The sequence below is a fragment of the Ochotona curzoniae genome, unplaced genomic scaffold, assembly GCF_017591425.1.
Source record: "Ochotona curzoniae isolate NIBS_2020 unplaced genomic scaffold, NIBS_Ocur_1.0 scaffold_2683, whole genome shotgun sequence".
NCBI classification, from domain to species: Eukaryota; Metazoa; Chordata; class Mammalia; order Lagomorpha; family Ochotonidae; genus Ochotona; species Ochotona curzoniae.
This window is the reverse complement of record NW_024467100.1, coordinates 6,742,676-6,812,284: the sequence shown is the minus strand read 5'-3', so window position 1 is coordinate 6,812,284 and position 69,609 is coordinate 6,742,676. Positions and strand designations below refer to the sequence as shown.

The 69,609-nt window shown below is 51.2% G+C and overlaps 2 protein-coding genes across 5 annotated transcripts; both read left to right on the top strand.

The window, feature by feature from the left end:
* The first annotated feature begins 3,123 nt into the window (after positions 1-3,123).
* On the top strand, positions 3,124-3,525 carry NHLH1 (nescient helix-loop-helix 1). The gene has a single exon (XM_041003431.1). The coding sequence runs from the start codon at positions 3,124-3,126 to the stop codon at positions 3,523-3,525; it is 402 nt and encodes a 133-aa protein (XP_040859365.1).
* Positions 3,526-30,653: 27,128 nt separating this feature from the next.
* Positions 30,654-54,499, top strand: VANGL2 (VANGL planar cell polarity protein 2). 4 transcript variants are annotated; one of them, XM_041003378.1, is made up of 8 exons: positions 30,654-30,742; positions 44,300-44,560; positions 44,661-44,781; positions 46,551-47,158; positions 47,975-48,111; positions 48,602-48,737; positions 52,921-53,152; positions 53,890-54,499. In XM_041003378.1, the coding sequence occupies exons 2-8, from the start codon at positions 44,490-44,492 to the stop codon at positions 54,148-54,150; spliced, it is 1,566 nt and encodes a 521-aa protein (XP_040859312.1). In that variant the 5' UTR covers positions 30,654-30,742; positions 44,300-44,489; the 3' UTR covers positions 54,151-54,499. The 4 variants fall into 4 exon arrangements, with proteins under 4 accessions (XP_040859312.1, XP_040859309.1, XP_040859310.1 ...); XM_041003375.1 differs by lacking the exon at positions 30,654-30,742 and having other exon boundaries at positions 43,870-44,560; XM_041003376.1 differs by lacking the exon at positions 30,654-30,742 and having other exon boundaries at positions 43,870-44,560; positions 47,975-48,115; positions 48,609-48,737; positions 53,890-54,191.
* Positions 54,500-69,609: the final 15,110 nt, after the last annotated feature.

The window sequence follows — 69,609 nt, the reverse complement described above, 5'->3', positions numbered from 1 at the left end:
TACCCCTTGCACCCACCCCGGATCCTGTACAGCCATTCAACGCTGCTCCCGAGGGCTCTAGAAAGCTGGTCACTAACTTTGCAGACGGATGAGCCTGAGAAGCCAGAGGAGACTGGGGCCACCAACGTCACCCCCTGTCCTGCCGGCTGGGATCCCCTGCCAGGGTCTTCCTAGGTAAAGAGGGTCCAGGGGGTCGGGTCGGGGTGGGCGTGACCATCCCCTTCTCCAGCTCAAGCTACCTCTCACACATCTCCTTCTGGGATTCCTCTCTTCTTTGCTGTGCCTCTCCAGCTCTGCTTCTCTTCTCACTCCGTGTCTCTCCTTTGACTCCATGCCTCTCTAACCTCAGCCCGGCTGAAGCTGACAGAAGTAGGGCTGGGAAGTGCTAGCCTGGAACGTTGATATCAGAAGTGGGTTTGGGCATTGGGACTTGATAGGGAACTAGAGACTGTGCTGCTGGGAAGTCTGTGGAGCAGGTGGAGATGGTCTGGGCCAGGTGGAGGGAGCAGCGAGAGAGGAAGGCATGGCATAATGACCAGGGATGGAGGAATGAGGGACCAGGCAAAGGGAGAATCACACTGAGAAATTCCACAGCTGAACTCTTGCTCCCAATCCAAGCCTGGGGACTGGGTGTTGGGAACAAGAGACATACTGGGAGATGTCAATTTTGGGGCCTCCCATCCAATTGCCATCCCCTCTTGCTCCCCTGGACCCCGGCATATGAGGTGTGTTCTGTATTTTAGCGCTGACCACCTTCTCCTTTGTGTTATGGTGTGGACATACTTGTGTGCCCTGCCATCTCCACGGAGCTTTTTAAGTGTGGACTTGGCTGGAACTTGTCTTCTCCGTGGTAGGATGGGGAAAGGCCCTGGGGGCAGAGCTGGGGGGTCTTGCAGGCAGCAGCGCCAGGGCCAGGGAGGAAGGGGAGATGTGATTGGGGGGCAGCCTCAGCGCCTGCTTCTGACCACTAAGGAAAAGTGAGGGCAACTGAGAGTCCTCCTGTCCCCCTTGATGCATCCTCCCTTTCCCCAGCTTTTCCCAGGTCAAGCTCTTGCCTTATTCCCCGGGAGCAAGTACCAGATTTTCTTTCTTGTCTCAGGGTGAATGCCACAAGGGTGAATCCAAGAAGCTGTCTGTGTCCTCCTTGTCTGCCTGCTGACAGATGTGTTTTGGGCTGTGGATGTGTCAGGATGTGTTTTGGGCTGTGGGAGAGTGTTGGGGCAGGAAATGGATCACTTTTCCCTTCCCAGCCCTCCTTGTAAAGTCTCCAAAAGGGCCAGGGAATGTCATGGGCTGCTGGTGATGAGGACAGAGCTGGAGGAAGGGCTGGTCCTGGGCTGGGAATTGTGGCCAGAGGAGATGCTGTTCTGGTAGGATCTGATGTAGGCAGCGGCTGTGTTGCGGAGGTCCAGGGGGCTGGGAGGGACCGGGCTGGGCCAGCTGTGCTGAGCTCCATATGTCCCAGTCCACTGTACAATGGGCAATCTGCATGTCTGCCCACCCTCCACCCTCTAGGAGCAGGGCTGCAGAGGGGCCCTGCAAGGGAGGGGAAAGGGTTGGCAGAGCAAAGCCTGCAGCTTTGCTCAAGGTAGGAAAGGTCTAGAGTCATAGGCAACCTTTCTCAGCACTGCGGCTCTGATCCTGCTCAGCTTTTCCCTCTCATTTGTTTACCTGGTACCATTAAAAAAAAAAAAAAGACATGCACAATCCCAGGGTCACCGTTTTGGCCCCTTTTAAGAGTACTGCTCAACACTGTGAAGAATATTCCCACTGGTGTGTAGCAGAGCTGCAGGCTCATCCATGTCGCCTATGTGTAACTGTGTCATTTTAGCAACTTCCCTTGTCCTGCCTCCAGCTTGTGGCCACCTACATTCTATTTTCTACTTCCATGAATCAGAGGCCTCATGCAGAAGCAATTGTACAGTATTTGTTACTTCAGCCTTGTCTCCTCTGGCTTCATTTTTAAGACTTCTCCCTTTTTAAGACTGGATAATATTCCCTCGTGTGTTTCTGTCACATCGGGTTCATCTGTTTGTTCACTTACGGCCACTTGAGCTGCTTCTGTCTCTTGGCTGTCATGGGCAGTGCTCCTGTGAACCTGGGTGTCTTTATCTGGCTATGTACCCAGAAATGGGATTTCTGGATCGTGTAGGAGTTCTGATTTTTAGTTCCAAGGAACATTCATACTGTTTGCCACAGAGGCTGCGTCGTGTATCACCTCCCCAACAAGGTCCGAGGAGTCCCATTTCTCTACAGCCTTGCCAACATTAACTTTGTTTTATTTTAGGAGTCGGTCTGATGGGTGTGAAGGGATAACTCATTGGGTTTTGATGTGCTCCCCTCATGATTCGTGATGTTAAGCATCTTTCTCATATACTTGTTGCCTGTTTGTGTGTCATCTTTGGAGAAATATCCGTTCAAACCCTTTGCCCATGTTTTAGTCAGGCTACATGACTTTTTATTACTGGGTTTTAAGATCTTCACATGTCCTGTATATTAACTCCTTGCCAGGTATTTTCTTGCATTCTGTAAGTTGTTGACTGTGCCTTTTATGTTCTGAAGTTAAGTTTGAGGCTGTCCCACTTTGCTATGTGCGCTTTTGTTGCCTGCGTTTTGGATGTCATATCCAACAGATCACTGCAGGTCCAACATCTCAACACGTTGCGCTATGTTTTAGAGTTCTATCCTCCCATCCTGCTGGGTGTGTCCTCATCAACCCCCCTCCCCCCTTGTGACTTTCCGGGTTGTCTTCCCTTCTGGGTTGCGTTCTTTCCGCTGCTCTCCAACTGCTCCAGCTTCCAGCCCAGACTCCAAAGCCCCACCTTTGTGCCCGTTCTTCCTCGCGTTCATAGCTTCATCCCCGTCTCATCCCCTCTCAAGCCGCCCTCCTCTGCACCACCGCGGGAGCTGTCCACTTCTTCCTCCCTCCTTCTGATCCCGTTGGTTTTCTTTTTTCTTTTCCAGGCTCCGGGCTGGGACGGCGACCATGGAACCCTGAAGTGGCTCGGCTTGCCAGAGCTCAGTGTCCGGTGCCCTTCCTGCCCCTCCCGCAATCCGCATTCAAGCTCCCGGAGGGAGGGGTGGGGAGGGGATCCCAATCGCCCAGGCTCGGGGTCTTCCATCATGATGCTCAACTCAGATACCATGGAGCTGGACCTGCCTCCCACTCATTCGGAGACCGAGTCGGGTTTCAGCGACTGTGGGGGCGGGGCGGGTCCTGAGAGTGCTGGGCCGGGGGGTCCTGGAGGGGGCCAGGCCCGGAGCTTAGAGCCGGGAGAGCCAGGTCGCAAAGACCTGCAGCACCTGAGCCGGGAGGAGCGCCGGCGCCGACGCCGTGCCACTGCCAAGTACCGCACGGCGCACGCCACGCGGGAGCGCATCCGTGTGGAAGCCTTCAACTTGGCCTTCGCCGAGCTGCGCAAACTGCTGCCGACGCTGCCGCCTGACAAGAAGCTCTCCAAGATCGAGATCCTGCGCCTTGCCATCTGCTACATCTCCTACCTGAACCATGTGCTGGACGTCTGAACTCGCCCCGGAGTCGCGCTTGCTCTGGGCTTCTGCGTCTCTTCTCACTGCTCCCTCCCGGTTCGGAGCGGCGCCTCCTCCTCCCCAGAACCCGCACCGAGGTGCCCAGGCGCAAAGGCCGCCCGCTCAGGCAGGGCTCACCACCTCCACTTGAATGCGACTTTGTTTCCCCGGGGTTGGGCATCCTCGGGGCCGTTTTCCTGTGGGGGTTGTTACAGCCCAGTGGGTCACAATGTTGGCTACAACCTACAGTATGGAGCCCTTGCTGGGCTAAGGCACACTCAGGATCTCCCTGTGGCTGGTCAAATGGGTTGCTGCCTCTTCTTACCCCTAGGTCCAGACTTTGCCTGGCCCCAGACCCGTCCTTGGTCCCCCATGGTGGGTATAGGGCTTCTGTACTGGTGACCGCGGGCAGGGGTCTTCCTGCTCCCACTTCAGTCTAGCCAGCTTGGGGATGGGGTGGGGGGGGGTAGGGAGTAGGAAGACCTCTGCCAGGGGGGACTCTGAGCAGCTGGAACAACTCTACTTCACTTTTGTCCATCTTATTCTTGAAGTTTAAAAGGTTCAGACCTCAGACCCTACTTGGTAGTGAGTGCCTTGTCCCAGCAATTCAGCATCCCTGCCTCTCCCGCTCCTCCCATCCCAGCTTCCCTCCTCCCTGTGTGTCACTAGAGAAAGGATAAATCCAGATCCTGGATGAGGGCCGACATCCCAGCGAAGGCCCAGACCACTTGCAAGCGGCCAGGCCGTGAGTGGGCAGCATCTTGGCCTACCCTGAAAAGGTGCAAAACCCGTTTGGGTTCCATCTCCCTCCGCTGCAGGAGGTGAGGCCCTATCACCGTCCTCTGGGAATGTTCACTTCTCCTGGCCCTCCAGCCTGGTGTGTGTGTGTGTGTGTGTGTGTGTGTGTGGTGGGAAGCTCCCGTAATCAACCTTTGGCAGGGGAAAAGACCACCTTCCCGGCCTGGTGGCCCTCTGCGCCCCTCTCTCCAAGTCCCCGAGCCTCGCCTGCTCACTGCCGCCCAGGGTCAGCCTACCACGAAGGCAGCCCCTTTGGACCTGCGCAGGAGACGTACTCACTCATGTCCGTATTCTCTCTTCCCTCACACCAAACTGCTCGCTGCAAGGATATTTATTTATGTATGTATTTATTTATTCATCTATGTATTTATTTATTTATTTATAAATGTCACTATTTATTGCCGAGTTGTGCACTTTGGGGTAGAGTGAGGCGCTCCCAGCAGCGGCCTCTCTTCTTACCTCCCTTGTTCCTCACCTCCTGCTCTGCCCCCAGGTATGCCTGCATCCCCTGCGCCCCCCATGCCCAGCCCCGTCCTCCATGCCACTGCCTATCCGGACGCACTAGTCGTCTTCCAAGCTAGTGCCCCTCCGGGCATCCTTGCTCAAGGACCCTCCACCCCCAGACAGTCCCACTCACCCTGCCCCGGAACCCTTGCTTCTTCCCTATCTCCTGAAAGCAGACCCCGAGTCCTGTGTGTGATTCCCTCCTGTGGCATTTTCAAGTTCAGACAGACATTAAAGTGACCTCGTTCTAGCACCAGGGATGGCTGTGGATCACTTGATTGGGTGGGGAGGCTGGCTTTTGTTTGTGGGAAGATGGGACCAAGTCTCCTAGGCCTTGATGGTTCTTCTGAAGAGGCCTGGCAGCTCAGAACGGCGGAGGAATGAAGACAGGGAGAAGGGCCACAGGGTACGGGCCAGGGGCAGGTGTAACCCACAGGCCCCATGTGTGCCCCGCCTGACACCGAGTGACACTCACCGACTTCTCTGATGTTGTGCTCGGCTCCTGTGTCCCATGGGCTTGAGCAAGAGCCAGGTGTCCCAGGGGGACTCCAGGAAACAGGTGTCTGTGGGTTCACACTGTCAGGAAGGGCCGTGACATGAACTTGTAACATTGGCTTCGCCTCTGTGCACCTACACTGGGTCAGAACTCCTTTCAATGTCACTTCCTGGCCGTGTTGTGGTCCCTAGCTCAAGGGGACTGTGGAGCACACGCTGGGGGACCTGGACTGAGAGTGGGGATGGGGCTTGGAAACAAGAGCCCTGAAAGGACATCCAAGGAATCCAAATTATGTGAGAAACTGAAGCCCAGAGGGGGGACGAGCCAGGCCCCGACCCCACAGCTAGTGGGGAGGCATAGCTGAGGCTGGGACCCGGGCTCCTTACTTAGGCCCTTCCTGCCACCCGCCCTCGACCTCGCTGAAATGAGCTGTCGGCAGGTGGCGCTCTTTCAGATCCTCCGTCGAAGGAATCGGTGAAAGCAGAGGCTCCGTCTGGGTAAGAGCATCCTTGGAGGCGGACTGATGTCTTCAGACACCAAAGGGGAGAGACAGAAACAGACCTTTCCAGGGCCGAGGAGCAGAAGCTATGATTCACAACAGCTGGCACTGCCTGGCAACAGAGGCTCCCACCTGTGGGGATACTGGGGACTGGGGGCACTCCAACTTCAGCGAGACCACTGTCAAGGTCACTAGAGAAGGCTGGGAGGGAGGAGCGGGACGGAGGTGATGTCTACCAATCCCTGAAGGATCTTCATCTTTGATGAGCGAAGAGAAACATCCAGCAGCAAGGAGGATTTGAGTTAGACCTAGGGAGTTCCCCCATGGAGGAACCATGCAAAGTGCCCTGCCCAGAGCCCGGCAAGAAAGAGGACCAAATTGAGGTCGAGGGGGGGGCATCTGTTGGAGGGGGACGCAGAAATCAACTGCCCCCAAAGGCAGGTGAACCCTTGTCCAGAGAGGTGCTGTGCTGCCCCAGGATGCTGGGCTGGGAACCCATGGTTTCCTCTCGTGGCCATCCTGTGTGCTCTGTGCCTCTCCTCAGTCGAAAGCAGGAGGACTGGTGCGGGGCGGGGGTCTCCCCACGAGGATCTCCTAGTGCCTGGGGGAGGGACGAAGGGAGGCAGCCACAGCTGTTCTACAGCTAGCCACAAATTTCTTCAGATAATCGATTGGCTTCGGCTGCCGAAGGAGGTGGAGAATGGGAGGGGGAGAGAGTTGCGGAACCCCAGTGGGAGAGAGACCAGTCTGGGTGGGTGGAAGTCTTTGGACAGAGTGAGGGCTGCGGGACCGTTAGGGAGTGGGGAGGAAAGGGGTTTTTGTGAGAGGACAGTTGGGTGGGAGTCGGGGCACTGGCCAGGGGAGCCAGGAGAGCCAGTTTGGAGTTCCAGGTAAGAGGACTCTTCCGTCTCAGCCCTGCCTTCCTCCGGAGTATCCCATGGCCCCTTCGGCCAATCCCTGCCCACCCCCATCGTGTGGGCCCCAGGCCTCCGTCCTGTCCCTCGGTGTGGTTCCCTCTAGCCTCTCGGCAGTGGCAGAGCAGAAAGCCAGCCTCCAGGCTTGGAAGTCAGGAGGCTCCCAGCCACGCCCCTCACCCGCCTGCACACAGCCACGCTCACACGCACGGGACACCGCAGGCTGCCAGGCATATGGCCCCTTTGTGCCTGCACAATGGAGGCCTGGTCCGTGCCCCTTTCTGGGTGTGGGCACTATGTGTATGGGGGGCAGGGCGTTCTTTCCTCTCCCACACTTCCGTTTGTCTGCAGCCCCTCAGGCCTGACTTCTTCATCTCTCTTCTTCCTCTCCCTGGAAGGATCCTTATGCCACTCCCATGCTGTATTTCTTACTTCATTAAATAATATTTATTTTTATTTAAAAGGCAGATTTTTTTCTTTCTGTTCTTTTTTTTTTTTTTTTTTTGCAGAGGACAGAAAGGAAGAGATAAAGCTTTCATCTGCTGGTTCACTCCCCAAATGGCCACAATGGCCAGAGCTGAGCTGATCTGAAGCCAGGAACCAGGAGCTTTTTCCTGGTCTCCCACATAGATGTAGGATCCCAAGGGCTTAGGCTATCTTCTGCTGCTTTCCCTCGCCATAAGCATGGAGCTGGATCAGAAGTGGAGCAGCCGGGACTTGAACCGATGTCTATATGGGATGCCAGTACCACAGGCTAAAAATTAGCCCGATATGCCACACGCTGGCCCCTTTCTACTTCTTTCTTGGTTTCAGTCCCAGTGCCGTGCAAGGACAGAAGGAGAAGGCACCCACCCAGGTTGCATGAGAGAGAGAGGAGAGAGGGAGAGAGAGGGGGCAGAGGAGGTGGCTGTGGCAGCAGCAATGTGCTAGGAGGAGAGAATGAGAAGCCATGCCTCTTGCAGCGCCAACAGCCTGTGAGGGTGCTGGTTCGAGTCCCGACCCCACGTGCTCCAGCGAGTAACTAACACACTCTCCCTGAGTGTAACCTTTCGCATCTATAAAATCAGGTCGATGGCAAAATCCTCCAGGGTGTCCTGAGGGTTAAATGAAATCCTTGTGAGGGTGCTTGGCTCCCTAAGTACTTGCCAAATGAGACCTAGGGGCAGTAAATACAGGTCAGCCTGTACTGGTACACTCTCGGGGTGCTAGGTCAGGGGAGGGGCTGGACTTACAGCACCCCTCCCACCAGACCAACTGGGCACCCACGAGCTTGCAGGCTTCCCTGGAGAGATGGCTCCGGAATCAAGACTCTAGTGGGGTTTCCTGATGTATCGCTCAGAAGTCCAAGTGGACACACAGGAGTGCTGAGCAGGGCGCAATATCTGAGCTAACCTCCCTGGAACATGCAAGTAGGCAAGTTATGAAATCAACTGCAGCTGAGGAGACGCAGGGAATGGGAGAAGCAGAAGGAAAGAGGGGTGCGTGTTTGAGGAGTGGCCTGGGGACTCTTGCATTGAATAAGCAGCTAGAAGCTAGATCTAATTATTGCTTGTTGAACACTGCCCCCTGCTGGCCACTAGCAAAGATGTTTTTGACATTCCTTCTCTTGCTAGGTAAGCTGCAGGGAAACTGGAAAAGAAAACTCCGGTTAGGGACAAAGCTGGAGGCAAATGTGATGGGACCAGCAATTCAAAGTTCTGTGCTTGTGAGGGAAGGTGGTGGAAGGAAGATGAGAGAGGGTTGGTGTCTAACGAGGGATGAACAGAGGCTAGAAATCTGCATATTTCATGTATAGGTGTTAGTGGTTTATGATATTCAGATCTGCTTTTTCCTGTCTGTGCCTCTCTCATTTGTTGCATATCTGTTTATGCCCACTCTGCATCTGGGGAGTCTTAGTGGCTTCTGAGCTTTTGTACATGCGTGCTTCTTTGGGAGTGTTTTCTTTATGTGGGCCTCCAAGTGGTGTGCACTCCGTTATCTAGGCAACTGTGGGGTGTGACGCAAGGACTGAAAGCCAGAAGCCCTTCTGCTCCCTCCAGCCCAGGGCCACGGGGTTACTGTAGGTGGTGGTATTTACCGACTGCAGACATTCCAAGCTCAGAGCCTTGTTTGCTCTAACTCTGGGCCTCCCAAGCAGGGTCTCCAGCGGGATTCCCACTGAACAGGAGGAGTGAGGAAGGCCCTGTTATCAGAGCCTCTAGGCCAGACACCTCCTTTTTATCCATCCTGGAGTTCAACTCCAGCTTTCTCCTCTTTCAGTCTTCTCCCAGCCTCCTTCATGGATGGATGCTATTTATTCAGTGCTGTGTATGGCCACTGAATAGCCAGTGTGTACTGGACGCACTCTGCTGGGTTCTGACATACACGCTGTGGCTCTCCCCACTGTCTACTGAGAAGGGGACATGTAGAGACAGGCAAGTAAGCATAGCACTTTCCTGACAGTAACAAGTAGTACGTGCAAGGAACAGAAGCAGTTGCAAGAAAGGGTGTGATGGGGCTGGCACTGTGACACAGCAGGTAGAGCCCTGGTAGTGCTGGTGTCCCATACAGTTGCTAGTTTGAGTCTCGGCTGCTCCACTTCTGAACCGGCTTCTTACGAATGCACCTGGGAAAGCAACAGAAGATAGCCCAAAGTCTCGAGCCTGTGCACTCATGTGCCAGATCTGGAGGAGGCTCTTGGTTCTTATTGTGGCCATTTGAGGACTGAGCTGCTTTAGAAAGGAAACAAATCTCTCTTTCTGTCTCTCCCTCTCTCTCTGTCTCTCAAAATATAGAAAATAATCTTTCCAAAGAAAAGAAACAGAATGAACTCTGACCTGGTGCTGGCGAGGGAGGAAGCTGCCGTTTGAAGGGTGACAGGTGCACACAGTGAATTCTGTGGCTTGCTGTCAAGGCTGCGCTCGCTCCCTCCTTCAGCTCTTTTGGTGGCCAGAGGCGCTGCTTCCCGGCTGTGGGTGTGGACCTTGCCGGGAACTGCCTCTGGGGGAAGAAGCCAGGGAGAGCCAGGAAAAGCCGTCCATGTCCAGGGAGGTCATGATGAAGGCTAGTGGTTAAGATGCCCACACTCTAGGGCTGATGTCACGACTCAACAGGCTAATCCTTCCCTTGCATGTGCCGGAATCTCATATGGGCACTGGTTTGTCCTAATTGCTCTACTTCTCATCTAGCTCGCTGTTTGTAGCCTGGAAAAATAGAAGAGGGTGGCCCAAGTCCTTGGGACCCTGCACCTATGTGGGAGGCCTGGAAGAAGGTACTGGCTTTGGATCAGCTCAACTCTGATCATTGCGGCCATTTGAGGAGTGAACCAGCAGATGGAAGATTTTTGTCTTTCTTCTCTGTAAATCTCCATTTTCAATAAAAATAAGTAATTTTTTTTTTAAAAAGATGCCCACCTCTGAGTTGAATGTTTGGGTCTGATTCTCTGCTCTGCTCCTGGTTGCTGCACACTGTGGGAGGCGGCAGGGTTGGTTCCAGTGTCAGGGTTCCTGCCATCCATGTAGGAGACCTGAATGGAGCTTGGGCTGTGTGTCTTGAAAAAAAAGTCTGGACCCCAAACAGGCGTGGTGAGCAAGAATGCACAGTGAACGCTTGGTGTTCTGAGGACTTCGAATGCCGGGGACATGAAGGCTGGGAGAGAATGAGGTGGAGGGGTAGAGCAGGTCCCTGCCAGCAGAGGCCCTGGGTGCATGGTGGCAGAAACCGTGGGTGCATGGTGGCAGAAGCCCTGAGTGTGTGATGGCAGAAACCCTGTGTGTGTGATGGCAGAGGCCCCGGGTGTATGATGGCAGAGACCCTGGGTGAGTGGTGGCAGTGGCCCTGGGTGCATGGTGGGCAGTTACCACTTTGCAACAGGTGTGGGGAAGCCAGTGAGTATTTATTCTCCAGTAGAGGCGCTAGATGCCATCACAAGTTAACTGCAATGTCACACCAAGGACAATTATTTCATTTTCTCTGAGACCTTTTATCTACTGTTTTTTGAAAGGCAGAATGAAGGAAAGATGGAGAAAAGGAGAAGACAGATATGTGCTCATTTACTTCCTAAATGGCCTCAAGTGACCTGGCTGGACCAGGGTAAAACCAGGAGCTAGGGACTTCTCCCAGGTTTGTCACATGGGTGGCAGGGATCTAAGTACTTGGACCATCTTTCACTGTTTCCCCAGGCCATTATCAGGGAACTGGATCAGAAGTGGACCAACTGGGACTCAAACTGGTGTCTATATGGGATAGTAGAGCTACAGCCTGTGGATGAACCTGCTGAGCTTCCAAAGATTTTTTTCTTAGTATTCTAAATCCTTAGTTGCCATTTTATGAATGCTCCTAGCACTTCTGCACTTTAAAAAGAGATTTATTTATTTTTATTGAAAAGGCAAATCTACCTAGAGAAGGAGAGACAGAGAAAGATTTTCCATCTGCTGATCACTCCCCAAGTGGCTGCTGGTTGGAGCTTAGCCGATCCAAAGTCAGAAGCCAGGAGCCTCTTCTGGGTCTTCCATGTGGGAGAAGGGTCCTAAGGCTTTGGGCCGTCCTCGACTGCTTTCCCAGGCCACAAGCAGGGAGTTGGATGGGAAGCGGGGCTGCCGGGATTAGAACCAGTGGCTATATGGGATCCCAGTGCATGCAAGATGAGAACTTTAGTCACTAGTCTACTGCCCTGGGCCCATCCCTCTTTTTCTTTAACTCTGCTTTTCAAACAAATAAATAGTTTAAAGTATTTATTTTAATTCTATTTTAATATTGTTTGCTTAGTTGCTAGGTATGCAAGTCCCTGTGGGCTTCCAATTAGGGTGCTGAGGGTCAAGATTTGGAGGAAGGCGGTGGGACAAATGTTTCACTTTCTTTCTGTGTGTGTGTTTGCAGAGGGGGAAGGGAAAGGGACCACTCCTTTCTCTCAAACTGCATCTGCACCCAGGGATGGGGGATAGTCATTTGACGACTATCCTGGGGTGGGGGAAGAGAGCTCCAAGGGTGTTACTTGACTGTTTTTGTTTGTTTTAACATTTACTCGTTTTTATTGGAAAGTCAGTTATACAGGGAGGAAGAGAGACAAAGTTCTTCTGTCCACTGATTCACTCCCCAAGCAGCTGCAACTGCCAGAGCTGAGCCAATCTGAAGCCAGGAGCCAGGAGCTTGTTCCGGGTCTCCCACACTGTCCCAAGGCTTAGGGCTGTCTTTGACTGCTTTCCCAGGTCACAAGCAGAGAGCTGGATGGGAAGCAGGGCTGCTAGGATTAGAACCGGCGCCCATATGGGATCCCAATGTGTGCAAGGCAAGGACTTTAGCCACTAGGCTATCACACCTGGCCAGAGTGATTTTGACAGTCCTGAGATATTCTTGGCTTCATTGCACCAGGATTTAGAAAATCTTTCCAAGATCTATTTGCTGACCAAATCCACCTTAATGCAGCTACCCAGGAACATGCTGGAAAGCTTGGCCAGGAAAATCGTCCAACCTGTTCTGCTTTCTATGCTTTGACAAGGCACTTGATGTTCCCTGCTGGCCTATATGAGCTGGCTGTCATGTCTCCTGTGTGCATCTTTTCATGCTGTCCACTTCATAGACATCAGCAGCTGAGACAGCCCAGTTCAGATACAGGCACTTCAAGATCAAACCACATACCTGTTTTTCCCTGTGTCCAGAGTTTGAGTCCTGCTGTCTGTTGGGGAGTCCCTCAAGAAACCTTACCTGGGGTGATCTTGGACTTGACTCTGACGTGTGCCAGCCAATGCAGGGTCAGTTTTGATCTGTCACCTGTACCAGCCAACACACACACTGGTGGATGTGGCCGCCTGGTCAGTTCTGCCTCTTGCCCTATCTCTTACCTGAACCTATGGATGCTAGGGCTTAATGCAGCCTGCCACAGGCTTGCTTCTCATGCCCAACCCCAGATATTATGCTGACCAGGGGTTACTGCAGTCCAGCCTGACACAACTCGCAGCAAGTCCTACTGCTCACCAGCAGGTGCTGCAGGCTAACTTTGCTGGCCTGTACGTAGTCTCAGCTCTCATGTTCACTAGCGGAAGTAGAGGCCTAGCAGGGGAGTCCTTGAAGTCTCCCCCACCAGGTCCACTCCCAGCCTTGGGTTTTGCAGGTGCTGTGGTCCAGTCTGGCTTGGCCCACCCATATCTTGGCATTCTTGGCGGGTGTTACAGCCAGGTCTGCCCCTAGCCCTGGCCCTCATGTGAACTGGCAGGCGTTGTGACCCAACCTGGCCCACCCTACACCCCATCCTGGTTCTCTTACTTATGCCAGCATGTTACGTGGATTGGCTCAGGGACTGTGGTGCCCCAGCCACAGTTCTTGTACTCACCAGCAGGAGCTGTGGTCTAGCAGGAGGAATTCCTCAAGTTCTTATAGCAGGCTTGCTCCCAGCTTTGGACATCTTGTGTGCTGGTGGATACTATGGCCTAGCCCAACCAAACACCTCCCATTCTGGCTCTCATCAGTGGTGCTATAGCCTAGCGCAGTCTGGTCAGCCCGCAGACCCAGCGCACATGTGAATCTATGGCAGGAGGAAGAAAAAGAACCCCTAATAAAATAAATCTTAAAAAATACATCCTAAGTATCTTTAAAAATCTTTTGTTATTATTATTATTATTATCATTTTCAGATACAGTTCTATAGGCCCTGGGATTTCCCTTATCTCCTCCCCAACTAACCACCCCCACCGAGTTCCCCTATATCATTACTAAAGTATGGTTCTTCATACACAGTCACATGTCCATCATTGCGGGCATGGACAATGGCAGAGTACAGCATCCTATTGTCAAGATATAGTAAACAGTTTCATTGGCAGTCCATCTTTGTCTGGAAGTAGAGATGCACACTGCATTGTATCATCACATCTGGATATGATAGTCTCCATTTCACAATTACTGTACATCACCTTAAATGAAAAGCCACAATACAAAATCAACAACAGAAAGAAAACTAGAAATTCACAACACCATGAAGTTAAATAACTTGCTACTGGATGTGGTAGTCTCCATTACACAGTTACTATACATCCCTTTAAATGAAAAGCCACAAAACAAAATCAACAACATGAAGAAAAAAGAAATTAGCAACCCCGTGAAGTTAAAGAACATGCTACTGAATGACTAATGCGTCACTGAAGAAATGAAAATCAAGAACCTTCTTGAAGAAAATGATGCTACCATATGATCTGTGAGTCAGTGAAGAATTTAATCAGAAGAAAGTGTTTTGAAGAGGTGAAACTAACAACAACAAAAAAATCGAAATCCATGAGATATGATTTCTGCTGATTTTTGTTCATCCAAAGTATCTTTATATATATGTATCTGTATATGTAGACCAGCTTCACTTGCTAAGCTTATATACAGAACATACATATTAAAATTCATGCATTAAACTGAGTTGGCCTTCCATGATGCTTTAGTAAGCAGCTGAGTCAGAAGCTGAGCAGTCAAGACTTGAGCCAGCACTCTGCTATGGGACACGACACTCCGAAAAAGCAGCTTCGCCATGCTGCACAACACGTCTATTCCGTGTGTGTCTCTGAAGCTAACTCCCACTCCTTTCTAGCACGGGTACATCTGGGATCAATACGTTATATTATATCTATATGTATGGTACTTCACAGCAATGTTGCATACATCTTTTCTTCTTAATTTTAAAAAAGATTTGCTTATCTTTATTTGAAAAATAGACTTAAAGAGAAAAGGAGAAACAGAGAAAGAGAGCAAGAGTGAGAGTGAGTGAGAGAAAGATTTTCCTTCGGTTGGTTCACTCCCCAAATGGCCACAATAACTAGGGCTGAGCTGATCCAAAGCCAGAAGCTTCTTCTGGGTCTCCTACATGAGTGAAGGACACCAAGGCTTTGTGCCATCCCCTGCCACCTTCCCAGGCCATATACAGGGAGCTGGATCAGAAGTGGGACAGCCAGGACTCAAACCGGTGCCCATATGTCTGAGCTACAGGTGGAGGATTAGCGTGCAAAGCCACTGTGCTGGTGTCTGGTTCCATTTCTGGTTCCAGTTTCTTGCTAATGTGAAGGCAGCAGAGGATGACTCAGAAATTTGGGAAATGTGGATTGATTCAGGCTTCTGGCTTGGGTCTGACCCAATCCCAGCTGTTGGCATTTAGGGACTCGACCAGCAGATGCAATCTCTCTGTCTCTGCCTCTCTTTCTCAAACAAATAGGGCATGTAAGTTCTATTCTGTTGTTTATCTATATATATGAGAGACAATTTAGTCACAGTACATGGTGACCTAGTTCATTCTCTGTAATTACATATACTGTGTGCATTTTCCACAGGTATTTATCATGAAAGATTCCCCTACCCCTTTGCTGCAATGAATATCCTTCAATATGTCATTTTATCTATTTTTTCAGGGTTATTTTTGTGGCTTAGTCTTAAGAATGGCACTGATTCAAAGATTGTGCACATATTCAGTATCACCAGACACTTCTAAATTGTCCTACAAACTGTGCCAATTTTATATGGCTGGCAGCAACTCATGATGATCTCCATTTCCCAACACCTCACTGGTGCTTTATATTATCCAACTTTAGCACTTTTTTTGGTTTGGTAAAGTGATGTAGAATTGATAGAGAGAGATGTTTCATTCCCTGGCTCACTCCCCAAATGGTTACAATGGCTAGAGGTAAACCGATCCCAAGCTAGGAGCTTCTTCTGGATTTCCTATGTAAGTGCAGGGGCCTACGGCCTTGGCCCATCCTCTGCTACTTTGCCAGGCCATTAGCAGGAAGCTGGATCAGAAATAGAACAGCTGGGACTTGAACTGGTGTCTATATGGGATGCCGGGGCTATAGGCAGAAAATCTCCCTGCTGTGTCGCTGTGCCATGCTATCCACTCCCTTCCCCAATTCTTCTGTTTTAAAGGTTTATTTATTTGAGAGAGAGAGAGAGAGAGAGAGAGAGAGAGAGAGAGAGAGAATGAGAGAGAGAGAGAATGAGAGAGAGAGAGATCCTATCTGGATGCTGCTTCATTTCCTAAAGGCCAGAACTTCCAAGCCAATCCAAGCCAGGAGCTGTGGACACAATCCAGATCTCCCACAAGGCTGCAAGGAACTCAGTAACTGAGCCAGCAAGTGCTGCATCGCAGGCTCTGCACGGGCTGGAGCCTGAGCCATGAATCAAGGTCAGCCTGGTGTCTTGACTGTGACATGGAGATCCATCCTCCATTGCTTTCCCAGGCCATTGACAGGAAGCTGGATGAGAATGGAGTAGCTGGGATTAGAACTGGTGCCCAAAGGGGATGTTGTCATTGTTGGCTTTATTCGTTATGCTGCAATTCCAGACCCTCATTGCCCTTTCACCTTTTTTAGTAATTTGATTGACCATATGTATATGTGTCTGTTGATTTGTTTCCTAATTTGTTACAATGATTTATTTTTCTTTCTTTGTACTTCTACTGCACTTAAAAAAAAAAAGATTTAGTTATCTCTATTGGAAAGGCAGATTTACAGAGAGAAGGAGAGACAGAGAAAAAGATCCTCCAACCACTGAGTCATACCCCAAGTGACTGCAACATCTGGAGCTAAGCCAGTCTGAGGCCAGGAACCAGGAGCTTCTTCCGAGTCTCCCATGCGGGTTCAAGTGAAGTACTTGGACCACTGCACCCACATTTAGAGGCTCAGATGAAGCTCCTGACTTTTGTTGTGGTCATCTAAGGAGTGAACCGGTGGATGGAAGACCTATCCGTCCTCCCTCTCTTTCTCTCTCTCCCCGCATCTCTATAACTCTGACTTTAGAGTAAAATAAATCTTTAAAAGGGGGCAATACAGCAAAGGCACCCTAGTCTTCTCAGTAAAGAACAGCTGGATCTCCATGTGCAAAACAGAACAAACGAAAAAGAGTGTCAAGATGCATGCTTTGCATTAGACACAAAAAGTAGCTCAAAATCATACAGCTGAATGTAGGGCATGGCACAGTAGCCTCGCGGCTAAAGTCCTCCCTTTGAATGTGCCGGGATCCTAAATGCCTGCTGGTTCTAATCCCGACTGCTCCACTTCCCACCCAGCTCCCTGCTTGTGGCCTGGGAAAGCAGTTGAGGACAGCCCAAAGCCTTGGGACCCTGTGACCATGTGGGAGACCCGGAGGAAGTACCTGATTTCTGGTTTTGGATCTGCTCATCTAGGGCCATTGCAACCACAGTGAACTGACAGATGGAAGGCCTTTCTGTTTTTTTCTTCTCTCTGTAAGTCTGCCTTTCCAGTAAAAATAAATAAACCTTTTAAAAAATATTTCTTTTTACTTTTATTGGAAAGGGAGATTTATAGAGAGGAGAGGCAGGAGAAAGACCTTGTATTCGCTGGTTCATTCCACAAGTGACTGTGATGGCTGGAGCTGAGCTGAGCTGAAGCCAGGAGCCCGGAACTTCTTCTGTGTCTCCCACATGGGTGCAGGGTCCCAAGGCATCGGGCTGTCCTTTCCCAGGCCACAAACAGGGAGCTGGAAGGGAAGTGGGGCAGCTGGGACACAAACTGGCACCCACATGGGATCCCAACACGCGTTCAAGGAGAGGACTTTAGCCACTAAGCTATCACGCAGGACCCAAAAGAAATAAGTCTTAAAAATTTATTTTTTTTCTTTATTAAATTATTTTATTGATATGTAAGGCAGAACTATAGAGAAAGAGGGAGAGTTAGAGATATCTTCCTTCTGTTTTTTCCCTCTCCAATTGACCACAATGGTTAAAGCAGGACCAGGTTGAAGCTTCTTTCCAGTTCTCCCCTATTGGTACAGGGAATCAAGCACTTGGAATATCATCTGTATTACCACATGCACTAGAAGGGAGCTGGATCAGAAATAAAGCAGCTGGGCCTGGCACAATAACCTAGTAGGTAAAGTCCGTGCTTTGCACATGTTGGGATTACGTATTGGTACTGGTTCTTTTTATTTTATTTTATTTTTTAAAATACTCTTAGTCTATTAGGGTACAAAGGGTCACAGGCTACAGGGTGAAAGTGGGTAATATTATTTGTTTCCACACTAATATAATCATTTTGCCCTGTATCTGGGGTTAGGGGAGTAACAAAGGGAAAAGCCACACCCAGCCTCCCACCCATCGCCGATCCCCAACTTGAGGCGCTCTTCCAGCCCTGTCTTCCTTGTGAACCAACGGGTGTTGTAGTCCAGCTCGATTCGACCCACTTCATACTCGGTCTTCATGCAAACCAGTTGGAGCTGCAGCCTAGTTGGGGTGACTCCCCAAACCCCTATCAGTTCTGCCCCCTATCCTGGTTCCCATGCTTGCCAGTATGTACCGCAGGCTTGACCAGTCTGTCCCACATCCCATTTAGCATTCGCACACATCAATGGACATTGAAGCCTGGTTTAACCCAACCAACCGATTATCCAGCCCATACACCCACTGGCAGGTGACTTTCTGTCTAGCCACCCCTGCTCCTAGCCTGGGTTTCCTGCTGTCCAGTGAGGGTGGTAACCCTGAGGGAGGTGCCCACTATTTCCCTACTAGGCCACACCCACTCCCAGAGTATGCAGTCTCCAGGTTTTGGCATTTGACTTGACAGAATTAGCTCCCAGTGCCAGCCTCTGCCAGCTAATGCTGTGGCTAAACCCAAACACCCCTCAACCCATTCTAATTTTAACTCGCACCAGTCAGAACAGTCAGCTTACCGTGAGGCCCACAGGTGCTATAGCCCTGCCTAGTCTGAACTGCCCCCATCTGTATTCACGCTTTCCAATGGAAGTAGATATCCAGCAGGGGAGCCCACATTCCCCTGTCGGCTTTGCCTCCTCCCCGATTGTCACATGTGCTGTTTGGGTGCTGCAACCACATCTGGTACGGCTCATCTCACCTTGGCATTACTTGTTGTGTACTGGTATGTGTTGCAACCGAACCTGGCTCGACCCACACTCTGTTCTGGTGCTCGGATTCACCAGAAGGTAATGTGAACAGATTCAGGCTGGTCTGCCCCCATTAAAAATTTATTTTAAAAAGAAATGAAACATCTGGGACTTGAACCAGCAGACCTGTATGGGCCGTCGTCATTGTGATTGTTGCTTAAGCAGCTACGCCACAAAGCTGGTCCCAACAACTCAATTTCTCTAACTGCCGTGGGATGATCCAGGTGATATGGTTCTTCCTGATTGAGTTTGGCAGTATGTTGCTTTCCAGGGATTGGTGCATTCATCTAAATCGACAAATGGATTGGACTGAAGCTGTTCATAATCTGTTATCCTTTATTCTGGCTGAGGGATCCATAGATGTCACTTCTCCCGTTTCTGACATTAGTCATTTCCCTCCTTTACTCCTAATCATTTAGGCCACATCTACATATTTCCTCCAAGAACTCGCTCTTTGGTTTATTGATTTTTCTCCATTGCTTTTCTGTTGTTTCATTGACTTTTGTTCTGATTTCTATTATTTCCTTTCTTGTGCTTACTTCAATTTCCCTCCAGGTATTGCATTAGCTACATTTTATAAATTTTGTTGTGTTTTAATTTTCATTCAGTTCAACATATTTTCTACATTCCAATTTTGCTTTATTCCTTTCCATAGGCATTATTTAAAATTGTGTTGCTTCCAAATATTTGGGATTTTCCGGTTATCTATTATTGCTGTATAGTTCGGTACCATTATGGTTTGAGAATATATTTAAAATAATCTTATTTCTTTTACATTTCTTAAGACTTATTCCATGGTTCAAGATTTGCCATATCCTCCCATTGTAACTGAAAAAAAAAATGTACATTCTGTTTCTGCATGGGATGTTCTATGGTCCATTAAATCAAGTCAGTTGCTAGTGTTGGTCAAGTCTTTAAATATTTACTGGTTTTTCTGCATATGGGTTCTATCAATTATTAAGATGTGTTATAATTTATTATTATAATTTTGGGTTTGTCAGTTTATTTTCGGAGTTCTAGTGATGGTGCTGTATGCCCCTTGAATCTCTGTTATTAGGAAACTGAATGTTTGTAACTGTGTCTTAATTTACCCCTTCGTCATTATGAAATGATGCTCTTTGTCCTTGCTCATGTTCTTTAAACTGAAATCTATTTTTTTTAATATTGATTTTTATTTTTCTTGGAAAGGCGGATGTACAGAGAGGAGAGACAGAGAGGAAGATCTTCCCTCTGATGATTCACTCCCCAGGCGGCAGTAATGGCTGGAGCTGAGCCAATCCGAAGCCAGGAGTCTCTTCTGGGTCTCCCACACAGGTGCAGGGTCCCAAGGCTTTGGTCTATCCTCGACTGCTTTCCCAGGCCACAGGCAGGGAGCTGGATGGGAAGCGGGTCTGCTGGGATTAGAACCGGCGAGGACCTTAACCACTGGGCCATCACGCCGGGCCCCTGAAATCTATTTTACTTATTTATTCTGAAGATTTGTTATTCTCTTTTTTTTACTTGAAAGGTGGATTACAGAGGGAGAGAAGGACAGAGAGAGAGAGAGAAAGACAGAGAGAGAGACAGAGAGAGAGATTGGCAGAGAGAAAGAGAAATCTTTCTTCCATTCACTGGTTTACTCCCCATCTGGATGCAATGGCCAGAGCTGGGATAGTCTGAAGCCAGGAGCCAGCACTTCCTCTGGGTTTCCAACGTGAGTGTAGGAGTCCAAAGACTTGGGCCAGCCTCTGTTGTTTTCTCAGGCCAACAGCAGGGAGGTGAATTCTGGAAGTGGAGCAGCTGGGACATAAACTGGTACCCATGTGGGATGCCAGTGCTGCCGAGAGAGGATTGGCTTGCTATGTCACCATGTTGGTCCCTGAAATCTACTTTATTGTGTCAGTTTAACCATTCCAACTTTATTTTGAATAATATTAGTTTGGTATATTTTCCCCATCTACTTATCTTTAACTTATTTTTCTTCCAACTTGAAAAGGTTTCATTAAGGTAGTATGTAGTTTGAAAATACTTATATAATCTAATCTGACAATCTCTGCTTCTTAACTGGAGGATTTCGATTTACATGTAATACGATTATTAACATACTTGGATTTACATTTTTCCATCTCATTCTTTGTTGTTTATTTGGGCTATTTTCCTTTGCTCTTAACCCCTTTTATTTGAGAAGATAAATAACTAAAATTCCAAATAGAAAATGTGGTAAGAGGAGTTCTGAGAGAGCATTAGTGTTTTGGAGAAGAGGGAGATGACATCAAACTGGTGGGGTCAGTAATGGCTTAATAAAGCGAACATAATTTGGATTGGACTTTGAAATATTTTGGAGTCCCTTGACGGTGCAAGGAAGATGCTCCACACAGAAGGAATGGGAGAGCAAAGGCTTGGAGACAGCAAGGGAAGTGCTGGCTCAGGGAGCACTAGACTGTCCGGCTGATCTGGGGGAAAGTGGTGGGAGATGCAGAGGTACTTATTTCCAACTTCCTGTGGGGAGCCCCATCTTTATGGCTTACAGACACACCTGAGACATCTGTCAAACCCAACACACTATCTACCCTTCAAACTTTGCTCTCTCAGTAGCCTCTAATTTGGGGTGTGCTATCATTCACCATCTCTCTTACCCTCCCTGCCAGAGGCTCCTGAGTCATCCCGTCCTCTTAAATGCCCCCTTGGTCCTGAGCCCTCTCCACCTCACCTGCAGATCAGCGCTCAACTGATTTCTTTTCTGTCTCCATGTATCCCCGTGGTCTTAGCGCCATGCTGTGCTCTCTCTCTCATTCTCATTTTCCTTAACGACTCTCTATTTAAATATTCTTTTTTAAACCATGCCTCACATAGACATTGGCTCCTTGTGTTCTTTGAGATTGTGTATGAAGTTGTGTGTGCTTATGCGTATAACTATATACACACACAGTCTCCAAACAGTTAATAAAATATGTATTATGAAAAAGCTATGCATAGATTTAAATATTTTGTACCAAATAAACTTACAACAATAAATTATAACAATTGCATGTAATAAAAATGCACATATTGTAATTCATATTCATAGGAAATTTATTTATTTATTTATTGGAAAGTCAGATATACAGAGAGGACGATCTTCCGTCCGATGATTCACTCCCCAAGTGAGCGCAACGGCCGATGCTATGCCGATCTGAAGCCAGGATCCAGGAACTTCTTCCAGGTCTTGCACACGGGTGCAGGGTCTCAAAGCTTTGGGCCATCCTCCACTGCTTTCCCAGGCCACAAGCAGGGAGGTGGATGGGAAGTGGAGCTGCTAGGATTAGAACCAGCACCCATATGGGATCCTGGCGTGTTCAAGGTGAGGACTCCAGCTGCTAGGCCACGCCGCCCGGCCCAGGAAATTTATTTTTTTAAAGATTTATTTATTTTTATTGGAGAGGCAGATTAGATTTACAGAGAGAAGGAAAGACAGAAAGATATTCCATCTGCTGGTTCACTCTCCAAATGGCCACAACAGCCGGAGCTGAGTAGATCTGAAGCCAGGAGCCAGGGACTTCTTCCGGGTCTCCCAGATGGATGCAGGGTTGCAAAGCTTTGAGATGTCCTCTACTGCTTTCCCAGGCCACAAGCAGGAAGCTGGAAGGGAAATGGTGCAGCTAGGACATGAACTGGTACTTGTAAATTCTAGTGCTTACAAGATAAGGATTTAGCCATTGAGCCATCATGCTGGGCCCATGAAATTTAAGATTTATTTTTATTTATTTCAAAGGCAGAGGTGAGAGAGAAATCTTTCATCTCCTGGTTCACTTCCCAAGTGGCTGCAATGCCCAGAGCTGGGCCAATCGAAAGCCAGGAGCCAGGAGCCAGAAGCTTCCTCTGGGTCTCCCACATGGCAGAAGCTCAAGCACTTGACTCATGCTTTACAAGTGTGTTTACAGGGAGCTGGACCCAGATGTGGCGCAGTCAGGCCTTGAATAGGCACCTATATGAGATGCCAGCTTAACTTGCCATGATGCAGCACAGGCCCCCTTTCCATAAAGTTTTTGGTACCTTTGTCTATATTCTTCTGGGAGGAGTTTGCGGCTTTCATTGAAATCTCAAAGAGAGTGACAGTCCACAGAAGACTAAGAGCTGTGTATTTTAAAATAAACAATGCTCAGTGGAGGCGGTGCAATTGGCAGACTACTGAACTACTGATGAGCCCCACATTCCGGTTCTAGAGCTGCTATGAATTAGTAGAGTCCTGCTTTGCACCTGTTCCCTCGTCTGTAAAAACAGAGAAAGACACTTCCCAACCTCAAAATGCTACTATCTTACGATGTATAACCAAATGTCTTTCACATCAGATGTTGCACAGTTCATCTGCTCCTAGTCGCCTGTCTTCTGTTTCATTAGGCACATATTTGTTGTTGTGTGCCCTTCCAAGCTAATTTCTGTGGAAAGATAAACAAGGGGTTGTTCTGCCTCTTGAGAAGCTCGCTGACCAGCTGGGCAGAAACACATGTAAATGAGAAATGACCACGCAGTGTGATCAATGCTGTGGCAGGGGAGCACAAAGGCTCACTGGTGAAGGAGCATCTGGTTTGGCTTGGGAAAGTTGGGGCTGAGACCCAACTGAAGCCTTGAAGGGCGATCAGAACTCTGCAGGCAGAGAACGAGGGTGCTGGCATTTCTGGCAAAGGAAATACTTTGTGAAGGCAGGAATAATAGAGCCCCAAGTTGACAGAATGAGCAGATGGGTAGAATTCCAACGTATCTGTGTTGGATGTTGGTACTTGGAGTAACAGGAAATACGGTTAGAGGGGGAATCTGAGTCAGGTACTGGCAGGTCCTTAAGTACAGCACCAAGACGTGTTAACTTCAATCCGTAGCCAGTGGCCAGCGTTTAGAAAGTGTCAGGCAAGGAAAGGAAGGGCTGATTTCTCCGTCAGAAGAATCACACTGTCGACAGAAAGGGAATGAGACAAGTTTGGAAGTGATAAACCTTTGAAGGTGGAGGGAATGTAATGTGTTCCTCTAAAACCTATTACATTCAAGGTATGCAAGGAATATCCAAACTAAAATGTCTGGTAGGAGATTAGAAATAGAAACTTGATACTTGGGAGAAGAGCCCTGGATTAAGAGCGTTCAGAAGCAGGCATGGTCTGAAGCCACAGGTTGAATGACATTGTTTGAAGAGAATGTGGAGTGAAGACTTGAGGGGCTGAGAGTTGAATTCTAGGAAACATAAATACTCGAAGGCGGGAGGCGTGAAGAGATGGAGAGGATGGCTGGCTCTCCAGGAATTCAGGAGTGAAGGGAGAAATGGTAGTGATGAATTTACTCTGTTAAGAAGGTTAGACGAGAAGGAAGAAAGAATGGAAGCAGGAGCAGGTTGCAGAGTGAAGGGATGTGTCTAACCTTATCTCTGACAGGTGCAGATGAGTGGAGGCTGAAGCCAGGTCCAAGAGACACCGGGGATAATGGATGGCAGGGGAAAGGCTGCACACTTGGCAGCACGGATGCCAACGGAAGGAGGTGGGAACATTCTTCCAGAAAGGAGGAAGGGAATCAGAAGGAGTTTAATTCAGTGGTTCTCAGCTGAAAATTTCTTAGATAACTTTAGACAAATACCAGCAGTTGGGCTGTAGCTAAGAGGCATCTGATTTTATTAGTCTGGGATGTTCCTGAGCCTTGGTGTGTTTTCAAAGCTTCCCAGGTGATTAAAATCTGCAGTCAAGGTTGAGAACCACTGGTTTAATTGTAGGTAACTTTTTAGATTGGTGATAATAGGATTTATTTAAGGAAATGCACACTTAATAAAGGTTCGTAGAATTGGGAGTGGTACAAGTTTGGGACAATTGAAGGGAGGAGAAACAGAAGGCATAGAAGGAAAGGGAACTAACACTAACAGTGACTTTTGCAGAAGTGATATAAATGAATGAAGTTCAGTCCCTTTCAGAGATCAGGCCCTTACGTGACAAAGGGGCACCTCACAAATAGCCGAGATCAGTTAAAGCTTCCTCTGCTTCCCCAACTTTATTCACTACAAGTGAGAAATTTTATTTTATTTTATTTTTTTAAAGATTTATTTTTATTATTTTTTATTGGAAAGGCGGATATACAGAGAGGAGAGACAGAGAGGAAGATCTTCCGTCCGATGATTCACTCCCCAAGTGAGCGCAACGGCCGATGCTATGCCAATCCGAAGCCAGGAGCCTCTTCTGGGTCTCCCACACGGGTGCAGGGTCCCAAGCCTTTGGGCCGTCCTCTGCTGCTTTCCCGGGCCACAGGCAGGGAGCTGGATGGGAAGTGGGACTGCCGGGATTAGAACCGGCGCCCATATGGGATCCTGGGCGTGCAAGGCGAGGACCTTAACCACTGCGCCACTGCGCCACTGCGCCGAGCCCAAGTGAAAAATTTTAAAACCTGGTTATTTCACAGTATAGACTGAATCTGGAAGTACTTTTTGCTTTTATTTATTTATTCAAAAGGCAGAGTTATAGAGAGATCTTTCATCTGCTGATTCACTTCCCAATTGGCCTGTATGGCCAAGGTGGGTCAGATTGAAACCAGAGCCCAGGAACTTCTTCCAGGTCTCATACATAAGTGGCAGGGGTCACCATAACACTGGTCCCTGGAAATACTATTTCACAAAACATTTATTGATTTATTTTTACTTTTATAATTTAAACATTTATTTATGTAAAAGGCAGAGCCTGAGAAGGAGAAAGTGAGTGAGTAAGAGGGCCTTTCAATCTGCTGATATATTCCTAGAAAAAATTTTTTTGATTTATTTCTTGGGCCCGGTGCAGTGGCCTAGTGGCTAAAGTCCTCGCCTTGAACGCGCCGGGATCCTATATGGGCGCTGGTTCTAATCCTGGCAGCTCTACTTCCCATCAAGCCCCTGCTTGTGGCCTGGGAAAGCAGTCGAGGATGGCTCAGAGCTTTGGGTTCCTGCATGGGAGACTTGGAGGAAATTCCTGGCTCCTGGCTTTGGATCAGGACAACACCGGTCATTGCGGTTACTTGGGGAGTGAATCATCAGACAGAAGATGTTCCTCTCTGTCTCTCCTCCTGTCTGTATATCTGACTTTCCAATAAAAATAAAAGTAAATCTTTTAAAAAAAAGAGAGATTTATTTGTCTTTATTGGAGAGGCAGATTTTCTGTCTGCTGGTTCACTCCCTAGGTGGCTGCAATGGCCTGAGCTGAGCTGATCTGAAGCCAGGAGCCAGGAGTTTCTTCTGGGTCTCCCATGGGGGTGCAGAGTCCCAATTCTTTGGGCTATCTTCTACTACTTTCTCAGGCCACAAGCAGAGAGCTGGATGGGAAGTGAAACAGTTGGAACATGAACTGGCACCCATATGGGAACCTGGTGCATGCAAGGTGAGGATTTAGCCACTGAGCCATTGTGCTGGGCCCTTCAAATGGCTTTAAGAGCCAGGTCTGAGCCAGGATCGCAGACCTGCATCTGGGTCTACCACATGGGTAGCAGGAAAGCAGCTGAGACATCATCTGTTGCTTTGCAAGCTTTATTTGTAGGAAGCTGCGTGAGAGGTAGAATAGTCAGGACTTAGAGTAGCATTCCAACATGAAATCCTGGTATCGCTAGAAGTGAATTAATCCATGGTACTATAATGTTGGCGTTTTACTTGAGAGAGAAAGATTGAGATACAGAAAGAGCTCTTCAGCTCTTTCATCTGCTGGTTCACTACTCAAATGTCCGCAACAGTCTGGGCTAAGCCAGGATGCAGCCAGGAGTCCTACGTCTAATCAGGGTCTCCCCTGGTGTCAGGGGTCCGTGGGTCTGCACTGTCACCTACTGCCTTGCTTGGATTACAGGCACGTGGGCTTCCAAAGCAATGCAGCATATAGGGCCGTCTCTGCAAACATTGGGAGTAGCCTCTCTGGGAAGGTGGATGTTGGAGAAACTGCTCTAATTACTCTGAAGATCAAACTCTCCCTGGATCATCAGCAGGGCTGGAAGGAAAGAGTGCGTGGCTGTGGCCTGGCACCTGTGTGAAGTACTGTGGCCGCCCACGCCCGGAGGGTGGCTGAGTTGGCTGAGCTGCCGAACCACTCCTGCCGAAACACTGGTGGCCATCCTGCTAGGGGTGGGAACTTGCTTGGTTTTAAAGTTTTATGTATGTATATTTAAAAGGTGAGGGGAGAGATAGAGAAAGAGACATGCCTACTGGCCAGTTCATTCGCCAAATGCCCTCGACAACCAGGGCTGGGCCAAGCTGAAGCCAGGGACCTGGACCTCAATATGGTTCTCTCTCATGGATGGCAGGCACCCTAGTACTTGAACTGTCACCTGCTGCCCCCCAGGGTGTGCCCTAAGAGGAAGCTTGATCGGAAGCAGAAGAGCTGGGATAGGAACCAGGCACTCCAAGACAATGGCATCTTAACTGCGGCACCACAACACCTGCCCCTAGGCTGGATGCTTCTGTCTGAGCAGAGGTGCTGGGGATTCTCCTTTGTGGTGAGGGTCTGGGCCAGCTCTCCAGGGACAGGTGTGTGTGCAGCAAAGTGGGTGCTTCTCTGTAGCATGGAAACTTGCCTCGCAAAGGGACACTGCTAGCCTTTGACTCTAACCCTTTCAAATGATTCATTCATTTATTTCAAAGTCATAGTTACAGAGGGAGAGATGAAGAGAGGAAAAGAGGGAAAGGGGGAAAGGGGGACAGAGAGAAGGAGGGAGAGAGAGATACAGAGAGAGAGGGGGCGCTTCTGTCTGCAGGTTTACACTCCAAATGAACACAATGGCCAGGGCCAGGCAAGCCAGATCCAGGAATCTTCAACTTCATCAGTGGGGACCAGGGATTCATCTATTTAGGCCATCTTCCACTGCTTTTCCCCAGGCCTATCAGCAAGGAGCTGGATCGGAAGGTGGGACTCCATCCTGTTCTCATGTGGGATGCTGGTGTCACAGTCGGCAGCTTAACCTACTGCACCACAATGCGGACCTGGCTTTGAGCTCTTCGCATCTTTGCTTCTGAGGCTCTTGAGGGCCCACCCCCATCTGTTCACTCCATTGTTGCTTCCTGGATATAAGCTGGGAAGGTCTGAGAGAGCTTTAACAGAGGGCATTGGCTTTTGGCTAAGAGCCTCCTCCTAGGGCGATTCTTGAAAAAAAGTAGGAGTCCCAAAAATGCACGAGCAAGGAGAAACTTGTTAGCGTATTGACTGGGGCACGCCGAGCATGTGGAGGGTCTTCCTTCTGCCATCTCGTTAGTTTTTTTTCTTTTTTTAAATATTTATTTTATTTTTTTGCAAAGTCAGATATACAGAGAGGAGGAGAGACAGAAAGGAACATCTTCTGTCCAATAATTCACTCCCCAGGTGGCCGCAACGGCCGGAACTGTGCCGATCCAAAGCCAGGAGCCTGGAGCCTCCTCTGGGTCTCCCACGCAGGTACAGAGTCCCAAGGCCTTGGGCTGTCCTCGCCTGCTTTCCCCAGGCCACAAGCAGGGGCTTGATGGGAAGTGGGGCTGCTGGGACTAGAACCGGTGCCCATATGGGATCCTGGTGCATTTAAGGTGAGAACTTCAGCCACTAGGCTACCATGCAGGGCCCTCATTACCTTTTTTTTTTTTTTTTTTAATAAACAGAAATTGAGGTTTGAAGAGATTAAGAAACTATGTCCTCAAGGCCAGGAGCTGTGCATTCACCCAATCTGTTCACTCTAATGTGCTTTACTTCCTGGCATCACTCTGTTGCTGGAGCTTACCCCCTTGGAAAAACCTTGGTGGAATGTCACCACAGTGCCACCTTCCACCTAAGGACTAGGATCTTGGACCCCAGGGCACATAAACCTTCTCCTGGGGTCTGTTTCCTCACTCTGAATTAAAGGTGTGTGAAAGCCATGTGGGTTTCCCTCCCAAAGTGAGGATGAAGGGATGCAGGAGCATGGCTGGATGGGACACACCACACCAATCAGATTCAGTGTGGGACTTTTCCTCTGTGACCCCATGTTTCCAACACAAGTAGTCTCTGGGAGCCCCCAGTCTCACGGGCTGAAACGAGGGGCAGATTCCGCATGGGACTCCACAGCCTCTTCACTTGACACGTTTCAGGCTTCAGGTGGAGCCCGTTGACAGGATTACCTCACTCCAGAAACCCTTCCCCAGCTCTTGGAGCCCTTCTGGGGTCTAGAAGACAGCCTGGCAGTGCGTGAACATAATTCATACCAAATCTGCCAGAGTCAGACGGCGCGCCGGAGGAAGCCCGACACTGGCAAATTACACATCTGCTACCCAAACACCTCCCTTCCTATCCCGTTCTCTACCTCCCATCTTTCTCCAGCTCTCCTGGCACTTGTCTTTCATACCTCTGGCTGTAGCCAGGACCACCTGTGCAGTCCAGTGCCCCGCCCACGGCAGGCACAAGGTGAATGAGGGCCTGGATGCATGCAGGGACTTGGGTACCTGAAATGATGACTCTGCATCTTTGGTGCAGTGTGTGTGCTGAGTCATTCACTGACCCACTGTATGGGAAGAGGGGACGAGGAGAGGCAAGGGTTTGGGCGAAGAAGACAACCTATGTATTTTTAGTGGTTCTCCATCTTTGAAGCATCACCATGTGGACCCGGGGGGTCTCTGTCTTCGTCCCCTGTCAGGTTAGCTTGGACAGAGAAAAGTGATGAGGTTAGGTGCGAGCGAAAAGCATCCATCAGGAAAGAACAGAACAAGACAGGAATACAACCTGGATGGAGTCTCCTTCTCTGGGGTTTCTTAATCACAGGGCTGGGAGGGCAGGTATGGGAACTGGAGGCTGCGGTCCTGCTGGGGGGGGGGGGGAGTGTGTGATACTGTGCCGGCTAAGTGGCAGGTAGCACAGCAACAATATTAATGCAACATAATAATACTCCTGCTTTCCTTCACTTGAACCCACAGCCCAGATCTTGGTGGGGACTGTCACTCCTGGTGGGTTCAAATCTGTTGCCTCACCTCACGAACCCTTAACTGGGTTCTTGGCCTGCTCCGTGGTGGAGGTGCCCTGTTTTGTAATATCCTACAAGACCTTCAACTCTAAAGTACCTGAAACTCTTCCCACAGAGACTCCAGCTGCTAGGGGTGAGGGACCCGAATGCCCCGTGCATTTTTCACCCCGCAGGACTCCAGGGAAGCCCCCTCCTCTCCAAGGTCCCCCGCACCTCCTGGTTTCCATCTCCCTAGTCGCCCCCGGGCAGGGTTCCCTTTGTAATTAATCCCAACACTCAAACCAGAGGGGAGGAAAGAAGTGCTAATGAGGGAGCATCCCAGACTGGCACGGCGGTCGCTGCTCGCAGCTAGCACATCGAGTAATTAAATTTTTTTTTTGGGGGGGGGGGAATGATGCACGGTGGTGATCCTGTAGGGGAAATCACCATAAGAACGGAAGAGGGGAGTGTCTTCACTAATTAAAAAGAGGGACGAATCTTCCTTCCTGCAGCCTTAGGGAGTAAAAAAAAAAAAAATCAATCTTCGCACGTCTCAGATTCCGCTGGATTTCGTGCCGCCCGGTCTGTGGCCCCAAAGGAGAAAACTCAGCCAGCCCTGGGGGGTCGGGGGGCTCGGCGTTTGCCGCAGGGAGGTCGAGGAGGACGGCTCCAGGGGTGGCAGCGGGCTGGGGCCAAGCATCGAAGCTTCGTCCCGCTCACCGTTCCGGGCTAGGGTCTGGGCCCCGCCGCCCGTTCCCAGGACCCGCGAGGGGAGCCGTGAGGGCCGCGGGGCCGTGGACGCCGAGGGCCGGGGGAGCGGCGACTCCGGGAAGAGCGCGGCCGCAGACAATGGACGCGGCGGCGGGAGGGGCGGGCGCTGCGGGAACAGCCGGGAGGCGGCACCCGGGAGCGCGCGCGCCCCCGCCCCCTGCACCCCCACTCCGTCCCCTCCCCCTCCGCCGCCGGTTCCCGATCTGATTCCCGATCCCTGATTCCTGGATTCCCGGGTCCCGCCATGGGAGCCTGAGCGCCCCCCCCTCCCGCCCCTCACATCCCGCCGGCCTCCCCCTCAGCCCCCACAGCGGGGCCTTGAGGGGACGGACGCAGCGGTGTGGGACGGAGCAGGGGGTGCCCAGACTCGGGAGCCCCCCTCGACACCCGCCCATCGCCCGCGCAGCCCGTCCGGGAGCGCGGAGTTCGGAGCGACCCGGGGCGCCGCGGATACAAAGGCGCCGGGCCGAGCGGGGCGCCCGCCGAGCCCACCGGCGGTTCGCAGCGGCGGGTGAGTGCCGGGCCGCGGGGGCGCGGGCAAAGTTTGAAAAAAAAAAAAAAGAAAAGAAAAGAAAGAAAAAAAAAAGAAAGAAAGAAAAAAAGAAGGTGGTGGGGGGATAATCGTACAAGAGGCTAAGGGGTGCCCGGCCCTAGAGCGAGCGGGTGGCTTCTGGGGGAAGGGGGGCTCGGGGTAACCCCCTTCCGGTCCGCTCTCCGCGGAGTACCCCACCCCCCAACTTTGGGGAGGGGGCGGAGCCCTGGCCTGGCGAGCCGGGGACTTTCCTGGGCCCGGGGCCCGGGCGGGGGCCTTGATGATCCCCAGGGAGCCGGCTGAAGCCGAGGCTGGGCGCGTGTGCTGGAGGTGGGGGGTGGGTGCGGGAGAGGCGGTGCAGGGTTGGAGTGTGGAGGTTCTGGAAGCCGAGGGTGCCCAGGGGGGTGCATCCACACCTCGGGCGTGTGGGAAGGGACGCGGGCAGGTATTGCATTCAGGGTGTGGGGTGGAGGCCGGGGAGCCGGAGGAGGAGACCCCGGGCAGTGGCTGTGGGGGCCCAGGGTACAGACGCCAGCATCCTTCTCAGCTCTCACATTTACCCATCGTGGAGACTGTGGCCTCAGCGCTAGTGAGTTTTGAAGGATCGGTGGAGACGGCGTGCGTGATTCTTTTATGATATTCTTTTAAAAATTATATTATTATTTTTGTGCGTTTGCCTGCCTTGAGGTGCTGCTTGTTCCCCCCCCCCACCCCCCAGGTGGGCCCCGGGGTTATCGATGTGGAGGTGTTTTTCTGTACTGGAGTGTATGTGCACCCAGGGAGTGGCTGACCATGCATGCATCTGCTGTGTGTTTGGGTCTGCGCTTATGTGTGTGCTCAGGGAAAGGGGGTGTGTGTCTACATGTGTGGCCTGGGAGAGGGCTTTATGGGAAAGAGGAGTCTCCCTGCTGAGGGAGGGGGATGTGAGAGCGGAGGGGTTATGCAGATGATGTGTGTGCACCTGTGTACCAGGGGTGGGTGTACTGGGGATGAATCTGTGTTCTCTAGCATAACCTGTGTTGATAGGCAAGAAATAGTGGACGTGCCTGGCTTAGCTGAGTGTGAGTGGGTGTTTCTGAACTACCTCTTGTCACTGCGGGCACATTTTTTTCCCAACTGTGTGCAAAGGGAAGGATCTTTGGATGATCCTGCCCGTCTTCCAGAGAAGAACCTTAAATCTCTGAGACTTACGGGTAGACGAGTCTGGACTGTCCAATGAGAGACCTGCCTCAGGAAAAGAGGTTTTCTGGAAGAGGTGTATATGGTGGGGAAAGGAGGAGAGGGGTTGCATTCCTAGAGAAATGCGAAGGGCTCTGGGAGAGGAAGAGAAGAAAAGTTCCTCTCCCACATTGTAGATTGGGTCCCGCTGGTCAGAGAGGTGGATTCTTGGCCTCCCAGCCACGTTTCATCGCTCCCCTCTTCCCCGCCCCGCAGGCCACAGTTCTCTTGGGAGGATCTTGTAGGTTGCAGTATCCGTGCCCTTGTGTCTCTCCTGCCACTTGGAATCCTGATGTTCCCAAGGAACCTTGGGATTTAGGTGTGAGATGCAGGCCGGAGGAAGGGGCATGCCTGGAGGCCAGTGCCTGTAAGGAACAGCTGGGGCTCCTGGACCTCAGGATTGAGGATGATGTGGAGGGGATCTTTGCAGAGTCTGCAAGTGTGCCTGTGTCTGCCCTCTTCCCTGGTGAGAAGCATGGTTGGGATGGAATTGGGGGTCGGGACCTGGACTGAGTCTGTAAGAGGGACATGTCTGTGGGTTGGGAAGGGATGGGTACCCTGTGACAGCCCATCAACCATCCTGATGGTGTGCTGGGAATTCAGCCGCTCTCCAGCAGGTAGATGGCTCTGTCTCCAGAGAAACGGCAGCGACCAGTGTTCCTTCGCTGTCTTTTTCTCTCTTGGGATTAAGGGAAGGGACTGGCCATCTCCTAATATAAGACACAAGGCTTACTCCCCCATCACAGGTCCTGAACCATTTTCCTCCTGCCGTTGGAAGTGAGGACCCGATACCCAGGGTTCAGAGCTGTGGCTGGCATTGCAGGTACTCACTAGAGCCTTTGGGCACCGCAATGGAATGGAAATGGAATGTTGGAATCTAATGGGCATGTGCCATTGGAATGTTCCATCTTTCCGCCAGCCGCAGGTCTCTCCACCAAGGTCCGGATTGGGGTAGAAAATGTTGGGAGTCATGATGGGGCAGAGTAGGAAAAAACTAGACTTTTTGTCCCTGTTTTCTTGATGCATAGCTCCCCTAAACCCAACACCTGTTTGATGGTTAGCATTCCTGAGGCTAGCAGGGCGTTTAAGATGGTATGTCCCAGTCTTCTAAGGTACCTTATTTTCTCTGTCTACACTCATCATATGCATGCTACATTTTGCTAGTGGGGGCTCTCTTCCAGGGAGGATGGTTTGTGGTCAGACAATAGGAAGTGCCATTTCTATAAGTACTTCCAGACTGGGAACCAGTGGCCACAGCCACATTGGCCCCTCCTTTCCATTGTCTTGCTCCTGCCTGCTGTTTCCTTCCATTCTTCCAGGGTCAGGTTCTCTAGTGTGTCAGCCTCTGCTCCTTCTAATTCTTCCAGGTCTTCCAAGGGCCCCCGTTTGAGTCTAGAGCAGGACAGACTGCTGCCCTATTTATCTGGTTCCAGCAGGAGGGAACTTGGCTAGTCTAGGCTTTGGGGGAAGAGGACAGAGGAATGGGACTCCCTGCCCCCCTTCCTGAACTTCAGGAACTCCAGCCTTCTCCTTTGCTTGTTCTTCTCTTGACAGTGTCCCACACTGTGAGGCCAAAGGGAGGAGTCAGACGGACTTGGTTGGGATTAGTTCTTAGTAGTGGTGTAACCCTGGGCAAATTAGTAAACCCCATTCCCCAGCCTTCGGGCTGTGAGAGGCATCACCCGGGAAGGCTACGCTGCGCTGTTCCACAGGGGTTGTTCCCACTGGCCTCCTGCCTGTAATTTGCTCTGAAATTCTGCCTCTTCCACTTCCTAATTCTGTGACCTCAGACAAAACAGGTAACTTTTGAAGCCTGCCCTGTAAAATGGCGTTAATGATAGGCCCTGCCTCTTTGCTGTATGAGGATTAAATGGAATAATCCTGGGAGTGTGTTGTACATGGCACATAGGAAACCCTCAGCAAGTGGGGGCTGCTGTAAGGGATGGAAGTGTGAGTGGGGGGCAGGAGAGCCAGGCTTGGCTTCTGGGCTTTTCCTGGCAGACCACATTAGGTGTTGGCTGCCGCCTGCCAGGTTCTGTGCTAAGCACCAGGGTCAAGGGACAGCCAGGACAGGCTTTCAGGGGGGAGACTGCATAAACATGTGGCTTTACCATGTTTCACCTGCGGAGTGCTGTGTGCAGGTATATTTAGAGTGTAGAGGAAGAGGGCTTGGACCTGGAATGGTTATAGAAGGTTCCTGCAGGAAATGTCACCTTGGCTGGATTTTTAAAAAAATATATTAAGATGAAATTCACTTAATGTAGAATTAACCATCTTATTGTGAACCATGGCAACCACCCGATCTCTGTCGTTTCAGATCCTTTCACTGTCCCAAAAAGACACCTGTGCCCTTTAGGTCACCGATGCTGAATCGGCCTCTGTCAGCATCAGTCCTTATTCTGTCTCTGTGGATTTACCTGCTCTGGGAATTTTGGATAAATGCAGTCACACTGTGAGCGTGTGACCTTGGGGATCTGGCTTCCTTCTCTTGGCATCATGTTTCCAAGGTTTGCCCGCACGGTGGCATGTGGCGTGTGTGAGCCCCTCAGTTCTTAGTGTGGCCATGCCTGAACTGGCTTTTAAAGGAGAGGACTGGGGCAAGTGCTGCTGTTGGAAGCTCAGTGTGAGCCCGAGGGATCTCTGGGTCTGGAAGCCTGGCCTGGGCGTTCGGCCTCAGTTTCCCTGCCTATAAAATGGAGTTAATCATCCCTTTCCTTCCTGGTGCTATGGGATGGGAAGGGTGGGGGTGGAGGCGTGAAGGGAGAGAGCAGAGGCTCAGGTCACTGCCTGTTCTCAGGGTCTGGATTGGGGGTGAGACTTTACATTTGTTCCTTTTTCCTCTTTCCTGGGTGGCTCTCTCCTGCATCCCTGCTTTACTTGGCATCAGCTTATTCCCCTCTCTCTGCATTGGCCTAAAATTCCTCCTCTTACTCTCCACAGCTGGGTAACCCTGTGTATGGGGAGATGTGGCCCTAGCAGGAAGGATGGACCTGGAAGCTCCTGTGGACACCCTGGCTTTTCCTGGCTCCTGTACTCCTGTTCCTGTTTGTTTAAGCTGTATTTATTACTTATTTGAAAGATCATCAGAGGGAGAGATCTTTATTTGCTGGTTCATTCCCCTAATGCCTGCAATAGCCAGGTCTGGACCAAGCGCAAGTTAGAAGCTTGAAACTCCATCTGGGTCTTCCCAGAAGAGCGGAAGAGGCCGCTTCCACTGTTCCTAGGTGCGCTAGCAGGGAGCTAGATCCAAAGTGGAGCTACTGGGCCTGGAAAGGTATTCTGCTGTGTAATGCTGGCATCGAAAGCAGTGTGTTAACCTTCGTGCCACAACATTGTTGTCCTTGTTGGCAGTCTGTTACCTGCCTGCTGTGATCTGGGTCAAGCTGCAGTGGCCCAGGTGGATTCTTTCTCCCTTTGCTCCACTCTTCTGGCTGCAGAGGAGGCGGCAGAGGCTCTCCGTGGTGGGGCCCTTTGGAAATGAGGTGTTGCTCAGCTTGTCTGATGCCCCTGGCAAGGTTAGTAATTACAGACACGACAGCTGGGAACGGGTTTGGGAGAAGCAGGCTTGGAATCAGCAGAGCGGAGGCTATCCTGGCAATCAGGGCGGGGCAGTGAGAGGGAGGGTGGGAAGAAGCTGGGGGCTGGGGTGGGGCAGGAGGCTTGGGGTCCCCTTTTCTTACCGGTGCACACATGGCTCAGCTTAGAGCCCAGAGGAGAGTGGGAGGTGGTTAGAGCCCAGGCCCTGCCTCGCTGTGCATGAGGAAGGAGGGAGGAGAGGAGAGGAGGTGTGGGGCTTCGGGAGACCCTGGAGAAAGAAGCAGACGGTGGAGGTGGAAGGGTCACTCTCGTTGCCCTGTCAGTTCTTGCATGTGACCCAAGTCAGGGAGGGGCTGACCCCACACCCAGAGTTGATTCCATCTGCTTCACCTCTCACCAGGAGCCTATTGGAACCAGGAAGTGGAGAGAGTTGACTCTGCACTGGCTAAAGGAGAAAGAGGTGGGGAACTAACATTTTGTTGAGCATCCGTTACATCTGTGATCTGTGAGCGGAATCTCACCAACAATTTGTAACCCACTACAATAGGTACAATAGGTTCCCATTTCACAGATTAAGAACACTGAGTTTTAGAGCAGGCAAGCGACTCATCCAGGATGTAGCCCGTGAAAGGCTGTGCTGGGTCTGTCTGTCCTCCCTGTACTTCCCTTTCCCCTCTCCCTGCATTCATTGCAGTTAGAGCTGGTTTCTCATGATTGCCTTTCCTTGTGAACTTGAACGGTTTTGCCCGTCTCCCTGCAAAGCAGATAAAAACCCAAATGGCAGCTGAGGAGGAGAGAAGGCCTCCCCTGAGGTGGAATCAGGCAGGGTCTCAGGGAGGACCCTGGCGCTGCTCCAGGAGGAGGTGCTGATGGGACATGAGTAAGCCACCTGCATCCTGGGGTCTTGTGATGGAGAGGGGCTTGGTCCTCATTGTCCTTGGTATCTTCTCGCACCCCCTGCTTGTGTTCTGTTGTTGCTGGTGTACCCCCCTACTCCCCTGCCAAGCCTGGCCAGAAGAAACGGTGTATTTCTTGGGGGAGGAGCTAGGCCAGGGTAGGGGAGGGGTGGAGTCAGGGCTGGGTGAGGGAGCTGGCATGTAGGGTAGGTGGGGGTGGGTGGACAGAAACAGGTGCTGAGTCTGAGGTGTGAATGCAGCGATTAAAAAAACAGAGTGAAGAGAAACACGCCTGTTGACACCTGCTTTACTCCAGGAGTGGCAGTGGCACATACAAGGGATGGAGGATTGGAGCATCCTCAGAAGGAGTGAGACCCTTCAGGGCTGGTCAGGTCGGTGGAGGCTGGTGGGGGCCTCCTGCCGGGCTGGGTTCATCTAGGTAAGAACCATCCTGCTTGCTCGTTGAGCTCTGGACTCAAGCGGGGGCTTTTTGGGGAAGGAAGCCCAGGTCTGCCACCCTCACCCTCCAGTCACGCTGCGTCTCACACCCTGGGCCCGCTCCGTTGCTTTTCCCATCCACACCAGCCTTTGCTGGCAATGTCCCCATATGTTCCTCCCCATCACTCCTCCTGATGTCTCAGTTCTCTGAGACAGCTTCCTGGGGTCCAGCTGTCTGCTTGCATGCCCAACCCAAGGTGGCTACCAAGTGACTGGGACCTGGAGCAGCGGCTGGGTAAGCAGGCTCTTGAGGGCTCTTGGGGCTGGGCAGACTGTGAAGAGAGGGGTATGTTTTTGTAGGGAGGGTGCAGCGTGTTGGCCCCTGGCCTAGCACTGCCTCTCCACCTCCCATTGTCCACCCAGGCTCTGCCCCTGAGCACACCTCCAGGTGCCTGCTTTCCTTCTTGGTTCTTCTACCTGGTCCTCAGAGGGCAGGTAGGGGCCAGTCTTGTGCTCCAAGCCCGGGGGTGGTAACTGTGAGGCCTACTCATTGGTGAGAATTCAGTGGAACATCCAGGCATCTGGAAGCCCTGGTTACCTTCCCACAGGCTTGGTGTCCCGTCTCCCCTCTGGCCTCCACCTGGGACAGATGCCAGAGGGATTACTCACCCTTTCTCCTATAGGAGCTCCCACCCCTCGCCCACCTCCCCTTCCAGACTGGCTGGGATTGGATTTGAGGAAACTGGGGAATGGGATACTACGGTGTGTGTGTGTGTGCTTGGTTTGGGGGCGGGGATTTTCTGGGAGCTGAGATGGGGGTGGGGGTGCCAGAGAGACTGGGGCTGCGGGCAGAGCAGGTCTCTACAGAACCTGCCTAGCCAGGGTGGGTGGAGCCGGGTGGGGCAGGCAGGAGCCATTCCAGCTTTGTGAGGGGGGAATCTGAGCGTGGGTGTCTGTGTGTGTGTGCTGCTGTTGCAGTGTATCTGGGCTCAGAGGAAGCAGACTTCACCTCTGCCATAGGCTGAGGGAAAGGCAGGAGGCAGGTGGAGAGGGGCCGGGCCCTGGCGTCCCCAGCTCCTTTTCAGTCCTTCGCTGGCTCAGGTATCCTGGCGCGGAGCCCAGCTGGTGGGCCCTCCTCAGGAGCTGTGTGCACGGGGGTCTGCTGCTGAAGTGCTCTGGAAACCTTGAGATCTGGTGATCCAGGCATCGCCCCTCCTGGGTTGGGGAGGAGAAGGATCCTGCCCCGACCCTGGGGCTGTAGGATGGTGAGCTCATGTCTGAGACTGGGAGACTGCCTGGTTAGCAGGGCGGGGGCGGGCACCTGGGGCCAGCTCCTTCGCATCCCTCAGCCCACTGCATTGTCCAGGTTGCGGGCATGAAGGCCGTGGCACAGGCCTGGACACTTCTGGCCTGTCCTTGCCTGTTCATTTTGTGGGCTCTGTGGCTTGAGCAAAGCTGGGCAGCGCTGGATGAAGGGGCCTCAGGGCTTGCAGGAGCAGTGGGTGTGTGGACAGAAGCCACCCCTTGGTGAGGCAGGGGCTCTTCGGTCTCTGCCGAGTTGTCTTGCACTTGTCCGGTCTCTGTCCCTTTGTTAGTGGAGAGAAGAGGGCGTAGCACAAGAGTCAGCCAGTTCTCTCCCATCCTGGTCTTGTGGCCATGGCTGTGCAAAGCGCCAGAAGGCAGCTGGGGACTCATGGAGGAGCCCAGTGTCACACGAGGGGAACATATCTCAAGTTACCAGTTCGGGGAGGCAGGAAAAGTCTGCCCCACAAGTGGTGATGTGGGTTAGGTCTCACATTTTGTTTGAGCTCCATGTTTTTATTGGTAAAACCTGGGCTAGTACTTTTTTTTTTTTTAAGATTTTTATTTTCATTAGAAAGTCAGATATGAAGAGAGGAGGAGAGGCAGAGAGGAAAATCATCCATCCGATGATTCACTCTTCAAGTAGCTGCAACAGCCAGAGCTGAGCCAATCTGAAGCCAGGAACCAGAAGCCTCTTCCGGGTCACTGGGATGCAGGGTCCCAAGGGTTTGGGCCATCTTTGACTGTTCTCCCAGGCCACAAACAGGGAGCTGGCTGGGAAGTGGGGCCACTGGGATTAGAACTGGCATTCATATGGGATATTGGCGCGTGTAAGGTGAGGACTTTGGCTGCTAGGCCACTGCGCAGGGCCTGCTAGTACCCTTAAGGCCCCTTTTCAGGTTAGTGCTGGAACCTGTAAAAAATGGGGTGGACTTACCTGCGCTGTCCTCCTGGAGGGGATGAGAACAGGGGAGTGAGGGGATTGCTGGTGGTGTAGCCGGTGTCCTCTGTGGAAACCATGTTAGGTGCCTGACTGGGCAGGCTGAGCTGAACCCATCTGTGAAAGGCAAAGCAAGGGCCTTGGAGTGGGAAGGGTGGTGAACTGCTGCCCTGCCTCAGGACCTGGCCAGGCGTTCTATTCTGGATACATATCTAGATTTTCTGGGTGCTAGGCTGGAAGGTTGGACCCCTGGCTTGGTTCTTGCTCCCCCTCTGCCTTAGGAAGGTGAGTGTCCAGCTGTTTGAGTAGAATTCACATTGATACCCTCGGACGTCGGGGCCGTCCTTGGGGAGCAGTGTCAGGGCTGGGGGAGCCCACGTGTTCACATCGCCCATGGGATCGTCAGGCTTGCCTGTGGGCTGTGGTGGGGAATGGGGTGCGATAAGTCTCAGGCTCTGGTGTAGGAACCAGAGACCTTGAATGGGCAAGGGCCCAGAGGCTCCTCTTCAGTGGGGGTCTGAAGAGGTCCTTGGGCCTGCCCCCCTACATCCACACACAGGGGCCTCCCTTCCCTAGTGCTTGGTTGCAAAGAGAAAGGGGTCTTACGTGACACCTGCCCCTGTCAGAAGGAGAACATCTGGCTTCTTGGCCGCTTTCCCCTCCGAAATCCTTTCTACAATCAAAAGCAGGTGCTTCCTGCGGCGCTGTTGGCATGATCCCTCAGCCCTGGCCTGGTTGCAGGTGAAGTGAGGTATGCCCCCTTAGGTGTGTATTTGTGTCATGTCCTCCCCACCTTTTCTTCTGTGGCTCCTACAGGGCTTCTTCCCGGGCTATCTTCATCGCCGCTATGCCTTGTCCCCCTACCCTAGGCCTCCTGTAGCTGGGACTGGGCTGCAGGGGGGCCAGGACTAGCGAGGTGGCATGAAGTAGGGTCTGCAGCCGCCTGCGACTGCTCATCGGTTGGTCGGTCGTCAGCACGCGCCGTTCATGGGGTGCCAGCTCTTGTTCTGTGTCTTACCCACTTGAGTCGCCTCCTGTGACTGGGGAAGGGGGAAGCGTCCGTCCACTCTGGCCTGTATTTTGGCTATCCCCCAACCCCACACACATACCCCAGGGCCTTGTTCCTTCTGCTTGTTGCCAGGTTCTGAGTGTGTTTTTTCCAGAGGCCTCCAATTGTTTCCTGAAGAAACCCGATGCCGAAGCTCAGACAAAAGCTGGGGCTGCCAGAGGAGAAACCCCATTCTCTTCCCCTCTGTCCCTGTCCCCCTACCTCCATAACCTCCTCGCTTTGGATGCTGGGTATGGGTTCCAGGACCCGGCTGCCATCACCTAGGCAACAGGGGGCTTTGGTTGCCATGGTGATCAATGTGGGAGAAGCTGGGCAGCCGGGACAAAAGCCCCCTCGTTCCCCTCAGCCCTCCCCCCTCAAGCCCCTTGGGATGGTACTGAGACACATTCCATTAATTTTATTTCTGAAAGGCCTTTGGAGGGGAGAAGGGTCTCTTTTTGTGTGCCAGGCCCTCTTGCCTTCCTCTCTCCTCCCTGGCCTCCTTTTAACCCTAGAGGATCCATAGCTGGACTGAGCAGGGGACTGAGTGTGATGTGTGTGGAGGTGCGATGTGGTGACACACATGGCCCCGCTTTGCCTCCCCCCCTGCCAGCGCAGGACGCAGGCTCTTGCTCTGCACGAGCTGGGGCTGTGTTCTCCCCCGTCATCCTTCTGACATTTCCACTTGTTGATCTCATCCACGGATCCCCTCCCCCACCCTCCTCCCTGGGAACGCTGCCCACCCGGGAGACCCTCCAAAGCCCTGATTGCTGAGACTGATTAGTTGGGGGTGGGGGGGAACTTCTGCCCTTCCCTCTGCTCATTCCTATCCCTCGCCTTCCCTCCTTCCCCACCCCTGCTGCTCGCTGCTCCCTTTGGTCGCCTGGGTTCCTTGAAGGGACAGCAGGCAAGGAGCTGCATTTATATTTTGGCCTCATGGGTTTGGTAAGGGAAGGGAGGGAGGAGCATGTTTGGGTGCCTTTTGGCACCTCGATGGGTTGGCAGGTCAGGAGAGCGGGGTTCATGTTGAGTCTTTGCTAAGTAGCTAGAGAGGACGACAGGGAGCAGGAGGCTTAAGGAGCTGAGGACAGAGCGTTGGGAGGCGTTGGGCACCCTTGTCTGGTTTGAAATTTATTTGTAGGGGAAACACAGAGGCATCAATTTGCCTTGTGTGTGTTTGAAGTGGTGGTTCAGGCCAGGATTGTGTGTGTGTGTGTGTGTGTGTGTGTGTGTGTGTATGTGTGTGTCTTCTATAGTGCAATTGGCGGGATTTATTTATACTTCTCTTTCTCTGGTCTCCCAGGAAGTGTCTGGGATCAAAGTATGAGTGATCCTGGAACTTATTAATTGCTTAATTACTAGGAGAACAGTGCATAAAAGCATTCCTTTCACCCCCATGATCCTGACATCAACCCCATGCACTAAGCATTTTTGTTTTCTCTATTTTATCAGGAAGTCTAGCAGGCTGCATGCGCAGAGAAGTTAGGTAACCTGCTTGTGGGTCACCCAGCAAGGCAAGGGGAGAGATAGGCTTTGAACCCAGATCTTCAGGGTAGATTCCAGGTTCCAGTTACCATTGGCTGTGACAGACAGGGGCATCTGGGATGGGGATGAGGCTGTGGGAAGCCCAGCCGGGTCTAGTGTCTGTCCAGGCTACAGTCCTGGCAGGTCCCCCTTTGCATTGCAATCCTCTGTCCTTTTAAACCCACTTGGTATCTGAGAATACCAAGGGCAGAATTCCCTCTTTAAGAGGAGGACTAGGAAGGCTGGACAGGAACCACATCAAGAGGGGTGCAGGTGAGACATCTCAACTACAATAAACCAGTGGAATGGGTTCTCCAGAGACATGGTGAAGGAGCTCAGGGTGTAATTTGTAGACCAAAGGGACCCAGGGCTCTGTGTGTGGCAAGGATGTTTAGACAGATTTAGGGTTGGCTGAAGGTTCTTGTCTCTGTCCTATAAGCGTGTCCTTACCACCCACTGGATTTGATGTGGGATACTGGCGCCCATGACTAGCCTGTGGATTGCCTTCAGAGAACTGCAAGGAGAAAGAGGAGGAGGAGTGAATAAAGTTCATTTCCCTGCAGTCACTGTTTCCACAGAGGTTGGAGAGGTGTAGTTGTTGCTGGGTGAGCATTAGTTACTTGCTCCGAGCTTAATGAGATGGGAGCTGGGCACACATGCGTCTGTGTCAGGGTGCTTACTTGTGAGGTGCTGGTAGCGTGAAGGACTGGGGAGAATTTATACCATCACAGCTGTTTTAATTTTTTACATAATCAGCCACCCAGCAGCACTTGATCTGGTTGGCTTCATTCCGCCCTTAAAACAATATGCAGTGGGGTCTTGTCTGGCTTGGGACCTCACTCTTGGGGACCCTTGCTCCCCTGGCCTCACCTGCTTACCACTTTGTATGCTCTTTTTCCCTGGACATGGGTACATTTTGGCATTCTTGGGGTCCCTAACTTGCCCCGCCTGTGGTTGATTACAGGCATCGCCATGGCCTTGTCGCCCGAGGCTACCTCTGGTTCAGCAGCTCTGACACTCATTGCCCTGAATGTAGCACATGGGAAACTGAGCTTCCTCCCCAAACTTGCCTCTTTCCCAGCATTCCCTGCCTTCTCCAGTGGCGCTCTCATCAGCTACCTCGCTCGGGCCAGGGATTCTTGAGTCCCCCTCCCCAGCAACGCCAGCCCTTCCCTGGGTCCTGTTGATTGCATGCCCAGCAGGGGTCTGAGACATGCTTCTCTGCTCTCCTGCAGTTCTGCCCCAGCCACGTCTTCACTGCCAAAGTGACTTGCTTTCCCATCTCCCTGTTTCTACTTTCCCTTCTTTCCATTCTGCACCTGCATTGCCCCCACCCCCAAAGGCTGGCCTTAGGATAAAGCCCGCATCTTCACCTGGCCCCTCCCTGGAAGTTGACTCTGCTGCATGGCTTCTGCACCCTCCGTCTTCAGCTTGGACTCCTCTGGCCTTTTTGGTTCTTCAAATGCACTGAGCTCCTGTCTGCGTTTGTCCTTCCTGTGTGTGGTTTTGCTCTGCAGCAGCCTTCTCCCTCCACTCTGCCTGAGTAACGCTTGCTCTTCCTTCGGTCCTCTGCTTAGGCCGCGAGACCGCCCGAAACCGCCTTTTGAACGCCTGCTGCCTGGAGTTGCCTCCACAGGTCCCTTCTTCTTTCCTTTCGCGAGAACGGTGGTTGGATTGGTTGTTTGCCTGTGTACTTGTTGAGTGTGCATCTTCCCGGTTAGATTATAAACTCAAGTCCTGCTGCCCCGCCACATGTTTGGGGCCTCGCAAAGTGTGGTTTCCAGAAGGCGCCTAAAAGGATTTGATGAGTCAGTGGGTGCAGCTGTAAGAATCGGCTCAGTGCACAGTGAGGATATGCAGTGGGGTCAGGCGCGGAGAGGAGGGGGCACTGGTGGTAGTATAAGGAGGGGCTGGACCTGGGGCAAGGGGGAGAAGGTGAGGTCATTTCTGCCTGCATCATTAGCAAGGGAGCACTGAAGCAAGCCACTGTCCTCAGCCTGCGAGTAACCATGAAAACTCGTGCCTCTGTTGGAGCTTTCAAGAATGACTTCTCCTCTCACCCTGCACATTATATTATCTATTGCTGCCGCCCAGAGTTTCTTACACAGCCCCTAGTGTGCATGCACGCGTGCACAAATGCACACATGCACACCAGGACAGCAGTAACTGGATGTGTTTCTGTGTAGCCGATGCCAGGAGGATCAGCAGCCATCAGCAACCCACTGGGACAGACTCAGACAATTATGAATGAAGAGGCTGGAGGGGGCATGCAAGGCCTGCAGTGGCCTCTGGACAGAGGTGGGCTGCCTCTGCTGTCCGAGGTTCACGTGGCTTCATCTGTCATGCCAAACCGAACTGGCGTCCCCTATGCCCCAGTTTTCCTGGCTGAGTAGGGTGGAGCACTGTGCTGAGGCTCCCCTCCGGGGGCCTCGGCGATGTGTGTGGGGGGGGTCCTCCTGGGGGAGTTTTGCTGGGGAGGATCTTGCCAGGAGGTCAGGTGCGGGGAGGCTGTTGGGACAGAGCCAGAAGTGGGGGCTTTGGACATCCGTGGCTGTCGTGTGGGTACTCTTGTTCCCCACTCTGACCATGGAAGGAGCTCGAGCCACTTCTAGCGAGATGATCTCTCTCATCAGGAGCGCCGCTTGGTTTTCTCTGAGACAAGCCCACCCGTCCAGCAAAATAGAGTCCCTCAGGGCGACGGTTGACTTCCTGAAGGTGCCTCTTGGCCTGAAGAAGCCCATACTGAAGGAGGTGGCTGTGGGGCCCCCCAAGTGGCCCCAGCCCGCGGCCCTGGAGCGCTACAAGGCACGGCGTTCCGACGCCATGGACACCGAGTCCCAGTACTCGGGCTACTCCTACAAGTCGGGCCACTCCCGCAGCTCCCGCAAGCACAGGTGGGCCTCATGGGTGGTGTGCAGCGGGTTGGGGACACACGCAGAGGTGATGATCCTAGCTCTCCCTGGTGACACTCCGTGCCCATTCCTCTGACTGCAGGGACCGCCGGGACCGACACCGATCCAAGAGCCGAGATGGGAGCCGTGGGGACAAATCGGTGACAATCCAGGCCCCAGGAGAGCCCTTGCTGGACAATGAGTCCACGCGAGGGGACGAGCGGGTGAGTGGCATTGTATGAGATGGTCCAGGCCAGGGGCTTGCAGGCCACTGCTTGGAGAAGTTAAGAGACCATGACATCAGCGAAGGGCAGGCCCAGCAAACCTGCTTTTTAGGACAGAGCAACCGAGGGAGGAGGGGTCTGGCACCGGGGTTCTCTGGGCTTAGTGTCCCAAGGCAGGACTTTGTTTCACAGTGATTTCTAGCTAAGGTCCCTTTGGAAGCAGTGGCGTCTCCCTTTTTATCTTCAGAAGTCATAAAGCTGAGGGGTGATCTGGGTTGTGTATTGGATATTGTCTGGCTCCTCTGGTGGATGCCAGGCAGGCAGGCTGTTTGGGGATCTGCGGTAGGTAGTGGTGATGGAGCCAGGGGGAGCGGGAAGAGGTGAGGCTGAGAGGGTAGGAGAGGATTCTGACCTTTGTGGCCTCTTGTGCCCCCCCTGGCAGGGAGGGCACTGGGCAGGGCACAGTGCTAGAGGATGGCAGAGACAGGATTTGAAGTGACACCCAAGGTTGCCCAAGTGCCCTTCCGTCTTGGGAGCGTCTTAGAGGACTGGCAGCTCTCAACTCCTTACTCCTCTGCTGATTCCTGGGTCTTGGGAGCAGGTCAGTACCAGCAGGAAAGGTCCCCTTCTCTCTTCTGCCCCCCTTTTCCTGGGACGAGGCCTCCTGTGTTCTCGAAGTGACCCCGTGACAAGATCAGCTCCTATCTTGCCGGGGAGGAGTTCCCAAGCACAGACTGACTGTAGGAGTAGTCAGCATGTCTGAGGTCCTGAGACCAGGAGCAGCCTCAGGTCACTTATGGGGTGACCCCCAGCCATGGCGGAGCTTGGCAGACCACATTCAGGGTGCTAGGGCATCTCAGCCTTCAGCTCCTTGTCTCTAGGGACAGGCTGCCCCTGCACTGTGGGCACTGAGCTGCCCCTGGGTGGGCACAGTGTCGCCATGTCCTGTCCTGATTTCTTCCCCACCTCCCTCCTTCCTTTGGCTCTTAGTATCTCCTTCTTTTCCATATGCTGCTTTTGTCAGGTTTGTGTGTTTATCAGAAACCTTGAGTGCGTGTCGCCTAGCCTGGTGTTGCAACCCCATCCTCAGGTCCCTCAGCCTCATCTTGCTGTTTCCATTCCTCCGTGTCAGTGTCCAGCTTTCACAGTCCTCTAGGTTCCTTGGTTCGTGCCATTCCTGCTGAAATCATGGATTGCTGCATGAGCTGCCAGGGATGTAGGGCAGTGCTTCTAGAATCTGACTGCTGAATGATTCGATGGGTTTTTGGACAGATGCAGATTCTGGGGCAGAACATGTAGCGTGGGCCTGAGGTTCTGCATTTGACAGACTCCGTGCTGCTGGGCCACAGGTCACATTTTGAGCTAACATGTATGTATTCAGTTGTGACTAATCCTGTCCACCTACTTCATGCCACTTGCCCCCAGGGTCAGCTCAGGTCCCACTGTTCCCTGCAAGTTGGACTCAGCTCTTAAGCCTTTGCCTGCGAGTCTGCCGACAGGTCTCGCTCTCCAGTGGGGCTGCCCCCGTGGATTTGGTGTGTATATTGTGTTCCCAAGGGCCTATCTCGCTGACCCCACTCCTCTAGAACCAGGGTCTCAGACGTCAAAGCTGCAGAGGCCACACTGGACCCCTGGGGCAGCCCAACACATGCTCTGGAGGTTGCCTCGTTGCTCATGATCCTCTCTGCTTTCTGCCTCTTCCCTTCCCATGCTTCCTTCCCCTCATGCTGCTGTTTGTGCCCCTCCATGTGGCCTGCTGCTGCCTGCAGGATGACAACTGGGGAGAGACCACCACAGTCGTTACCGGCACCTCTGAGCACAGCATCTCCCACGATGACCTCACGCGCATTGCCAAGGACATGGAGGACAGCGTCCCACTGGACTGTTCCCGGCACCTGGGAGTGGCCGTGGGGGCCACACTGGCGCTGCTGTCCTTCCTCACGCCCCTGGCATTCCTGCTGCTGCCCCCACTGCTGTGGCGGGAGGAGCTGGAGCCGTGCGGGACGGCCTGCGAGGGCCTCTTCATCTCTGTGGCCTTCAAGCTGCTCATCCTGCTGCTGGGCAGCTGGGCGCTGTTCTTCCGGCGGCCCAAGGCCTCACTGCCCCGTGTCTTTGTGCTGCGCGCCCTACTCATGGTGCTTGTCTTCCTGCTCGTCGTCTCCTACTGGCTCTTCTACGGCGTGCGCATCCTGGATGCCCGGGAGCGCAGCTACCAGGGCGTGGTGCAGTTTGCCGTGTCGCTGGTGGATGCCCTGCTCTTCGTGCACTATCTGGCTGTGGTCCTGCTGGAGCTGCGCCAGCTCCAGCCTCAGTTCACGCTCAAGGTCGTGCGCTCCACCGACGGGGCCAGCCGCTTCTACAACGTTGGCCATCTCAGGTATGGAGATGTGGGAGGAGGCAGGGCCAGTGCAGGGAGAACAATGGGGCAGGTAAAGGGACTTGGAGGATGCTGAGGGCACACTGGGGTCAGAAGATGATGGTCTGGGAGGATTGTGTGGGAAGGAATTGAGGAGTCTGCACTAAGAGTTTACTGCCTTACGGGACTGTTTTGTGCAGGGTCGTGGGTGAGATGTGCTGGGGATTGAGTTGGGAGAGAACAGGCAATTAGAGATTGAGAGACTCAGAGGGGGAGGACCAATGGGAGGAGGGGCCTGGGGGCACAAACACGAAGAGTTTTTGGTATTTCCTTCTTGTCCTGCCTTGGATACCCAGATTGTAGGGAGAACTCAGTGAGTGGTCCCTGAGATAAGCTGGCCAGAGTGGTGATCCCCCAGAGGAAGGGGTAGTGGGAGGGGGCTTCAACTCCCAGTAGAACCTGTGGGCAGGTGGTTTACAAACCTCCCAGCCCTTACTCCCAGCCAAGGCCATGCAGAGAATCGGTGGCTCCTCCTGGGTCTTGTAGAGGATCTTGGGGAAATTCTTGAGAGGGAAGAGGAGCCTCTAGGCTTGGCTCTAGGGCCCAAGGCCCTGCCTCTTCTGGGCTCTAGTGTGGCAGGGAGAGAGTAGCAGGCCTGACCCCCGGGGAAGGCTCGGAGCCTGGTGAGTAGAGAGCTCAGGCTGGAGCAGGCTTTGTGGAAGCTGCGTGTCCCTGGCGAGTGTCCTCTCCCGCCCTGCCGACCTGCCCTGATGTGTCCTTCCCCCTGCGCCCCTTGTCTGTCCCTTCTCCCTCCCCCTCCTGCCGTCTCCCCCACAGCATCCAGCGTGTGGCCGTGTGGATCCTGGAGAAGTATTACCATGACTTCCCTGTCTACAACCCTGCCCTCCTCAACCTGCCCAAGTCCGTCCTGGCCAAGAAAGTGTCTGGCTTCAAGGTGTATTCCCTCGGAGAGGGTGAGCAGCCCTGCTCCTCCACCCCTCCTGGTTTCCTCTCAGCAGGACTCCAAGTCACCGTCTCTCTCTTTTTTTTTCTCTTCCCTCACTGCCTTCTTCCAGCTCCTCTGTTCTGTCGTTTCTCTCAGCTTCAGGTGGCTGGGCTAAGCTGCTGACTCTACTTGCTGTCCCTTTCTGCTATGGTGTATCCCCTGCTCGCCACCCTTGATCTGGTTCCTCTGTGTCTCCTCTGGTCCTGGTCCAGACCCCTGGGCTGTGGGCAGCCAGAGCCTCCTGAACGAGGCAGGCGTACATGCCTGCGGGCCTCTCGTCCTTCCAGTGCCGTCCTCGCTGCCTTCCTCTGCAGCTTCTCCCGGCAGCATCCCGGAAGGGTGGGAACGGGAGGTGTGGCTGGGTGGTGGGGACACACCAGACTGCAGTGTCCAGAGCTGCTGGGGTGGAAGAGTCTGACGGCCCTTGTGACCATGCCATCTGCCCTGACCCTGCGCAGAGAACAGCACCAACAACTCCACGGGTCAGTCGCGGGCTGTGATTGCAGCGGCGGCCCGCAGGCGGGACAACAGCCACAACGAATACTACTATGAGGAGGCTGAGCACGAGCGGAGGGTGCGCAAACGGAGAGCCAGGTGGGTCCCTGGGCTGGGGAGGGGTGGAGGGCACCTGTGGACAGCTGGGGAGCTGCCAGAAATGGGGACAGTGATGATATGGCCGAGCGTGTGTATCCATTTTCCACTGCTGTCATAATAGATGACATTGCACACAAGGGCTGGCCAACAGCCCACATGTATTGTCCCCCCTCCGTGGGTCAGGTGTAGGCTGGCGGCACCCTCTGCCTGAGCCTCCCAGATGGAAATCTGGTCAGCTCTGGTCTGAGCTTGGCTGTCTCTTCTAAGCTCACTGGCTTTTGTCAGCAGTCACTGTCTTGTTCCTTCACCCCACGGGCCAGTTGTTCAGCATGATGTCTCACCCTTCCCAGCAGGATCAGGTCTCTCTCTGACTTCTGCTGTCAGATAGAGCGAACTCAGCTTTTAAAGGGTGTGCGTGATTAGATTGGGCCCCAGAGGATCATCTTGTTAGGTTACAGTGAAGCCACTTGGCATTTGACCTCTGCACAAATGTGCCAGGGTGATTGAACGGAGAGAGAATGGAAATCTGGCACAAATCAGGGATGTCTTTGAATTCTTCCCACTGCAGCAGGAGCAGGGACCCCATGCGGGGCTGTGAGTTACTCTTGCAAGAGCAGGCCCTGAGGCTGGACCAGCCTTTCTCCCAGTCGGGCCTGAAGGTTCTGGTGCCCACGTTTTGGTAGACTCGTGAATACTGTCCTCATTTCTCCCTTCGCCTGTTCTATCAGGTGAACTTCAGTCCTGCCTGGAGAAGCTCCTGGGCACATCCTGCTGCCAGACCCTGCCGTTGTCCAAAGGCACCTTGGCACCTCGGGAGAGGAGCACAGAGCTTGGGACTGGTTCTCCTCCCACACATTCTCCCAGTTTCAAGGGAGGGAGGTGGCCGAGTCCTGTTCTGGACATTTGAGGCTGGAGTCCACTGCAGTGGAGCAGAGAACCCTGGCCCTGTTTCTGTGACATGCCAACGTGTATCCAGCGATCTCAGAAAAGGCCTTACTTGACCTGTCACCTGGCAGGGCTCTGTGGGGTCCCTGTGCTGCTGCGGTGGCACAAAGGGGGCTCTTTCCGCCTCGTTACCTTGGTGATAACCATTTGCCCTTGATTCATCTGAGGCAGAAGGATCTTTTAAAAGGAACTTTACTGGCGCTGACTGGCCTTGTGGTTTAGTGCGTTAAGCTGCTACCTGCAAACACCAGCATCCCGTGTGAGTGCAAGTATTAGTCCCTGCTGCTCCATTTCTGATGCAGCTCCCTGGTAGTGGGCCCGGGAAAGCAGTGAATAAAGGTCCAGGTGCTTTGGTTCCTGTCACCCGCATGACACACCTGGGTAGAGTTTCTGATTCCTGGCTTTATCCTGGCCCAGTCTCAACCATTGTAGCCATTTCAGGAGTGAGCCAGCAGATGGAAGATGTTGCCGTTCAAATCAATCAGTCTTACAAAAATAAAAGGAACTTTGCTGAGATGCCTAGGGGAAACAAATGGACAGAAATTATACCCGTGCTCAGATGCACCCATCTTTTGCCCAGAGGCCCAGCCCAAGCTCACGGGTTCCCAGGACTCTGGGGTTCTGGATCCCAGCTGGCAGGCCTCACTGCTTTCCTTGGTCTAATAGGTCAGTCTGTTCCTGCTCCTAAGCGAGGTGGTTTTATTTTGTATTTGGACGTCATGTACAGAGAATTGCGTGATTCACCCTTCTCAGCAATTAACACACTGTCATACAGTTTTTCACAGTTCTTAATACAGTTTCCTGCTTCTTCTCATCCTCTCTCCTTCCACTCCCACTTTCTAGGCTCTCATTTTTGTGGGTATAACTTCCTGTACAAATTAAGCATCGGCTTGTGTTTCTGTGTGCTTTTAATGCACTTGGACTTTTCTTTTTCTGTTTTGCTTTTAATGCTGTTTTTTTTTTTAAGATTTATTTTTATTTATTTTTTTTATTACAAAGACAGATATACAGAGAGGAGGAGAGACAGAGAGGAAGATCTTCCATCTGATGATTCACTTCCCAAGTGACCACAATGGCTGGTGCTGCGCCAATCCGAAGCCAGGAACCAGGAACCTCTCCCGGGTCTCCCACATGGGTGCAGGGTCCCAAGGTTTTGGGCTGTCCTTGACTGCTTTCCCAGGCCACAAGCAGGGAGCTGGATGGGAAGTGGGCCTGCCGGGATTAGAACCGGCGCCCATATGGGATCTCCGGTGCTTTCAAGGCGAGGACTTTAGCTGCTAGGCTTCTGCAACGGGCGCCAGGCCCAAATGCTGTTTTTGAGATTTGTTCACGTTGTGAGTGGATCCAGTTTGTTGCCTATTCTTTTTTTTAAAGGTTTTATTACAGTTTTAAAAGAAATATTTATTTATTTGAAAGAGTTAGAGAGAGAGAGAGAGATCTTGAATCCACTAGTTTACCCTCCCCAGAAGGCTGAATAGCCAACTTGGGACACATGGAAGCCAGGAGCCTCATCTGGGTCTCCTCAGTGGTGAGCAGGGCTCCGAGTACTTGGTGCTGCTTTTCCAAGACTATTCGCAGGGAGTGGATCGGAAGTGGAGTAGCTGAGACTTGAACTGGCACCCAAGTGGGATGAGGCAGCAGCTTTCCTGGCAGCACCACAACGCTGGCCCCTCATGTCTTTTTACTGCGTAAGAGTTCGCAGAAAACCCCCAGTGTGCTTCCTGCTATTGGGTTATAGTCATCCTCCTGCTTTTTCCCCCCATTTTGGAGGAGATGTAACATCATCTTAACGTTTTATTTCTCATCTCTCTAATTACCAACCAGTAACCACAGCATCTACTTTTTAGCTTTCAGGCGTCTCATGAATTGTTGGTTTACGTCCTTTGGCCTGTTTTGCTGACGAGTTCTTGGTTTTTCTTCTTGATTTGCAGTGGATTCTTTGCATATTTTAGACATTAATCACTTGCTGGTTTTGGATCCCGCATGTATGAGGGTACTTTAAAAAGTCATGGAAACTGGAATTAAAAGATACCTGTATTGGGATGAAAAACGTTTGAATCCGTGTCTATCAGGGACCTTCAAAAAGTTCACCAAACTCTTGGATTATGAAGAGCTATACATGCATTTCGCAAATTAAAAAAAAATGGTTTATTTATTTTCAAAGCAGAATGACATTCTGTTGGTTCACCCACATGGCAGTGCTGGCCAGGACTGGCTCATGCTGACACCGGGAACCCTGAAGCTTTTCCTGGTTTCCCACACGGCGGCAGGAGCCCAGGCATTTGAACTATCTTCTGCTGCTTTCCCAGGCACATTAGCGGGGAGCTGGACAGGAAGCAGAGCAGCTGGAATGTGAACTGGCATTCCAGCTTGGGATGCTAGTATAAACAGCAGCTTACCTTGCTGTGTCATCATGCCTGCCCAGGTTTCTTTGTTTTCGTTTTTTTTTTTTTTTTTTAAGATTTGTTTATTTATTTATTATTAGAAAGTCAGATTTACAGAGAGAGGAGAGACAAAGATCTCCTGTCTGCTAGTTCACTCTGCAAGGCCGTGATGATTGGAGCTGAACCGATCCAAAGCCAGGATCCAGGAGCTTCTTCCAGGTCTCCCATGCGGGTACAGGGTCCCAAGGCTTTGGTCTGTCCTCGACTGCTTTCTCAGGCCACAAGCAGGGAACTGGATGGAAAGTGGAGGAGTCAGTATACGAATCAGAACCCATATAGGATCTCGGCACATGCAAGGTGAAGACTTAAGCCACTAGGCTACTTAGGCCCACAGCTTTCTTTCTTCTTCTTCTTCTTTTTTTTTTTTTTTCATTAGAGATAAACTTACTTTTTGCTTCATTTTTCCATGAAATTTTTGAAGTTCTCTTTTATTTCCTTCAATGTTGTTCAAGCTACGATGGCTGGATAGGTGTGTGATTTTGATACAATCATGTGTACTAGTTTTTGACTGGTGATCCCAGGGTGTTGTTTGGGCTGTTTCTGTAGCATAGGCTCTGACTGTCTCTTTGGGCTTTTCTGAATTTCTGGGCTGGGGCTTAGTCAGTTTCGTGGACATGTGCTACCCTCATTGGGGGAAAGACGTCCTCACCTCCCTCTTCCGCCCTCAGTCCTCCAGAAGTCCAGCTCTTGGTTCTAGTTGGTGTGGGTGGCACTGGGGTGGGCCTAGCCTCACCCAGGTCCTGGAGGACGAGAGCTGGGGCATCTGGTCCAGACCCCTCCCTCCTGTCCCCCAGGCTCGTGGTAGCCGTGGAGGAGGCCTTCACGCACATCAAGCGGCTGCAGGAGGAGGAGCAGAAGAACCCCAGAGAGGTGATGGACCCCCGGGAGGCAGCCCAGGCCATCTTTGCCTCCATGGCCCGTGCCATGCAGAAGTACCTTCGGACCACCAAGCAGCAGCCTTACCACACCATGGAGAGCATCCTGCAGCACTTGGAGTTCTGCATCACACATGACATGACGCCCAAGGTAGGCCTGCGCGGCTCCCAGCCCCTGCTCAGGAGCCTCTTGTTCTCCATCGTCCTTTCCTCCATGTTCTTCCTTCTTTCTTCACCCTCCACTTCTCTTCATTCTTTCTCTCTATCTCCTCCTTACAATGTCTTCTTTCCTTGGTACCCACATGCGCACCATCTGCGTGGGGGTAAGTTCCTGAGTGGAGGAGAGCAGAGGCTTTGGGGCTCATGGGGGGATGGCAGAGACCTGTTTTCATCTCTGTAGGGTTGTGGCACTTCCAGAAGTCCATCCCCACCCCCTTGCCACCTCTACCTCTATCCTCTGCTCATGTTGAGCCACTGCTCACCCATTGGCTGTATTGCCAACCTCCTAGAGTGCACGGGCAGCTAAAGGGGTTGCGCTTTCACCTTGACCTCTCACAGTCCTTCCTGGTACAGACCTGCTTGGCACCAATCCCATGGGAGGGAAGGAAGACTGAGGGAGGCTTGCACAGGTCGTAGCCTGCTGCAGGGTAAGAGGAGAAGAGGCAAGCTGGGGGGCTGAGTTCTAATCCTGACTCTGTGGAGCCTCCTCATCTCCATGGGCACCAGCTGCCCCAGCTGCCTCATCTGTGACACAGGAGTCTGTGAAGCAGGTGCCCTGAGCCCCCTTCCTGCCCCTTCGAGGTTGTCTTGGGAAGCTGCTGTGCCCTACGGGTGATGGCCAGTGGGTTGGTGCGGGACACTCCCATGGCATTGCTTCTGCCTCTGCAGGCCTTCCTGGAGCGGTACTTGGCAGCTGGACCCACCATCCAATATCACAAGGAGCGCTGGCTGGCCAAGCAGTGGACGCTGGTGAGCGAGGAGCCGGTGACCAACGGGCTCAAGGACGGCATCGTGTTTCTTTTAAAGCGCCAGGACTTCAGTCTGGTGGTCAGCACCAAGAAGGTGCCCTTCTTCAAACTCTCCGAGGAGTTTGTGGATCCCAAGTCGCACAAGTTTGTTATGAGGCTGCAGTCTGAGACCTCGGTGTGACTGTGCAGCTGCAAGGGCAGCAGGAGACTCCGGGGGCCTGAGGGTGGGAGGGGTTTGGGTCTCAGGCCCGGCTATACACCGGGCCCCCTTCTTCCTCTTGCTCTTGTTTTTTTTTTTTTTTTTTTTTTACTTGAATGAACTTACCCTCCCCAGTTTTCTCCTGTCATCCTTCTCCTCCCCCACGTGGCCCCCAGTAGACCACCCTGCTGTCCTCATTACCTGGGACATCTTCCTGCTCCTCCCACGACCGCTCTGTCCCTCCAGGCCCTGCAGGAATCAGTGCCTCCCCTGCTCCGTGCCCCAGCCTTCCCCAGATGGCAGTCTCCTCCTCGTTGCCCCGTCCTGCCTGAGCCCCACTGCAAACCCAAGTTCGTGTAGCAGGTTCTCTCCAGTGGCCTGCGAAAGCGGTGGGACTCCCGAGAGCCACAGTGCCAAATGCACAGGGCAGCAGCCACCCTCAACAAACCCGGAGCGCCTGGGCAAGGCCACTCCTGCTGCGCAGAGCCAGCGTTGGGCATCTCTCTGCTGGCAGGATTTGCCATTAGCTCTCGGCGCCTCCCTCCACCCATCGACTTGTGCTTAGAGCATGAAAAGCTCGCAGCCTTACCTGGGAACCCCTGCCTTCCCTCCAGTGTGGTTCGTCCAGGCAGTTGCCCCCCGAGGAGAAGCACAAGACAGACCCCTGAGGTCTTGGCCCTTGTCATTGACCTCTGCCCTCTGAGCCTCTCTCATCTCCATTCCTGCCTTCCCAGGGAAGGGTGGACCGTAGACCACTGTCCACACTTCGCAGCCTGCGGACCCTGCTTGGCCCCTGTGGGCCTCGACAAGTGTTTTCCCTTCCCGTCTCCAGCCAGCCCAGCCCTGCTGTCTTCTCGTGGCTTCAGGGACCTGCTGCCTCATCTCTGTATGGGGAGGAGCCAGCAGCTCCTTCTCACCCCCTGCCTTAAGTCCAGTTCTTCGCCTCAGGGGTCTCCTTGCCTTGGCCTTCCAGGGTTCCCCCGCCCCCTTTTCCTCCCTGTCTGGTTCTCTGGGTGCTGGTCTCCCTAGGTATTGGGGTGAAGGAACAGGATGACTGCCTTTTGTGGGGACTGAAGACCCTCACCTCATTTTAACTTCCGTAGTCTGCCCCAACTCTGAATTCGGAATAGTTTAGATCTCGTTTTGAGCAAAGTGTGCTGGCCCCCTAGTATGTGTTTTCGGAGTGAATTTGAGCGGTTAAAGAGACCTTTGAGTGATGTGGCTTTTGCCAGGGGACGTAGGAGCAGGCACGCCCATGTATGTGGGTGGGAAAGGACTGTGCTGATGGCGGGGCGGGGCATAGCCCTGGCCAGTTCTCTAAATAGCTCACCGTGCCACTTCCTTCCCCTGGCACCCTTGCATTTGCCTGTCACAGTGCACCTGGGTGGCACTGCCACTGAGCTGTCAGCTAGGCAGCTTGCCCTCTGTGGCTGTGACCGTGTTCCTGGCCATGGCAGCACCTTGTGACTCGGGTTTTTGCTGTCCTTTCTGCAAAGGCTATGCATCTGCCACCCCTTACTAGAGAAAGGCCCTTAGGGCTGACTTAGGCAGGGCCTTGAGACTGGCCCTGGATGGGGCTGGGCATCTTTCTTTGGCCTGTGTGAGATACATCCTGCGCCGAGCATCCTGGGAAGGTAGCTTTGCTTTTCTTCACAAACCTGGCTTCAGAGGATTCCCTTCTGGGTCCCATAAATACCTCACTATCCTGGGAAACAGGGCCTGGATGGTGATCGGGGGGTGAGGGGCATTGCCCCATGGGGTTTGAGGAGTGGGTATGGTGGGCAGAGGGAAAGTATTTGGGGTCTGAGTTGCTGCCCTGGGTTAAGGGCTGGGGAATGTCTATTTTAAGAATCTGCCACGTTTTTAATCACTGTGATTTTTTTTTCCATTCCTTTTCCCTAAAACGAAATGAAAACGTTTTTCCAACTTTCTGTCTAAGCACTAAGGGCTGTGACTGAGAATGGTAATGTCTTGGTCCTTTGCGTCACAACTGTGGTATCTTTGTCTTCCTTGGTCATTATTGTTACTGTTGTTTTTTTAAGATGTCAGGATGAACTGCAAAGCGTGTGGCTGTGTGTCTGTCTTTCTCTCCCCCCACGTGGGAAGTCTTCGTGCTGTGAACTGCTGCGGGGCAAGCGGCTGCCTCTGTCCTCCGAGCAGTTTTCCCACACCCTAGCCTGCCCTGCCACCCGCTGGATGGGGCGCACCCACCTCTTGCCCACGCACTGCCCCCCGTGGCCCTGTAGGGGGTGCCTTGGCCGGGCCTCTCCACCCATTTCTGTGACTTGCCCGTCCCCAGCCCTCCTACCAGGTCTTCCTTTTCCTCCCTTTGGGACGCTTGCCCTCCACACCAGGACACTGTGCCTCAGTCCTTCACCTACCTCGCCACTCTGCCGCTGTCCCTTGCACCTAAGCTGGTCTCTTTGTTGTCTCCGTTGACCTCCCTCTGGTCTCTCTCTCCCGCCACCCCCTCATTTCAGCCTCTCTTTACCTCTCTGTCCACACCTCAGTATTTCCGTCACAAACCCTGAGAGAACACTAGTGGAGGTACATCGGGGTCCCGGCAGCTGCTCAGTGGGAACCTCTGGTCCGCAGGGTTTGTGGTTCTCTCCTCCTCCGCTGGGTGCAAGTGCGCCCTCTCGCCCCCATGCGCTGTCTGTCCGTCTGTCTGTCCTCTTTCCTCTGCCCTCCCCCTGGGCAGGATCTGCTGACGGATTCAGTCCTGGTGTGTGATTGTTGTGATCTGTTCTGTGCTCGGAAGGGAGGGATTCTCTGAGGCCCTTCCAAGTGAGACTGTCAGTGTAGACCTTTCCACTATTGGATCTAGATTTTTTTTTTCTTTTCCTTTTGGGTTACAGAACTGAGACCTTGTGCATGCCTGTAGAAAATTATAAAATGTAAATTTTTTTTAATATATAAAAAGCTTGTTTTTACAGTTTGCAGTGGAGCTAAACATTATGGCAATTTTAGGGATTTTTTTTCTTAAACATAGGAACTAAAACTGTACAAATTTTTTTTTATATAAAATAAAGAGATTTGACTTTCGTGGGGGCATTCTGTTCGTTTCTTTCTTTCTTTTCTGTTTCCTTTTAAACCAGAACGAATGCTAGCCTGTTGGTGGACAGGCGCCTTGTCAGGGAGACGGCCGACCAGCAGGGGGCAGTGTGAACCCGGCCATGCTAGGTAGGGCCTCGGAGGTGTTGGGGAGCCATGGGGAAGTGAGAACCGAATCACTGGCTCGGAACCCTGATTCTGAGAGAGAAGTGGGAGTCCTCAGCCCCACCCCGGGGGTGTCAGGATAAGGGAGAAGGTAGGGCTTGTGATACGCAGCGTCTTCGTGAGGGCAGGAATGGGATTTTCCTACAATGTTTCTCAAGATGCAGTAGGAATTTCAGGGACGGCTCATCACATCCCTTTGACAGGAGTTCCTGAAATATATCTCTACATTTTTTGTTTGTTTTGTTTTTAACATTTTATTATTATTATTATCATTTTGTGATACAGTTCCATAGGCTCCTGGCAATTCCCTTATCCTCTCCCCAATTCCCTCCCCGCTACCTAGTTCCTCTATATCATTGCTAAAATATAATTCTTCATACACAGTCATATCTCCATCATTGCGGGCATGGACAATGGCAGGGAGTCCAGCATCCTATTGTCAAGATATAGCACACAGTTTCATTGCAAGTCCATCTTTGTCTGGAAGTAGAAATGCATAGTACATTGTATCTTCACATCTGGATATGTTAGTCTCCATTTCACAGCTACTGTACATCCCCTCAAATGAAAAGTCGTGATACAAAATCAACAATAGAAAGAAAACTAGAAATTCACAACACCATGAAGTTAAATAACATGCTACTGGATGTGGTAGTCTCCATTACGCAGTTACTATACATCCCTTTAAATGAAAAGCCACAAAACAAAATCAACATCAGGGAGAAAAAAGAAATTAACAACACCATGAAGTTAAATAACATGCTACAAAATGCCTAACGTGTAGCAGAAGAAATGAAAATCAAGAACCTTCTCGAAGAAAATGATGCCACTGCATGATCTACGAGTCATTGAATGATTTAATCAGAAGAAAGTGTTTTGAAGAGATAAAACTAACAGAAAACAACAAAATTCATGCAATATAGTTTCCGCTGATTTTTGTTGGTGAAGTGTGTCTCTTCTAGACAATAAATAGATGTTGTTTTGTTTTTTAATCCAGTCTATTAATCTATGACGCTTGATTGAGCTTAAGCCATTTACATTCAGAGTTTAACATGTATGGGTGGTACTTTGGTCCTGTCATTTTAAGAAAGGGTTGTTCATTGGATTAGTCTTTTGTTGTCATTTTACTGGGATGTTCTTCACGTTTGCCTTTGGTTTTGGTAGGTGCTGTTCCTCTTCTCTGTCAAGAGAACATCTTGAAGTATCATTTGTAGGGCAGGTTTGGAAGAGGCAAATTCTTTTAGCTTTTCTTTACTATGGAAGAACATTATTTCATTTTCAAAGACGAAATAAAGTTTTGCTGGATATGTTATACTAGGCTGACAATTTTTTTTTTCTTTTAGAATCTGGAATATGTCACTCCATTCTCTTCTTGCCTGTAGAGTTTCCTGTGAGAGATCTCCTGTGAGTTTAATAGGCATTTCTTTATATGTCAATTGATTTTTTTTTCACATGCACATTTAAGGATCTTTTCCTTATGTTCAATTGAAGAGAGCTTGATGACCATGTATCTTGGTGAAGATCGCTTTTGATCAAGCGTGTTGGGAGTTCTGTGCCCCTCCTGGATCTTGTTTCCCAATTCTTTCTCTAGATTAGGGAAATTTTCTCTTATTTCATTAAATACCTTTTTAACTCCAGTTTCTCTTTCTGCACCTTCTGGGACTCCCATAATTCTTATAGTTGGCCTCAAGTGTCTTTCAATTCTTGAATACTTTTTTTGGCCTGATCCAGCTCTGCTTCCAGCTATTTGTTTGTTTCCCCTTGATGATGGGAAATGTCTTCCAATTCTGATATTCTTTCTTCTGCTTGCTACATTCTATTTTGGAGACTCTCCATTGTACTTTTAATTTGCTCTACTGTGTTCTTGATTTGCTTTATTGCCTCCTTAAATTCTTTGAGCTCTTGTATGTGCTTCTCATTGTTCATCAGAAGCTTTAAAATGAGTCTTATGGATTCTGTGTCCCCATTTTCTCGATGTCTTCCTCAGTTAACTCTGAGATTGGCATAGGGTTTTGCTCCTTGGCAGGGGAGTTTTCAGTAATATTCATTGTGCTTTTGTCTCTTCGTTTGCTCTTGATCATTGTACTTCTGGTTAGCAGTCTTCTCCTTGGGGCAGGTTTCTAAGCTGTGTCACCCACGGGTCTACAATGCGATTTTACTTATTGCAGTTGGTACACAACTTTTTGCTTGCAGCCACTTGTGCCACAACCTCCAGTGAGTTCCAGGTCTGGGTTCTTATGTCAGATTTCCACTGTGGTCTCTCTAGCCCCAGCTCCTGGCTTACCACTCTCCACCTCCTGTGATACTGTGCTGAGTCTACTGTTGTATCTGCAACCTTTCTCCCACTTTCGGTTGGAGCAGGTCCCATGATTAGAGAGACACCAGGTGTCCTATCTAGTTAGGTTGTCGGTGGCGCTGATCTTGTTGGAACCTGTTGGACGTTAGGTCTGAGTGCCAACGGACCAATTTTGACCCGTGCGGTGCCATAGTCGGTATTATTTTCCCGTGGGACCAGTGCAATTCGCTGAACTCAGCGGGTTCTTGCGAGCTCAGCACATGCGCAGTTTACTGTTATCCATTGCAGTCCCGAGGCTATTGCCACAGTGTACAAAATGACGCCTGATGTACCACTGCTAGAATTCTTGATCTGCTGGCCATCAGGTCTGAGGGCTACCCAGACCTGTCTTGGGTGGAACCTGTAGAATGCCATGTTGCTGCAGGTCACTGAGTCAGAAATGAACTCACTCCCAGCTCAGCGCCTGCTCATTCCTTTCACTTGCCCTTGCCTTCTTATGCAAAATGGCGCCCAATTCAGCTTTAGAGGGGTGACTGGGCTGTGAAATCCACCCTGTTCTCGCACTGCCCGTCTGGGATCTGCTGCTCTGTCTCTGCCCCTGGTGAAATCAAGCAGACCAGCAGGACGGACAGTTCTTTGTCTGGGTTCACCTCCCAAGCTCCTAGTGAAAGTCCCTTCCCACTGGTTGCTGGTGGCGTTCAGATCGCTGTTCGCTAAATGCCGCTGGAGTATCAGTCACTTCAACACCACACCGTTGTGTCTGCTGCTTTCCTGTGTCTGTCAGTCTCCAGGTACCCCTCTGCTGTTGTTCTGTCCTCTCCTATTTCCTGGAATGTGTTCTCTCTGCTTCATCCTGATTAAATATTTTTCTGTCCGTTTAAATGTGTTCTTACCCTATTCCGCCATCTTGATTCTCCTAATTCCTGAAATATATCTCTATTTCTAAATGGACAAGGTGAATCCTTTTTTTTGCTGTTGTTATTATTTATTTTGCTAAGCATACAGTAGCACTAGTTTTATTTATCAAGCCATTCAGGTGCAGTCTTTGTGCAGCACTGAAGAGGAAGGTGACCTGAAACTCTGGGTGGGACACCGACTTCCTGTAGATTATGACCTAGCATCACTCCCTGCAACCCCTGTCACCCCGAAGGCCTTCTGCAGCCCCTTCGGGCACAGCTGTCATTATGTGGGTACTGAAGCATTGTGGGGCCTGGTGCTTCACAGAGCTCCTTCAAGAGGTTTTGTGTCTCCCGGCAGCCACTTTAAAGTCTGTCGTAAATAGTGTATGTGTCTGTGGTGGATTTGGCTGTATAAGACTCCCAGAGCTGGGCATGTGTCTGTCCCTCCTTTAAATGTGCCACTTCCATGAGCCCTATCTGTGCCTCCCACATGCTTCTTTTTTTTTTTTAAAGATTTATTTTTATTATTTTTTCATTGGAAAGGCGGATATACAGAGAGGAGAGACAGAGAGGAAGATCTTCCGTCCGATGGTTCACTCCCCAAGTGAGCGCAACGGGCCGATGCTATGCCGATCCGAAGCCAGGAGCCTCTTCTGGGTCTCCCACGCGGGTGCAGGTTCCCAAAGCTTTGGGCCGTCCTTGACTGCTTTCCCAGGCCACAGGCAGGGAGCTGGAAGGGAAGCGGGGCTGCCGGGATTAGAACCGGCGCCCATATGGGATCCTGGGCGTGCAAGGCGAGGACCTTTAACCACTTGCGCCACCGCGCCGGGCCCTCCCACATGCTTCTTGTAAGCCTAACAATATCATGTCCTCTAAAACTTGAGTAGCAAGAGACGGTGGGCTTATACAAGGCTATGGCCACAATGGTAAAGGCCCACACAAATCAAGCTACAGGTTTTGCGAGTTAACTGCTTACAGACAAGACAATAAAAAAAAAAAAGGAAAACATTCTGTAGGATGCATCAGATTTTATTTAATTTTGACCGTTGCTGAACTTCATCCTGCCTCCAAGTGTTTGTTAGAAGGACTTCGCTAATGATGACAGCTGGCCTTATCTTTTTTTTTTTAAGATTTATTATTTTTATTGGAAAGTCTGATATACAGAGAGAAGGAGAGACAGAGAGGAAGAGCTTCTGTGCGCTGATTCACTCCCCAAGTGGCCGCAACAGCTGAAGCTGAGACAATCCGAAGCTAAGAGTTTGGAGCTTCTTCTGGGTCTCCCATGTGGGTGCAGGGTCTCAAGGCTTTTGACCGTCCTCGACTGCTTTCCCAGGCCAGAAGCATGGAGCTGGCTGGGAAGTGGGGCTGCTGGGATTAGAACTGGCGTCCATATGGGATCCTGGTGCATTCAAGGTGAGGACTTTAGCCGCTAGGCCACAGTGCCAGGTCCAGCTGGCTTTATCTTTAACATGAGAGAGCCTTTGCCCCTTTGGTCAGTTAAGCGAGGCTTGGTCTCCCATTACTTTTCCTTGAGCTTTTTCTCCTGCAGACGCCTCCCTTTTCTTCCAGCCTGACCTGTGACTAGCCTTGGCTCTTGTGTTGTTCTAAGTGTGTGTGCCTGAGGTTTTCTCATGCTGTCTCTTTGGGCATCACTGTGACTATACAGCTTTATGTTCCCTAAACTCAAATTTCAAACTTCAGCACCCCTCATGGGCCAGCCACTTGAAGAAAGGGTGCTGAATGTAAACAAATCCTGGACGATGAGTGTGGAAATCAAGTGGAACAAACGCATCAGCCACAGCGACCGGATCCATGTCTTAAACTCACTCCCCTTCCTCCGCTCCCCTTCCTCCCCTCTCCTCCCTACTCCTCCCCTCCTCTCCCCTCCCCTCTCCTCCCCTCCTCTCCACTCCCCTCTCCTTCCCTTCCCTCCCCTCCCCTCCCCTTCTCTCTCTCCTCTTCTTCCTTCCTATCTTTCTGCCTTCTTACAGGAGAATGCAATTCAACTGCTGAAATAGCTCTGACTTTTGCTGTGCTTGTTGATTAAGCACATGATGGAAATGTTCTTCCAAGGCTAGGGTCAGGAAAAGTCAGCCTTTGGTAAAACATTTCATCATTACTGCATACCTGGGGCATGGAGGATGTCAGAGAGAGAGAGAGAGAGATGATCTTGGAGAGCAGTCATCCCTGCCCAGCCCCTCAGTTTCTGTTTAGGTTGGGAATTAGGGTCATCCTCCCTTGGTACAAAGGGGCAGGGCAGGTAGGATTTTCCAGGAGCCCACACTTATGTGGCACAGTGGGAGAAGGAACTGGTTTGGAGTGGGCAAACCTGGAAGGGGCACTGGATTTTCTCACCCATATCAAGTTTTGTGAGAAAGCTTACTGCATAGTAGACATTGAGATACAAAAACATTTCAAGTTGCCCTGTTGCTCTTCAAGCTGATGGGACTTTTGCTAGTTAAATGGGGGAAATCTTACTATGTTACTGTAGGCAACCCAGGGAGTTATACTATTCTCTTGAGACAATGAGTACCACCGGTGAGTATGTGGAAGGCCACCCTGTGTGAGGACGTTGAGCTTGACATGCTAGCTATTTTGTTATTGCCCAAAAGGAGCTGTATGCTCTGATATCCTGAAAAAGAACCACTTCGTTTAAAAAAAAAAAGGAATTTGAGATCTTTATTTGTGTCTTTCCTTTCATGCTTTTGGACACAATCAGTTTACGCTGCTGCTTGATTCAGGTCCAATATGTGGGTAAAAGGCAAGTGTATTTTATACGTGCATCAGAACATCCGATTGTACGCCAGAAATATGTACAATTACAGTGTCAATTTTTAAAAAGATTTATTTATTATTATTTTTTTATTGGAAAATCAGATATACAGAGAGGAGGAGAGACAGAGAGGAAGATCTTGCAGCAGCTGATTCACTCCCAAGAGGCTGCAATGGCAGGTGCAGAGCTGATCCGAAGCCAGGAGCCAGGAACCTCCTCCAGGTCTCCCACACAGGTGCAGGGTCCCAAGGCTTCGGGCTGTCCTTGACTGCTTTCCTGGGCCACAAGCAGGGAGCTGGATGGGAAACGGGGCTGCCAGGACTAGAACTGGCAGGCATATGGGATCTTGGTGCGTTGTTCAAGGTGAGGACTTTAGTTACTAGGCTACCGCACCAGGCCCATTGTGCCATTTTTTTTTCTTTTAATTCATGAAATCTGAGTTACATAGAGGACACACACACACACACACGAGGAGAAAAGGATGGGGGAGAGAGAATCTTTCATCTAATGGTTCACTCCCTAGATTTTGCAATGACCAGTGCTGGACCAGGCCAGAAGCCAGGATCCAGGATTCTGGAAACTTTTCTCTAGGTCAACCACATGGGTGACAGGGGCCCAAACAATTAGGCTGTCTTCCACTGCTTTTCTCAGGCCAAGTGTAGGGAGCTGGGTTGCAAGTAAAGCAGCTTGGGACACAAACCCACACCCATATGAGATGCCAGCAATTACAGGAAGTGAGTTTACTCACTGTGCCACAACGCTGGCCCCCATTGTGTCAGTAAAAAGAAAATGTGAACTTTAAAGATGTTTTAGGAAAGTGAAATTACTCTGCACTTTATTATAATGATGGATCAATTTTCAGAAATTACATCCTTGGCATCGAGTAAAACCTGATGTAAATTAGGGACTTTGTATTACTTTAATGGATGTTGGGGAGGGTCTGCACGGGTGGCCACAGAGGGTATAAGGGAAATTTACTTTTTACTCAGTTTCCCTGTGAACTCAAAACTGCTCTAAGAAATGAAATATATGGGGACTGGCATTGTGGCTTGAGCAGTTAAGCCACTGCCTGCAGTGCAGGCTTCCTGTGTTCCAATCCTAGCTGCTCTGCTTTTGATCCAGTTTCCTGCTAATGTGCTTGGGAAATCAGTGGAAGATGGCCCCAGTACTTGGGTCCACGTAACCCAGAGATTACGTGGGAGATCTGAATGGGGATCCAGAAACCTGGTTTGAGCCTGACCCAACCCCGTCTGTCAGGGCTTTTTGAGGAGTGAACCAGTGGGTCGCTCTGTCTCTTCCTTTCTGTAACTCTGCCTTTAAAATAAACAAAACCATCTCAAATACATTGAAAACTAAAAGGAAAACGTCAAGCACAATCTTACCAAGTTCTAAACAGGGACCCAATAATGAAAACAATGGTATAGATACCATTTAGAAAAAAATAAGACATGAAAGTGTGAACTGTTCTCTCTGGATGGCTTAAACTATCATCACTGAGCTTGGAAATCTGGTAAAGACTGCTGAAGAGGAAGGGGGGGGGTAGTCTTTCACCATGACAACCGAAAATTTGCATGAGGAGAGTCAGGAGATATGTGGTTAAACTAAGTGGCTGTTTTTGCTCCTTTCAAGCTCCTGTTCGTGTTTGTTCTGTTATGTGAACCTGTGATTTTAGGGTGGGGTTGCCTGGGGCAGTTTCTACTGTAACAAAGGAGGTTTATTGAAGCTCAGCTTCATATCCTCACATACTGCTGCCTCAGCCTGAAGGCTGGAATCCAGAGAAACACAAGTCAGGGGGAAAAACAGACGTTGTGGATCTCATTTTCAAGGACTCCGATGAAATCTGGTACATCTGGTTTGGGGCCTGTTGAAGAGTTTGACACTGTGGAGCCTGCTTTTTGGGGCTGGAGGGTTCAAATGCTCTTTACTCTGCCTTGGAGTAGGTCCCCCAAACAGAGCTTTGCAACTTTTATTATGTATTTAGAAAATGTGCAGACCACTTGAGGAACTTGTAAAAATTCAGATTCTGATGCAACAAGTCCGGGTTAGGGCCTGTGAGTCTTCATTTTGAACGGTGCCTAAATGTCTTAGCTTAGGCTACCAAAATGAAGTACCATGGTCTAGATGGCTTGAGCAGTATAAAGATTGTTTTAAAAATTAAAAAACTATATACAGCAGAGAGGCAGAGAGATAGAACTTCATCTGTTGTTTCACTTTCCAAATGCTCACAGTGCCTGGAACGATGATGATTGAAGCCAGGAGCCCAGAACACTATCAGATCATAAACACGGATGGCAGAAACTCGAATGAACCCTCAATGCTCCTTCCCAGGGTCTCCGTTAGGAAGAAACTGGAGCCTAGAGCAAGAGGCAGGTGTCAAACCCTGTACTCTGTATGGGACATGAGCATCCTAGCAGGTGTTCAAAATGTTGGACCTGGGCTCTCTTTGGGGTACAGCAGTTAAACTGTTGCCTGCAATGAGTACTAATGTGAGTCCTTGTGAGTACTGGTTTGAGAACTTTCTGTTTGATTTCCCATTCAGCTCCTTGCTAATGTGTCTGGGAAGTCAATGGAAAATGACCCAAATGCATGGACCTTTGCTAAGCACGTGGGAGACCCAGATGGAGTTTCAGGCTCCTGAACTCAGCCAGGTCCAGCCCTGGCCATTGTGCGTATTTGGGGGAGTGAATCAGCAGAGGGAAGATCTCTTGTTTTCCCTCTGTCTCTGTAACTTGGCTTTTAAAATAAATAAATAATAAACCTTGCAAAAAAATTGCTGGGTCTGATACCTTTCCAAACAAAATAAATTTATCTCTCACAATTCTAGATCCTAAAGCATTCCCAATCAGGGTATGGTTGGAATCTGTCGAAGGCTATTTTTGGCTTGTACTTGAGGAAGAGAGAGAAAAAGAGAATGAGAGAGCCAATCCTGATACTTATTACGAGTCCACTAATCAAGAGGCCCGTCCTGTCATGATTGCGCACACCTAATTGACTCCCCAAACCCTGGCTCCTAATAGCATCAAATTAAAGGTGGTTTAGATTTGAACATAGGAATTTGGGGGGCAGGGTACAAGATTCAGTTCCTAGCAATAGAGGCTATAACTGCTAAAGTTCTGCAGAATGAATGTTGAGTAGCAAGGCTCGAATAGAGGTTTGTTATGCTTAAGATATTTTGAAGGGCTTGAATATGCCTTTTTTTTTAAACCCTAAAATATTGGTGCAAGAGAATACAATCACTGCCAAGTGAGTGTAAGTGACTGTAAGTGTAAGTGTAGAGTCTTCGTGGCATTTGTTGACCTGGCTGATCTGCTTCCAGCCCAGCTCCCTACCAGTGCACCTGGGAAAGCAGCAGAAGATGGCCCAAATGTTTGGGCCCCTGCACCCACGCAGGGCCCCTGCACCCACGCAGGGCTCCTGGCTTCGCAGTCCTAGCCGTTGCAGCTCTTTTGGGGAGTAAACCAGTGGATGGAAGATTCTCTCTATCTCTTTTTTGCTTCAACTCAGTCTGCCCTTGAAGTGTGAAAAATAATTGAGCCAAACTTAGGGAGTGTGTTTTTGAGGAAGACTAGAGACAGCACCAGAAATGAAGGTTACACATACAACTTTTGTCCTAAGGATAGAATGAAGAGGGAGAGCCACAACACCCAGGGCGGCCTGTGTCTATGCACATGGTTGTGAGGCACTCTGTGCAAGCCGCTCCTGCTTCTACTGCAGAAGCCAAGTCTCTTGCTCAGACGATGCTCAACCAGAGCCCAAGTGTCAAGATCATCCAGCCCAAGGGGAAGCAGGGGGATAGGTTAGAGTCAGGTGTCTCCAGGTGTTCCTGGAGCTGGAGATGAACTCAGACCTCCAGGCTCAGCCTGGGGAGGTCAACATCTAGGCTGTCAGGGAAATCATATCATCTTTGTTCCTGTTTTCAGAGTAAAATTTTCTTCCAGAAATTTCAAGTTTGGCTTGAATGGATGGAAGATTCTAGATTCTAGAGTGTGAATTGGATATAAAGCTTAGTGTGAAGCATGTTGTCTTGTCTACTCAGAGGCCACACAAAGATGCACAGAAGTGCTTTGACAGTGCTGTGACAGCTCTGTGCAATGCCATCCTGGTGGACTGACAGTGGGCAGGAGTAGCCACGGGACCCAGCATGGCAGCTGGCTCCCAGAGGTTTACTGGATCAAAGCACAGCAGAAGAGTTGGCAGCAAAATGTGGAACATTCTCTGATGTCTGTGAGAAAGCATGCTATGCTGCGATGTGCCTGGTGCCCAGGTAATTTGCCAAGAACTCCCCAGTTTCTATTTCTTGCCCTGACTTCCCCAGAACCTCTCATAAATCTGAATGCTTATTGCAGGGCTTCATAGAAACCCACAAGAGCTACAGCAGACTCACTACTGCCAAATAGAACTGACTTCCTGGGACCAGCATTGTGGTGTAACGGGTTAAGCTGCCACCTGCGTCTGCAATGCTGGCAACCCAAATGGGGGCTGATTAGCATCCTGGCTGCTTGATTCGGCTCTTTGCTAATGTGCCTGGGAAAACCATGTAGGAGACATGGGTGAGGTTCCTGGCTTCTGGCTAGGATCTAGCCTTGCTTTGGCCTTTGTGGCATTTGGGAGTGAACCAGAAAATGGAATATTTATTTCTCCCTCTCTCTGCAACTTTGCCTTTCATATTTTTTTTTTCTTCTTCTTATTTTGTAAATCTTACTTAGTTGATCAGGGTACAAAGGGTCAAGGTCTACAGGAAAGTGGTAAGACCATTGTTTCCACACTAATATCATCATTTCCCCCCCTGTTTTTGGGGTCAGGGGAAAAACAAAGGGAGAAACCCCACCCAGCCTCCCACTCATTCCAGGTCCCCAATATGAGGTACGCTGTGAGGGTCCTGCTCAAGCAGTTTTGATAGTTCAACAGTTCTGAATTGCTGCCATTCTTGCCGTTCCAATCATGATGAAATCTATTCAGAATCCACTGGCTGACATAGTCTCTTCATGATTGGGGTTCTGAGATCAGCAGTTCAGTTGGGGGAATCTCCATAGAAACTTCATCTGAGGTGATCCCAGACCTGATTCTTGTATGTGCTTGCCAGTACAGGGTCTGGCATAGTCCGTCACCTCAATCAGCTTATGCACATGCTGGTCATTGCAGTTGCTGGATCAGTTCTGTTTCCAGTTCCGTCTTCCACATGAACCGATGGGTGTTGCAGCCCTTCCTGATCCTGCCCACTTCATACTCGGCCCTCACGCAAACCAGTGGGAGCTGCACCCTAGTTGGGGTGACTCCCCATAACCTCCTACCCTGGTTCCCATGCTTGCCAGTATGTTCTGCAGGCTTGTTTAGTCTGTCCCATATCCCATTTAGCTTTTGTACATGGTAATGGGCACTGAAGCCTAGTCCAACCTAACCAACCCTACTACCCAGCCCACACACATAGTGGTGGGTGCCTTTCTGTCTAGCCACCCCAGCCCCTGTCCTGGTTTTCGTGCCCTCCAGTGGGAATGGTAACCCAAGAGGAAAGTGCTCACTATTTTCCTTCTAGGCCACTCTCACTCCTGGATTATGCACTCTCCAGGCGATTCTGAAGTTTTAATTTGACAGATTTAGCTCCTAGTGCCAGCCTCTGCCAGCTGATGCTGTGGCAAAGCCTAACCAACCCTCACCAACTCTAATTTTTGAGTTGAACCAGTATGAACAATTAGCCCAGTCTGGCTTTTCCCTGATCTAGCTCACATGAGGTTCACAGGTATGATAGCCCTGCCTGGTCTGGTCTGCCCCCGTCCCAACTCACACTCTCCAGTGGGAGTGGTTGTCCAGCAGGGGAGCCCACCTTCCCCCTGCCGGCTTTGCCTCCTGTCTCCCTGGTTCTCACATGTGCTGGTTGGGCACTGCGGCCACATCTGGTATGGCTCATCTCACCTTGGCATTACATAATGTGCGCTGGTATGTGTTACAACCGAACCTGGCATGGCTCACATTCTGTTCTGGTGCTCAGATTCGCCAGCGGTTGATGTGAACTGGTTCAGCCTCATCTGCACCCGACCTATGCCAAATGTACGCCAGTGGGTATCTTTCTCTGGCGTAGTCTGGCTTGCTCCCTATCGTGGTTCTTGCGCTCACCTGCAGGGACTGTGTTCTGACAGAGAAGTTTCCCAAACTCCTCCATCAGAACCTCTCCCTGTGCCAGATCTTGCACATACTGGTGGGTCAATTCATTCTGGTTCTTACTGTTGGATGTTTCAGCCCAGTCAAGGCTTGTCCAT

What these genes read in the sequence shown, in the direction of transcription:
- NHLH1 (XM_041003431.1), top strand. Translation starts at nt 3,124, where the DNA reads ATGATGCTCAACTCAGATACCATGGAGCTGGACCTGCCTCCCACTCAT.
- VANGL2 (XM_041003377.1), top strand. Translation starts at nt 43,914, where the DNA reads ATGAAGAGGCTGGAGGGGGCATGCAAGGCCTGCAGTGGCCTCTGGACA. An exon ending in TACAACGTTGGCCATCTCAG is followed by an intron (nt 47,159 to 47,974) that starts GTATGGAGATGT and finishes TCTCCCCCACAG; the next exon opens with CATCCAGCGTGTGGCCGTGT. An exon ending in GTGCGCAAACGGAGAGCCAG is followed by an intron (nt 48,738 to 52,920) that starts GTGGGTCCCTGG and finishes CCTGTCCCCCAG; the next exon opens with GCTCGTGGTAGCCGTGGAGG.